This window comes from Harpia harpyja, chromosome 2 (assembly GCF_026419915.1).
Source record: "Harpia harpyja isolate bHarHar1 chromosome 2, bHarHar1 primary haplotype, whole genome shotgun sequence".
Classification (NCBI taxonomy): domain Eukaryota; kingdom Metazoa; phylum Chordata; class Aves; order Accipitriformes; family Accipitridae; genus Harpia; species Harpia harpyja.
Window position 1 is genome coordinate 29,359,186 of NC_068941.1, and position 60,948 is coordinate 29,420,133.

The following is a 60,948-nucleotide window of genomic DNA, read 5'->3' on the forward strand; positions in this document are numbered from 1 at the left end:
AGAAACGGTGTCACCAACTAATAGGGGCAATAGAAAAACATTTGTTACAAATAAGGAAAAACTCTAATAAATCAGGTTACGCTTCAGTCTGAAACTTATGGAGAAACAGTATTTCTCCAGCATGCTTGTTCACAAGTCGCCCTCTAAAATATTTTTTTCCTGTCCTTATATAAAACCCTAAACAAAACACACACACACACACACAAAATATACTCATTCTTAGAAGGAACGAAGAAACAGGGCAGAGCCATGTGCAGATTAATTTAAAACAGCTTTTACAGCTTTGGATTTTCTTCATTTTTGAACCAAAAAAAATCAAAACACTTGAGTTAACTTCAAGTCCCTGATACGCTAACAATATTTAAGCTACAGAAGCTAAGAGTCCTTGCTACTGACACTGTATGGAGATTTTCTACCAAAAACGGGTTTTCATCAGAAAGCAAATACTTTGTCAAAATTAAAGCCATTTGTATGAAAGGGGCATTTGTGATGAATTTCCGATTGCAAAAAAGAAATCAGGAAGAAGGGAGCAAGGTATTTTAAGCCTCTTGAAATGTCATATTTTTTAATTTCATCTGGTTTGAAACTTGAATTTATAATAAAAAATGATTTTTAAAAAATGAAATGTCCAAAGCACAATGTAAAATTTTAAATTTATCAAAGAAAGTATTTAAATTGATTTGTTTTAAAAGAAACATAAAAGTTTTCTTTTGACTTTTGCAGTCTCAGGACAGAATTTGGCTCTGTTTGGGAACTTCTCTGAAACTCAGAAAATGTACATGGGGTGGGAAAACTGGTCTGTGTTTGGCACCAGCGCAAGGACCAGTGCACACAGACTTCCAGTTACATACGTACTGTCCCGGTGACCTCAGCATCTTGTGGAGCAGGAATCTGTCTGTGACAGACATGCCTGTCCCTGCAGTGATTTATCATATAAAAAGGTCTTTATACATTACACACCAAGGACTGCATCCCCAAGGACTGACACACAACCATTGCTGCAATCCCTCTTCTTTTTTCCTCTGATCACTATCAAAGCATGGAAACACCCCTAGATGCCTGCCAATTGACAACCCAGCAGGGAAGATCTGCCCTTCAAGAATAAATAAGGAAAACCAGAACAGCCTTGCTAAATTATTTGCAAATGAAACCTAACTGCAAGCATGCTGCAACACACCACCATCCCAGCAACAGCTCCTGATATGGGACTAGGTCAGCACATATTGCCCTGAAGCCATTAGGGCTCAGGGAGCCACAGCTGCCATTCATATAAATGAGTTTCATCCTTTGCTAGAGGTTTTGCCACCACAGTAAGGGGTAAAGGTGTCGGTGCAACATAGTGGACAATTTTACTCAAGCTCCAGTCCAGTCCTTACCTCATTCTCATGAGCTCCATCTATTCCAAGGGAGACAGCCAACCTCACAACGGGGGAAGACTAGCTTTTTCCTTAGGGGATGTTTGGAAGACCATCTAAGCAATTAAAAAGCTTCGCTGCTATTGAATTCAAGAGGATTAATGCTCTTAAGCCCCAGGGATCCTTGGTTCATCAGTCCACCAGCACACACTTTTTCCTATCTGCTTATAACTGATTTTAGCTGATACGTCCAGGAGCAGCAGGACAGTGGGTTCACACGGGGCAGCGACTGCTTGGTGAGCAGAGGACGCAGGTTTGCAAAGGCCGCTCTGGAGCGCCACAACACTGTGCAATTTGCACTGATTTATTGTGCAATTAGTGGTGGGTACAGCTCAGTGCGCTGTCTGTGAGAGACAATACTGGCAAACTCAGTGCTTAAAGCTGACTTCATACTCAGGCACTTAAATAGCCGCCCTGGTTTTCTTTACCAATTTCAATACGAATTTTGTCTGAAAACGAAGGTAACTTCTACACATTCTCAGGGCTGAAAATCTTGATCGAAGACCACAAAACTAGGAACCATGATTTTAAATGGATGACTTTCATGTAACCTTACTGTACTGGATGCTACACAGACACAGAGCAGAGACTTAGCTTACTGTAAAGCCACAGCGCAAATGCTTACTATGAAATGGAGATGCATAGACAAATCAGTGATGAGGGATTCCTGTGGGAAATCAAGTCATATCGTAGGTATAAAAACCAGACTCACATGGGGAAGTTTTTCAACATGTACGCACGGACCATGATAAACACTCGGCATGCGAGATCTGGGTGGCTTCTTCCCATACCCAGACCACGCCATCAGGTGGCAAAATATGGGGTGAACATCACCTTGCAAAAGGCAATGCAATTTCAACTGCCTGATTTTCTCTGCAGCTTGTTTTTGTTCAGTTGAAATCCTCTGTTTGCGACAAAATTCTCAACTCCTGGGCCCCTCAAAACGTGGATCAGAAAAATGACAAAGTCACCCACTGCGTTTCTATTGAATATTTGTTCCAGTGGCTGCCACTGGATAAAGGGAGTCAGGGCAAGACAATTACTGGAGTTTTTTTCAGATGGCTATTCCGAGGTCTCCAAGCATGCCCCAGCTCCCACAGCCTATTGAATGTGCCCTCAAGGCAGCTTCCCTTCCCTCTGCCATTCACAGCAGTACACCTGTTTTAATTCTTCTGTGCACTATTGAAAGCCTCTAACTGAGCAAATAATTTTGTGGGGTAGAATCATTCCCCTTTGACTAAAAAAAATTCTCCCAGCCCTTACAGAAACATGGGTGACATACAGGCACAGAGAAAGGAAAAATTGGTGTTACCCCTGGAGGAGAGCGTCCAGAGACGAACAAGAGCCCTTCACCGTCAAGGATGGGACGTGCTGCTCTTCCTATCACAGGAAAAAAACTCTGCTGCCATAATGTGTCTTTTTCCAGTATTTGTACATTTCTTTCGTTCCTTGCTAGCAAACTGAGAAGATTAAGATACAGAAATGCCAAGCCACTAAGAGAGCCAAACCAGACATCAGAGAAATAAAAATGAAATAAAACTTGACTGCACATAGCTTTTAGTGATATTGTTTGTAGGAGATGCCTGAATTGCAGTTATAAAACTAGTAAAAGGAGCTGAAGGGATAGTCCTCCCCAGCACTCCAGGCCTTGAATAAATCCCAGGCTGTCCTTGGGCATTGGGTGCTGCACATCTCTTTTTTTAAACCACCAGTTTGACCACATGAAGAAGAGTTTCCTTTAAAACAAACTGACAAATAATTAAGCCTTTTTTTTTTTTAAAAAAAAAAAAAGTTTTTTAAAAAATCAATGATAACTCACAGTCTGAAGTCCGACCTTGGTGAGAAAGATCGGCAAACACTTCCTTCCCCGAAAGCCAGGCTGCCGCCTCAGGCGAACCGGCTCCCCAGCCTCCACACGAGGGCCACGCACAGGTCCCAGCAGCAAGAAGCGACCTGAAACAAGGCAACTTGAAGGAGAAGCTCGGCTCCCGGAGGACATCTTTGGCCAAAACTATGCGGGAAAGCGCCGCGTTTGCGCTGCCCTCGCACCGCCGCGTGTGTGGCAAGGCGTCGGTGACAGGCGCCTGCGTGGGGAGAGGTGCTGCCCACCGAGTTCCGGATGGTTCCAGGTGGATCCACGGCAGCCCTGCAGCCGGGCACTGCACAGCCCCTTGGCAGTGCCTTGGGGGAAAACGCATTCAAGAAAGGGCAAAAAGCTGCAACCGGTGAGGAGTGAGGGAAAAAAGTGTGAAAAACAGCCCTGCAAGCAGTGAGGTGAGAGAAAAGGGAGGAAGGGGAAGAGGTGCTCCAGGCACCGGCGCAGAGATCCCCCCCGCAGCCTGTGGAGGAGAGGCCCCGTGCCTAAGCCGAGGGGTACTTCCTGAAGGTGTGACTTATTTAAATTAACTGTCATTAAATTAATCATTTTTGAGAGGTGGAAAACAATCAAAAGATTATTCCTGACAACTAAGCAAGCCTAAGTGCCATGAAAATGAGTTATTCGGCATCATCACTACCAAAAATGAACTTCGCTTTGGATGTGAAATATGTCTCATGAGCATGGTTAAAAAAAAAAGGAGGGTTAATTTACGGAAGTGAATAAAATAAGAATTTTCTGCCCGTCCAGCAGCTGTTTAATAGGGTATCTGCTATCAACTGGCAATTAAGAAGTGTAAAGGGGATCGAATCCAGAGAGAGAACAGGAGTTGCTAAGTTCAGCGTAGCTTGGCTTTCCTGGACCTCAGTCAGCTCAGCACAGCTCAAATCATGAAGAGAAACCATCAGGAACTACACAAAAATAATTAGCAATAGATTGCAAAGGACTTCTGAAAGTATTTTACACTGTTAGATTGAAAGGAAATTTTTCATTTTCTCCTCATAGGCATCCCAAACTAAAGCTCAGCTAGGAAGAACTTTAAGGGTCAGGAAGCTATGAACAGCAAGCGGGGAACTTTTTACCCAGCTACGCCTGCAGCTGGGCTGGAAACTTTTAGTCTGAGTCATAACATACATTTTGGAGAGAGGCATACACTTTTGGTATGAAGACTTAAGGCAAAAGGACATGCACCACATCTCTCAGTGAGCTGTTTCAGCAGTTAATTCCCTCATTATTAAAATCTGCCCTTTGTTTTGCAGCCTTCAGCTTTCAGCCTTCAAATCTCGTCACACCCTTGTGTGCTCGACTGAAGAGCTCTTTAGCTAAAGACAACATGGCTACATTCAGCCTTTGATCAAATCACTTTTCGGTTTGCTCTTTGTCAAGCTGAACGGGCAGAGCTTCTAGGCAGGTCCCACATCTTTCCTTTTGAAGGGCAATCATGGAAAATGCAGGGCGTTATTCCAGGAGAAGCTTCACAGGGGCTCAATACAGACCTTATCCTTTTGGCCCTACCTCTTTTAGAAGACCATCATATTTACACAGAAGTATCTTTTTCAGGACAAACAATCACACTAAAAGCAAGAAACTAGGCATTCCCCCAGATTGGCACAAGACAACAGCTATGCTCCAGCTCTGCATCTTGCATCCTGCAAATCCAGGGCAGCTCGCGCTCTGACCAGAAGAGTGTTAACACAGACCAAAAAACATTACCCAGTTACCCCCGCATCTGTCTCGGTGCATGAAAAGAAGAAAAATTTTCAAAGACAGGGAAAAAGAAAGAACAGCACGTTGATATGGGGAAACAAAGCCAGCACATCAACCACTAAAAAAAAACGAGTAAAAAGTTTGTCCCCAGGTGTCTGCCTTGCTGCAGGTTTCCATAGCCAAAGATTGGTTAGCACTGTTTTTACAGGTGCTGAGAAAAGCAAGAGTTGGTGAAGGCTGCTAAAGTGCCTTTTAGTGATAGAGCAAGCAATGGCTTGGGCTGGGTATGCTCAGCACATCCACATCGCTCCCTGCCTCCTGCCCTGGTAGGCAAATAGATAGCAGCACTAGGAAGAAGAGACCAAACAATTAAAAATATTCAAATACACAAGACAAAGAACTTCACTCACTTTAAAAGCACTGCTTCATTTAGTGTCTGGGGGTTTTTTCCCTTAATCTTAACCCTCTAACTCACTAATATTTTGCTTCAAAAATAACTAAAATAAAGGGTTCCCTCCTAGCTGTGGATATGAAGGGAGGCACAGACTAGAACTGTTTGATATCGATTTCACTGCAATAAGTGGGTAAAAACGCAGATAAAAGTAAATGATGCATATTTATTATCACCATTAACACCATCTGTCATCATCCATGTGTGCTGGTGGGTATATTATTTATATTTTTTAATATACATACATATATATATATACACATGTGCACACAAACCTGGATATAACCACCCCCAGACAGGAGATTCTTCAGGACAGAGCATCCCTCTTTGCTCTGTGAACTGCAACACCACAGCCCCAACCCTCTTTGAGCTGCTGGCTGCCCTTCTAATGTACCCACCAGCACTCAGGGGAGACAACAGATGCAAAGCAAACCATGGCTCCCAGCCCCTCCGGTCATCTGAGGGGGCAGAAGGGCTCCGTAAGGTGACATCAGGCCCAGAGACTTCTCTTTATGAGGGCAAAAATAATGGTTTAAATATATGATATCCAGCCCCTCCAGGGAAAGGCCTCCTGTTTTATTCCGCTCCCATGATGTCCTGCAGCTGTGCCTTTGAACTAGACCTTTTTTCCATTGTAAAGAGTTGTGACATTTTCTTTATTTAGCACTTGAGGTTTTATTTAAAAATATGAACCACCGATTTGTAAATCTTAACCAGGAACAAGAACCATCTGTGCATACTTATAAAGTAGTCTGGGCTGGAGATACGTTAATGATGGAATATGGCACACATGCAAATTCCTGCTTGGGATATATTTTTAAAATGCTCTTTTTCTACAGAGGAGGCAAATGACTAATTGCTTCTGTTGTTTAGGTGCTTGTAGTGGAAAATGGGCATTTCTCCTGTTCTGCCTCCATTCCTAGGTGCTAAGCCCACATATGTACAATAAAGATAAAGCAATCCACAAACAGTCAAGACCTTGGCACAAAATCCCTCCTTCCCCCCTTGCCCCCAGGCTAGATAATATCTGGACTAATTGCTGCCTGCACGTGTATGTCAAACTGTCCCAGATGTTTTATGATTTACTGTTGCAAAATGAAAATCGATCTAAAAACATGTGAATGAATCCAAGGTTAATCACACTTCTGCTACTGACTCCAACTTCCCTGCCGCACACCTTCAAAAATAGGGGTTCTGCCCGTGTTTTGTCCTCAACCAAAACCAAATTTAGGTGCCTAAAGAGTCACCTAGTTGGAAGTTAAGCCACCGAAGTCTAACCATGATCCTGAAAAATCATCATGCAGCTGTTGCCTACACACAGCTCACCTAAATTCATCACGCACCGTGCTAGATTGCCAGAAAGTTTCCAGGTGCTCCAATCCTGCTCTGCATGCTGGAAAAATTGAGGCTGAGCCACTGGATTTCTGCTCACACGCAATCTTAATAACAGCCTCAAAACAAGGGGTGCCTCACCCTTTTCGTTTGGGCTTGCTCCAAGGCCTCCTGTCTCCTGGGATTTCATGCCAAATACAGTGGGAGCTGTTGCTCAGAGGGCAAGATGCGACTACAGTCCCTGTCCTGTTGCGGTGGATCTGGACCCCATCACTAAGCGATCACAACACCAGGGAAGAGCATCGCTGACCCTCCTTCCAAACAGTATAGCCATGCTGGAAAAAATTAAAGGTGCCTTTGGCCAGGCAGGTAACCAGAAAGATCTTGAGTTCCTCCTTCTATTCCATAAATAAGCATATGCATTGAAAAATAATGCATGGTTGGACTGACCTTTCCAGCTCATTGGCTGCAGAAAAGTATTTTGAAAATCACTTTAATACATATTTACCCAATGGACCAGAATGATTCACTCAGGCACACGAATATGCCTTATTAAAAGCTGCTTACACACAGGTTACTCAACCCAGCCCTTTTTTTCACCTCTCTGAGGCACATATGAAATACCATGTGCATTACATGTAAGTCTGGGGAACCCAAGTTATTTCTCCTATCTCCTGCTAGAGAAAAGGGGGTGCCTTAAAAAGAGCATAATAAAAATGGTTGCAACTAGTGTTGCCGATCCTATGAACTGGCTGAAGAAAGCCCATCTATAACTGAAGCCGAGGGATGAGCCACCTGGGGGCGGCAAGATTTTAGTAGGGCCTGTAGCAATAGGACAAGGGGGTAATGGTTTTAAATTAAAAGAGGGTAGATTCAGACTAGATGTAAGGAAGAAATTTTTTACGATGAGGGTGGTGAAACACTGGAACAGGTTGCCCAGAGAGGTGGTAGATGCCCCATCCCTGGAAACATTCAAGGTCAGGTTGGATGGGGCTCTGAGCAACCTGATCTAGTTGAAGATGTCCCTGCCCATTGCAGGGGGGTTGGACTAGATGACCTTTAAATGTTCCTTCCAACCCAAACTATTCTATGATTCTATGATTTTTCCCACCCTCTGTATAAAGCTTCCCAGAGAGGGTGCAGAGACCTTTCTGCAACGTGTTCTGAAAAGGCTCGTTTTTCAGTGGGATAAGAAAGCCTTTCCATTATCCTCATCCTCTGCAACAGGTCAGCCCACCCGCTACATGAGCCTGCATCACTTTATGTGTTGGGGCCAAGTAGTGCCCAAGCAGCCTCAGGGAAAAGTGCCTTAATTGCCGGTAATGCAATAGCTCCACTTAGCACCCGCAAAGCAATTCAAAAATGGAATCAAACATTTTCTGGCTACACATTTAGGGAGCAGCCGGCTGTGTTGGCATGTTACTCCATTACTTAACCACTAGGTCATATATCTGTGACTACAGATGGCTTTTACATCCGCGCCTCTTAAGCAGCATCTGATACCATCACCAAACCCTGGCCCAAGGGGCGGAATGCATCCGTTCTGACCAGAAAGACTTTTTCCTTTAAATTAAACACCATCTCAGCCAAGGCATCAAAAGGCTTTTCTGCGGCCCCATTAGACCCATGGAAGCAGCATCCTCATCTCCAGCATGGGCAGCACCACCCAGCTGCAATTCAGCTGCAGGTCTGCCTTGCAAAGGACAAGAATTGGCAAATAAAATGACCTTTCCCCATTGATCTCTCACCAGCAGCCCAGGACACCCACACTGCTTCCCATGGAGTACTTCCAGCGATGTTTCTTAATGATATTTTTCCTCCAGCTCCCCTTCACCTGGATCTTTTCTTCCAGGCACCTCTAAGACACCCGCAGCCTCCACAGACGGCCAAAAAACATCATCATGCAAGTATTTTCACCATAAATCTGCTGGGCTTAATGCTGACATGGCTACAGCAGCTTAGCTGTTGGCTGCACAGGGAAGGTAATGCGGAAGATCAGCAAAAAGCGCTTTAGGCTACCTGAGCCAACCCAGCAAAGTCAGTGATAGTTCAAAATATAAAAGCAGAATGCTCTTAGAATCAGACCCACAGGGCATCAGCATATCAAGTATCAATATGAAACTATTCACGCTATGGATCCTGCTGTAGGCCAGGCACTCCGTGGCACAAAGAAGAAATGGTACAGGCCACAAACTCATGACCTTGGCTTACTGTACTTACACAGGTTTCAACAAATGCCTCAGTGGACACTTGTGGTCTCTCATCCCCATCCTCAACCAGAAGCTAAACATCTAAATGCCTCAACTTTATCAGAACTACTCACTTGCTTAAATATTTTGATGCCTATGGTTATATAGTGAAAGATTGTTTTGTTCAAGAAAAACAAGGATGTGAAAATTGTACAAAGCTCCTCAGGACATATTTCCTTATTTGCATGCCTCCCATACAAGGGAAGCCACGTATGGCAGCAATCTTTTCCAAAATCTATTCTACCTGCAGAATAATCCTCCAAATTATTCCATGTTACTAAGGACCCATGATGTATAAAATGTAAGCACTACCATACAACACACTTCAGGTTAACCAAAACAAGTCGTTCGACTCAAAATGAAATTTTTTGTCCTATGTTTGAGGACAGGCTTTTCACTTTGCTGAAAGAATTTCCTCCCAAAATCAAAAACTGGGGCATTTCTTCTTTATTTCTCAATTTTTGCCTTGTTTCCATACACATCTTGAAAATACCTGTCCTTCTTTGTTTCACCTAAAACTGCTTCCAAAGCTCAGCACACACTTGCAAATAGAACATCAGCCCAAACCCAACTTTTATAGCAAACATTGCCCTCACCCCAGCAATTCTGCTACAGAAGTGACACAGAAGTGAGGAGGGCAGGCTTTGCTTTCTTCCCATATAAATATTTAACTGGCTCAGACTCAATTTGCCTGGAGAGTCAAGCCTTCTCTTTTCATTGATTACTCTGCTAACTTCTTATTAGTGCTGAAGATCACCTCCGTATCTTTAGAAAGAAAGTTGAAATAAACTTGGAAATGAAGAAGTACTTAGTGGAGAGAAAGAGAAGCGAGGCTTCAATGCTGAGAGCAAAACCGGTTTGAAATCTTCATTCTAAAGCAGAATGGGTAAGGGGGAAGTTCCTGGTTTGTTTTTTTTAAGTTCCTTACCAAACATTTTTTTTCCTGTGGTTTCCTGAAGCTATGAAGTGGGCTAACTCTCACTTCAGTAAGAGGTCCGCAAAAAAAAAAGGAAAGGCTAAAGAGGATGCAGGGGAAAGAAAAAAACAGGCCATTTCACAAAGCCCTCAAAAGAAAGGCAAAGAATGAATATTAATCTTCTTGTCCAACAAGAGCAGGAGAGGAGGATTAGTGTAACAAAGAGGACAGAGAATGAGGATTTCTTTTTGCAGCCAAAGGGTACAGTTACACATCTCTTAGGGGTTTACCTGGCAGGACTGCCCACAGAGTGAGTTAATTGACAGAAAAAGCCAGGATTTCAAAGAAACTCAGCTCCCAGCCCCTCCCGTTAACACCAGTAGCGGGGCCCTCCTTTGGAGCATAAAGCTACTGGATTTAGAGGCTACCTCCAGTCCTCTCTGAAATGAGTCCTAATAAAAAACACAGACGACGCTAACTGGGTGGAGTTTTCAAGCCTGTGCTCAGTTTGATCAAGGGTACTTACTTCTACTTTGGTATTTCCCAACGTGGTAGCTGAACCAGTTCAGAGTAAAGAATCAGGCAATAATGAAAATTACTCCATTTAGAAGTTAACATTTCTTACAGTTTACCATGATTAGAGATGTATTTAACCTGCCGCCAGTGCTGGGGAGTGCAGCATCGTAGGAAGAAAAGCTGGTTGTTTTAAAAGCTTTTGTCTGAAAACCCATTCTCAAATCCATCAGTTGGAACAACGTTTCTTACTAAAGGAGGAGAGAAACCCACACCCCAGAAATGAAAGAAATGGAATGCAAACTCTATGGCAAAAACCCCATTCGGGTTAACATTTTGAACCCCAGCATTAGAAAATAGAAGATTATAGTTGCCATAGCGACTACAAATCAATTACTTTACACACAGCTATTACAATATTAAAGTAAACACGTCCACAGTCAAAAGTACTCTGTAGCCTCCTGGGGACTAAGTTAAAATTGTTGTGGAGCTCAGAGCACAGTGGTAATGTAAATGTATTATTACATGATTTTTTTCTTTAATTTTTTTTTGCTTTGCATTTCAATGTGTTTAAGCCCCTCAGCACTGCAGTGCAGTTGGATGGGGGGAAGTGGGATTTCTCCTCCCTAAAACCTGTCCGATTTGGCCTTACACAAGTGAATAGCTACAGGGAACCCAGGCGGTGGAGACTCAGATGGACAGATCTGCAAGAAGACATCAACTTTCATCAGGTCCTGCCACTCTTAATGAGTCTCTCTACACCACCTTTAAGGCTTAAGTATCCATGTGAGGATGACAAGCACCTCTGAAAAGCCAGCTGCAAGGGTGAGTATGGCTGCCTTTTGCAGTGCACCTGTTATGAGATACCATTTACACAAGCCCCAAATCCACTAGAGCTAACACATTTTCATGCGTGTCCTAATGGCTCTTAGAAGCTGATTTCTGCCCATGTTAAAAGAAGAGTATCACTATAGTTGCATACTGTGTTACAGCTCTAGCCGCTTTTTCTCTTAATAAGCATCCTTTGGGGGACAGCAATGATGACAAAAATTCACATTACTGAACCAGGTGCACCCCATTCCATCCAAATGTGGCACTTTGGAATTCCCTGGGGCCAGAGAAGGGTGAGCTCAGATCCGTCCATGTAACCTAATCATTTGCCATGACATTCAGAAAGTCTGAAAGCTTATTGATTTGTTTTATAATCATATTGTACATCCTTAAGAGCCAAACAAGTGCCTGATTTAAATGATTGGCTTGATTTTTTTTTGCCCTCCAGTTCATTTTAGCAAAGGGTGATAGTACTTATTTATCGCCATTAACAGACATGCAATTTACATTTGGACTTTCAGGTCTTCTACCCTCATAAAGGCAAGTATCAAAGCAAAAGGGGATGATGCCTGAGAACCCATCTGACCTGCTTTTTTCTTAACTTTTAAACTGTTTTAATTTTTTTTTCTCTAATTTTTCTTCCTGCTAGAAGGCAACAGTCCTGTTTGCTTCTGCCCTCTCCCATTTTGCAATCCCCTGTGTCTGCACAGGAATAAGCCAGGATGGTGACCATCAGCTACCATCTTTGTTTTAAAAGCTTATCCAGTATGCTAATGGTATCCTCCCAGCGTAGTCTGATTAGTCATCGTTTACCAAACACCAGGCAAAGTGTTGGGCCAGGAACTGACACCCAAGATTGTTAGGTAGGAAAATATAGTTAAAAAAAATCATATGCCACATGCCACAAAATTGTCACCATAAAGCTCCAGATAGAAACTTGTTTTCCCCATTTAATTAAAATTTTTAAAGTACACCCAGAAAAAAACCCCTATTGCCATTTTATTACAAACTTCTCTCTGTGCATCTCCTCTTCCGGCATTGCCTAGAAGTGGGAAACAGGGGCAGCCAGCACCCCAGGGGAGGACAGTGCTCCCACCCAGCCCTTGGCCCTGGAAGATTGCTCAGGATACAGGTGGGTGCTCCAGCAAAAAGCTTGCCCGTTTTCCAGCAAAATGTCATCAAAACCGTTGAGGATATTCAGTTCCAGCTGAGACAAATGAGCATTCCCCCCAGGGGGGAGAAGATGTTTCACTGGAAAATTCACAAGCGGCTTTAGTGTTACAATAATACGATACCCTTTTCACCGTGGATCCACAATTTGTTTGCTTTTCCAAGCACGACTGTTTTCCCACCTCTTTTCCGTTATATTCTCTCACATTCATGTTTATCAGTTACGCACAGAAATAAAACTGTTTTATGGTGAATACCCTCATTAAAGTGCTTTAAACACTGTTGACTTTAAAATGATCCACTCCAAAGCTCTAAAGGCATTTTTGAGATTAAAAGTATCATTTCCCTTTTAGCGCAAACAACGTGAAGGCGCCAGGTATAAGGCAGAGATAGGGGAAAGCCATTTCCAAAGCTGAAAGGGATTCAGGACATTTAGCTACAGCCTATCCAGCTTAAAATAATGTTACAGCCCTGTCCTCTCCTATGGCTCACGTCTCTGACAGCAAACGTCATTAAAGCCATACAGAGAGGCATCGCTACTTGCTCGGAATCGCTGACACTTGACGACCGAGAAAATAACGCCAGCTAATGCATCCCTTCAGGGCCAAGTCCTTTAGTGGATTTTTTTTTTTCTCCTCTATATGGGCAGGGAATACTGCTAAGAGGAAGCAGTACAGCAGGAGGAGATGTCTCCGGGCACCGGGTTCACATCGTGACGGTGTTGTCAAAATTTAGAGCTTGCCCTTGCTCTGAGGATTCAGGTAGCTTTCCGAAGGCGCTAAATGTCATTTAAGCTTTCAGATGCTTTAAATCAAGTTCCCAAGATGTACCAGAATGATCTTCTACCTCATTCACCTGCAATGAGCCTTATACCTACTTCTGCACACACACATACCCAAACTGCCTTTGCTTTCAAGTTCAGCTTCCCTCTTACTAAAAAAAACCAAAAAGGCAAATTATTCATTTCAATGTCAGACCACACTAGGCAACTTCCATACTCAGCCCAGCTTCGCTGCATAAAAGTCTCCGTTCTTTTTGTGTTTCAGAGGAAACCAGCTTGTGGTCCTTTCTGCAAGCCAGAGTGCTCCAGCCTCCCAGTAACTCACCTCTGCTTCTCTGCAGCACAGTAATATTGCACTTTTGGGGACTCCCTGCGCAGTTGCTTCTGATTTTACCCCTGAGCCCATGCAGGTGGGCTGAGGAATCATTCCCAGGACCCGAATCAAAGCTGTCCATTCCTGTGGCTGCTCCCTGCTCCTGGCCCACAGTGCCTGCCTTGCATCTTCACAGCAATAACGAAGCTGTCAGTTGCAACCAGCCTTTGTGGATTACCCATATACATTTAGTTCCTGTAAAGCCTCTATTAAGGATGCCATTCCGTGATACATATTTAAGTCAGTATCTCGGCACCACGGTTGCCTGCGTGAAAGAAACCGAGAAACTATTACTGTGAAATTGCCTGCAGCTCTTGAGCACAGGAGGTAGCAACTGGCTAATAGTTTCTTAGACAGCCCTGGCAGATGTGTCAGGTTGCTTCGCAACTGTGCACCTCGTGGGAGAGCAACACACGCAAAGCTCCCCCCTCCTGGTGTCCCCAGCTGTAATTAATCCATAGCATCATTTCTATAGTGTCAGCAGCACCATATGGACCAAGCACTATTTTGCAGGACTAACCACAGAGGAGGAAGATTGCAATTATGTGTCTGATTACTCTCCAGGGCAGCCACGGGTTGTTTTACAGAAGGCAGGAGAGTGTGAAAAGGGTGGGATTGCCACGGATGTGGCTAAGAGGAGGAGGACGACCAGCAGAAGATGAAACAGTGGATAAAACTACCTCTCATCTTCCGTACGGCTACTGTCTTACACAACACTGCTTCCAGTCTTGCCTACAACGTGAACCCAAAAAGGGCTGCTCCAAAAAACATCTATTTGGCATTCATCTCACCAGGTCGTCCACTGCATGGTATGTGTTGAGTGAGCAATTAAGAAGGGTGCAAGAATGCATTACTTCAATACCAGCATAACAGCTTCCTCTTCCCAAACCTTATAAAGGACTCCAGAGGGTTCCCAATCAGAGCTGAGTGCCTGGTTTCCCACAGGTATTTAAGTCAATAGCAGTTAGGAACCTTTACAGGTCTAGGTTTGGGTGCAAAACTCTTTTAATTGTCTTTGAAAGCCTACCCTAGAAAGAGAGAAACATTTTTTTAAGACGGAACAGCCTCTCTAACCCTGTATTAAAATCATTTTGTTGAAATGTCATTATTTACCAGTTATCTACTTAATTTATATGTCTATATTATATGCATAATCAGATTACATACAAGCTGATTTACTCAAGGAGACAACTGAAAAAGATTAAACACTGTTTTGCTGGTGGGATCAGCGTTGCAACAGCAAAACTCACTCCAGAACCTTAAAGGAGAGGTCGGTGGGTCCTTGTGCTCCCATCAGCAGCCCCAAACTGCCCCATCGGCAGGGAGACACTGCGTTAGCCGTGCCCTGGTGTGCTGAGCAATGCACATCAGCTGCCTCCAAGGCTCCAAGAAAACCCTACCAAAACAAATGAGAGCACTGTTTCCTTCCTTCCTTCCTTCCTCCCCCGAAATTTGATGCTTACAAGGAACACTTCTGTCATCAATTCAGTGCAGGGAAAAAGAGTTTATACTTAAAAAATAGTAACAATTGCTTGTATTTGAATACGCCTTACAGAGACAGTTGAAATAAAGCAGTTATGATCTCTGTGACAGTCGCTACTGCTAATGCCTATCATAAAAGCCAGTAAGGAGGCAGATACGTTGATTTATCAAGCATTGCTGCTCCCATACATCTACTTTCTAATAAAAATCTGTAGAATTATTGCTTACACTGAGCTTCATGTGCCCATATTTGTATTGCTAACCTCTCCTGGAAGATTTCAAAGCTTTATTTATGGGAGGCTTTTATCTACCCCTAGGAAAAGCGCTCGCAATGGGAGCATGCCTGCCCCTGAGACTTGAACCTGTTCAGAGTACAGATTTATACCACCCAAATTCCCCAGTGGATAAACATGCTCTTTATCTAAGCTCTTGTTGAAAGCATGGCTCCAACTCATGCTTGCTGGCACGAAGGATACTGGTGACCAGGGATTTTGGTACGATCCCCAGATAAGTCCTCCAGCACCATCTTTTCAGGCAGGACCACATGCATCACCTAAGATCAAGCCCTCTTCCTAAAGCACTTAAGGTTTGTTACACAGCCGTGTTTTTTTCCTCCCCAATGCATTGCTTTGTTACCTGCTTTTTAATCTTATCATATTAGGATTTTTTAAAAATTTTAGAATTTTTTAAATTTTTTTTTTTTTTTTTTTTAGCTTTTACTACCTACACACAGCATGTGCGTGGAGGGGAGCGACGCGTTATTTTGAGCCAAAATATACTCTTCAGGACAAAGTGGTTCCTTATCTTTTCTCTACAACTCTTGCAGATTATGATGAATTTTGCCAGATTTAAGAACCAAAGAAACATATGAAGTGCTGCGCTTAAGAGCTACAAGGCTGCGAGATGAAAAAGGTTCATGCTCTGGAGAAAAACACCGGATTTCCCATACAAGGCCTGCTTGAGGATGGAGGTGGGCATAGCGAGAAGCAAATTCCTGTTTCCAGCAGCAGTTTGGAGCTGTGTCCATCCTACGGTGCCCCTTCGAGACCCCAAATTCACGCTGAGAGCACATCACCTATGTCCATCTTCAACTGGCGTGTGGTCACAGGTCTGACTCTGATCATGGGGAAAGATCAGCATGCAATGCTGAGCCAGAATGTCTTATTCTGGGACAAATATCCCAAACCAGACCTGTCTCTTTGGAAATTTCTCTACACTGGTGTCGTGGTTTAACCCCAGCCAGCAACTAAGCAACACGCAGCTGCTCACTCACTCCCCCCCCCACCCAGTGGGATGGGGGAGATGATCAAAAAAAAAGTAAAACTCGTGGGTTGAGATAAGAACAGCTTAATAGAACAGAAAGGAAGAAAATAATAATGATAATAATAACAATAATAAAATGACAATAATAATAATAATAAAAGGATTGGAATATACAAAACAAGTGATGCACAATGCAATTGCTCACCACTCGCCGACCGATGCCCACTTAATTCCTGAGCAGTGATCCACCCTCCCAGCCCCACTCTCCCCGGTTATATACTGGGCATGACATCACATTGTATGGAATACCCCATTAGCCACTTAGGGTCAGCTGTCCTGGCTGTGTCCCCTCCCAACTCCTTGTGCCCCTCCAGCCTTCTTGCTGGCTGGGCATGAGAAGCTGAAAAATCCTTGACTTTAGACTAACATTACTTAGCAACAACTGAAAACATCAGTGTGTTATCAACATTCTTCTCATACTGAACCCAAAACATAGCACTATACCAGCTACTAGGAAGACAATTAACTCTATCCCAGCTGAAACCAGGACAACTGGGGTTCTTTTCCAGGTTTGGGACACCATGTCCTATCCATGTTTTTGCAAAATCTCAGCAAGCAGTCATACAGTATGCGGTCCCATGGGCACAGCACTGAAGGGGACACACAAAAGACAACATGCTTGATACATGGCATTACTTAAGGGGAGGATTTGTATAGCACCCAGCAAGAGTTATCTTCCAAAAGTTAACTGCTGCTCCGTTTCCTGCCTTGAAACCAAACTGCAGCCCCCCAGTAGCTGCTCCATCACAGTGAAAAAGCAGAGGTCACTCTTAGTTGGGGATGAAGCACAACTGTGACCAAAAAGTAATTAGCATTGGCTAATTAATCAGACAACCTGCATACGTGGATTTTCTAAACCACAGGCTAGGATAGCCCACAGCCAAGCAAAGCCCAACATGCACATATTGTTCTCCAAAAGGGGAGAGACACTAAGGCAGCAAAGTCAGACCACCTTCACCATCATTTATATTTGCCTTAGGATAGTATCGGTGTTGGACATAACCTCCTTAGAGGAGTTACCTGAAGTATACCAGAAAAATCAGTCCCACTTAAAGAAAAAGCAATAGAAATATTTGCATGTGCTCAGAATCAGGGCCAGAAAATTATTTCTAGCATCTCCCACTTATTCCTCTCATGAAAAATGTTCACAATAAACTTTTCTCCATTATCTTTTTCTCTGAAATCAAACAACCACTGTATTGGCCCATGGAGGATTTAGGGCTTCAAAACTTTATTTTTGCCGTTTTACCCCTTCAAAACATTTTTACTTTTTTTTTTAATCTCCTGAATCTATTCAGACTATACCTGTCCAAACTGGAGTTTAGCAAATCCATCTGCTTTAATTTTGTTCTTACAAAGAACGCAGGAGCTATTTGGGTTGCAGCTATTACAACAGTCTTTTGATGGATGGGAAGGGAGAGCTGGATTTCGCAGCATCTCCTCCACCAGTCTCCCCTGAAACACTGACAGGCCCCATTGAACTGGACCCAAGCGCACCTTGAACCCTAAAGTAAAGCACACCTGTGTGTACATGCCGATGGGGATGTTGGGCAAGGGTTCACACCTCTGCATGATCCTCCTGCGGCAAACAGAGCCAGGGCTGGCACCAAGCCAGTGTCAGCCACAACAAGGGCCAAGTGGAAGAGCAGAGACTGAACCCCAGCTGAGACCTCACCATTTTTCACAGCTCTCCAGCCCAGCGTAACGTTTTGATGAGAAAGTGCAAAGAGGTGAACGGGGTCAAGGTGCCTATTTTGGCTCTTCACATGGAAAAGACAGAACTTGTAATAAACCTCACTCAAAAAAATATACACCAAATAAACCTTGAGGGCATCAGGAATGAGATGTACTTACTCATTAACCCCAGCAGCATCATGTCCTGGCTTCACTGAACTCAACACATCTTTTGCTATTGAGTTCAATGAGATCCAGAGCTTTCTTGGTATCATTTTAAATGCACTTTGCCAGGGCTGCCTTTGGAGAATCACTTAAAGATTACAGTTTGGTGAAGAGTGAATTCTCATCTGTTTCTCCTGTAAAAAAAAAAAAAAAAAAAAAAAAAGGAAGGTCTTAAAAGAAGAATAACTTTATTCCACTTCAGGCTTGGTATAAAATACTACATGTGCTGATCTAATTGTATTTTCCCCTGTCAGAGCAGCTTGAAATAAGCCCCAACACAGTTGTTGGCGCTAGGCGAATGGGAGCTGAGGTTCAGTGCCAGCATAAGTCTCTGCCTTGGCCCAACACAAAGCTGCTGCCTCCATGTGCCACAACCTGAGCATGGCCAAAGGGCTGCCAGCTCCACCCGAAATTGGCCCATGCTACGAGGAGCAGGAACTTATTCCCTGGACATAATCAGCCTCCAGAATTAACACCTGCCCTGAGAAAACAGGGCTGAACATTCCTCTAATTTAACATATTAAAAAGCATTAAAAATATCCTCCATTTGTGCATGCACAAATGACGTGAGAATCATTGCCTCTGTTCAGCATCTCTCAGGCTTGTGGTGCCTGCCCTTACCCAGGGCTCTTCCACCACTGGTGCTGAAGTGCAAGTTTCCAATTTGCCCATTTTACATGAGGGCAAAACAACTGGACAGAAAGAGACTGTCACTTGCCAAGTGAAATAGCGCCTTGGGGTTAAAGCTAGGAAAAGACCTCAAGTCCCTTTTCTCATTTGAGCATTTCTGATGTGCCAAACCTCAGCAGAAAGAGATGTGCTTGCCTTGAAACTCCACCAAGGAACTTGGGGCTCACATTTCAGACTACGCGCCTGTTTTGCTCTGCTTGAGTTACAGCAAGAAAGTCACTCTGTAACAGCATTTTTCCAGAGAATGAAGAAATATTAACATTGACTTGGTTTATAGGAGTGCCTTGAGGCCCTGGCCCCTCTGTTTCAAGTAGCTTAGAAGAAACACCAGGAAAATTACACTTATATAATTTTTTTTTCCCTTGTCAATCAGAACATAAACACTGTAGAGCAGAAACTCTTTTCGTTTGCACAGCACCTTGTACCACAAAGTCCTAATCTTTCAGGCATATTTGAACACACACAAAGAGGCTCAGAACAGGTACAGAGCATTTAACGTTAACACTGATTCCCACTGACACTTTATTTGATATCCACGTATGAAAGAAAGAGAAGATGCACAGCAGGAAAGCAAGGGAAATTAAACAGCGTGTGTGACCAGTAATACATAAAATTTCTCATTTTGCAAAACTAGCTGTAGACTCTTTTAGAACGAAACCTGATGTGTCAGTCTCACTGCCTACTTCTTTTTCATTTTATGTTATTTACTGTATGAGCGTTTGTGACACTACTCGCACCAGGGGATAAAGAAAGCCAAGCCAGATTCCCTCTGCTTCCTTTTTTCCCCATTTTTCCCAGCTGGTACCTCCCCTGATCGTAGGTCCTGCATGAGCGTAACACCGTAGCACTGCACACACGCGGACACCAGCAGCATCAGGTAATGGCCAGGAAGCTGCCGCTGCTCTCGATTCCCTGCCATGTTACACCAGTGTTGATGGGGGGTAAATAATAATAATCAATCAGCTTTCTTCAGCTGACAGTAAGGCATTCAATATTTGCTGAAGCTAACTGGCAACTCAGGGTCGGTTTCCAGAGGCCCCTGCCTAGCAAACATTGCAGTACTGCAAACACCATATATTCTGGAAGAGCAAATCTATGGTATAAACTTCGAAGCACCCCATCCTGCCGGATTAGGAAATCCTTTGCAGATGGTGGATGAATGAAGCTGGAGGGCACACTCACCCTCACGGGTTGCAGCCTGTCTCACGTGGTGAGTGCCTGGGCTTGAAGTCACCGATCTAACCAAAGAAATGCTGCAGCAGAGCCCTTCTGGCTCGCAGGGTGGGTCGGGAGCGAGCCGATGCAGGTAAAGACTCAGGGGATGGTGGCTGAAAGGGTTGCATTAAGCTATGCCGCCACACGATTAGAGCTAGCTCAGGCAACCCTCTGAGCTGCAATCCTGCCTCCATTTTGCTTCCTACCATAGCAGCATATCCTCCAAAAGGAAAAGCCCAGCTCCCTCTAAAGTCAAGTTCCCCACAACCCCCAGAGAAATCTCTCGGGTTTAGGAGCAGCAGCCAAAGCACAGCACAGCGACGGGGGGAGCTCGCACATACGCGCCGCTCACACGAGACCTCTGCTAGGCAGCAATAAAATCCAAAACAATCTTCCAAGCTAACGCACCGAGCAGTGCCTTCGTCTTGCTGTAAACATTTCTGGCTTTAACCAACATGTTAGGCAGAGTTATTCCTTGCTGATCTGAGCCAGGAAACATGGGGTGGTTCCCAGGCCAACAAGCATTGTCCCAGATGGCTTCTCCTGTCTGTGACACAGAGCTGGCACTACCATCCTCATATTTGAGGGCTTTTGCTGTCCCAACCCTCCTGTAACTGCGCAATAGAGCTGTGCTATTAGCCAGGATTGAGATAGGACCCAAAGAGTCAGGAGGCAAAGGCACTGGGGCAGATGGATGACAGAGTGTGGACAGGACCCTGCCCCTCAGCTGGAATCGGATGTCAGTGGCTTGGTTGCTGGTAAGCACAAAATTTAGGAAGATCCCCAGTAAAATGTAGTAGCTAAAGCCATACCATTTCCTGGAACTCTTAAAGACCAAAGCACTGGTATTACCCACTGTTTCCATCGCCTTTTTGATGTCCCCTTTACTCCACAGAGGCTGCTACCAAGTTAACAGCTAGGAATTGAAAACATGGAAGGAATACGTATGAGCAAATCAAGAGGACAATTCTTTAACTTCTTGAAGGTTTTGGGAACAAAACACTGGAAGGAAGACTTAGCAATTGAATTCCACTTCATTAGAGGGAGAATCATTTCTAAAAGAAGAAATAATCATCAGGATGGAAATACAACAGTTGAGCAACACGTCTGGAGGGGAAAAAAAGATGTGGCTTTCTGCTGAAAGCCTTGCAGCAGCCTTGTCCTACACTTTATTGGCCTCTAGTGGAAAACAGAAGCTATATCTTGCAATCACAAAACTTCATTTACAGAGCACAGGGGAGAGAATATACCATTCCCCACACAGAGTTTGAATACATACCTGATGAAGGAATGCAAGGCATGCGACTGAAAAGGACAACTATTCTGCATTAGCTACATACACAGTCTTGGTATTGCTATCACTCAGGGAAAACACTGAGTTAAATATTAGTTCTTTTCTACATATGTTCCCATTCCGGTGCGCCTCTTAACCGTCTGCCATAAAAGAAATAAAATTCCACCTGCAGAGGCACTAAGTTTGTTGATATTTGAGCTAGAAGCTCTGAGCTATTGTATGTGCTCCACTGAACGTTAACCCTTGTAGCGCTCAGACCGCAGCAGTTTGGCTATAAAGTAGACTCTAAAATAAGGAGTTCAACTGCTATCTTCTGTAAACACAGGGTCTGGGAATGAAAACATATGCCTGTACGGAGCAGACAGTGACTGTGATAGCAGTTCTGCCTAGGTATAAACTTAGTGATTCAAAACCCATGGCTCCAGTTTCCATGGATATAAACAAGATGACAACTCTCCTCAATTAATTAAAAATAAAAACCATAATCAAAGGAAAGCACTAAGTAGGATCACAGGAACAAACCTCTGCAAAGGTAAGTCAATGGAGGTCAGTAGGCTCAGCGCAGAGATACTGGATAACGTAAGAGCAAGTCATCTGCTGGCCAGACCAGAGCTCTCAAAAACGGAGCCAGCTACAAAGCAAACGCTGTCCCCAGCAGAACTGTGCACACCAACAATGAACAGATACGTCCTGAGCAGAGAAGGGATGCAGATCGCTGGTGGATGCTGGCCTCCTTCGGCTGAGTATAAGTCTCTGGGCATCCTCCAACAGCTCTGTAAGCTTGGCTTGGTTTCCTCCCTCCTCCAACGCTTGCCTTCTGGAGCCCAGGGCAGCACGGCAAGGTTTGCTCCCTGGGAAACAGCATCCGTCACAGCAGCCTCGAGATGGTGGAAGGCGGATGGCAGCACCGTACTCGGCACCGAGCAGACCGCTTGGCTGGCGTTCAGCAGAGACACGGCCCCGCATCCAGCTCCAAGGATGTGCCTTCGATCCTCTGCAGAGGCTTGGCACTTGGGAGCCTTGGTACACAGGAAAAGGGAAAAGAGCGACAGGGACTCTCAAACCTGGGAAAAAACTTATTCAAAACATATTTTCGGTGTTCTTTAACTGCTTTTTGTGTCCGTTTGCTCCTGCATTCATTTTACCAGCCTCTATGGTAGCCTAGGGTACAGTAGCATACCATTAGAAGCTTCTTTGGAGGCTGAACTACTAAAAAAAAGCAAACAAACAAAAAAAACCCATGCCTAAACCACACAGCATTCATTCTTTCAGAGTGAGATGATGTGAGCAAGCTAACAAATCTGAAAAAAACATTTTTGAAAGCCAAGTGCAGTCTTCTGACTTGTTTGTTCTGGTCTACTTGCTTGCATACCTTGTTTACCTTCGAGGAGAGAAGGGAAAAGACATCAACGGCCAAAAGCCATCACGTTAATACTTTTTGCCAATTCAGAAGTGTTCACACCACCCACCCAGTGTGAGTGTGAGCGCGAGAGAGAAATGTGACCAGCAGCAGGGAAAACTCTAGGCAGTAAATACCAGGCTACCTCTTGCTTGAGTTCCCTTGGCTCAGTGCTGGTCCAAGTGCCTTTTTTTCTGCAACATTCCGCAGAGTAACCTAAAGCAGCCTGATTTTTATGCCATAAATGTAAAATAATCAAGCACAGGACTCGAGTCCATGAATCCTCAGGGTTGGCTGAACCCCTATCTGTAAATCCTACAGATTAGTTATATTATGTTTATTTTCTTCTTGAGGAAAGAAAAGAAAAAAAGATTAAATACAATCAGTCTGAGCTGGAAATAGGCTCCTCTCCACCTCTTGCACAGCCTGGGATCTCAGAAAGAGCAGTAGAAAGCAGATATGATGGCAGTAGGACTGGTGTGTGGCAGAGCTTCACCAGCCTGGGGCAGCACCAGAAGCAAAGCAAAGTTACTGTGGTACAGGAAAGCTTTCCCCAGTGTCAAGAGATGCAGCTGGGAGAGCTTTCCACATCTCGTCCTTTGGCTTTCTTCGCACAACATAATAAACTCCACTTTACGGCCTTAATTCCTTAAGCTGCAAAAGATTTGGCACTGGTTTGATATATACTCTTTCAGTTAAACAGGTGTATGGATAATACCGAGTTCAAAACAGAAAAGGTAAAAAAAAAAAGACGACAGGATCCTTAACAGACAAGTTAAACCTGCTTATCTGCAGAGGAATGAGTGCCTTATTTTAACAATAGCCGAATCACGTGAGAAAGCAGTCACGGTTGTGCACCAGCAGACCACATACCAGTGTGACCAAGTTGGTTCCTACAGAAGAAGAGGATCCTTTTAACTCAAGGTACTGAAAATACACAAGAGACTCACATGGTAAAACCAAACCTGAGCTGCCAAAGACATGTAGTAAATGTGACTTTTAATAATTTCTTCTACCACCACTGGACAACGTGAAGCTTCTGAGGCTGTTCTCAAGTCCTCGGTCCAAGCATTTGCCTTTACATCCACCACATCTCAAGGCACAAATGAGCACACAAGCTCAGAACTGGTTTGGTAATCCCCGAGCAGGGACTCGGTGGCTCGCGGCACATGTCAAGCCAGTAACTCACATGCCACGCCTGGAACTGGGCTACAGTATGACCACCGGCACCTTTGCTTGGTCCTGGGCCACTGGATAACCCGCCTCCTGCCGCTGTGCAGTGGAGAAAGCCAGCCGATGGGAGTGATTTTTAAGACCAGTACTTTGTTTTTTATCCACTAAGATAAAAAAATCTAAGCTGAATTCTTTTACATGCAAGAGAAATTCAGCCTCAGCTTCTGTTGTGCCCCCTATGAATTGTGCACCTTACCTGTTTATCACTTCTTACAACTCCTGAAACTTTTTAGACCTTCCAGTGACATTACAAACTTGAAACAGTACATCTATGATCACTGGAGGAACTGAAAAAACACGCACACACCCCACCCCACCACCCACCCCCCCAAAAAAAGAACCAATAGAAAGATACAAGACAAAGCAGCTCCTTGCTTCCTTAAACTTGGGTCACTGTACAGATTTTACTGGAACTGTCCTCCTGTGAAGTTACAACTGAGTCTAATTGGCATAGGAAGGGCACACGTTCTGAGTCTTCCAGGTTAAGGCAGGTAAAAGAAAAAGATGTATTAACAATCTTCCTGCTTATCAAAATGCAGTACACGATATACGTGGTTATTGCTCTGTCCAATGCACTGATTTGATCCAATTAACTGTGATGGACTGTTCTGGATGAAAGCACCTCCAAAACACTGCAGCGAAGAAAAGCAGTAACAATTCCTTGTGCCAGACCGCGAGCACAAGAGAGCATGACCCTGTCTGAAGAGTCAGGACGAGGAAAGAGAATCCCCAGATCCACATCCTGCTCAAGGGATCCTACAAAGCAACCTACGCAGCAGCTGACCAGAACAGAGCAGCGCTCAAGCCGCATCAGTTTGGGGCCCTCCGCAAGAAGGCAGCGCTACCCTCCCCTTCCCGCTTTGCACAGCCCAGGGGCACAAGTGCTGTGGACGTGGGCGCACCCGCCCACGCACACAGGGCTGAGTGGTAGAGCCGGGTTCTCTGCTGCTTTATTTAATGGTAAATACTTACTGGAATTGAGATAGGGCTTCAAGAAACAGGAGAACTGCAGGTTGAAAGCCTGCGCTTCAGCAAGGCTCTCGCTAGCAAAATGCTAACAAGTGCTGCTTGGGCAAGGTTGATGGGAATGAATGTTATAAATGGAGCTTACAGAACCTTCCAGGAGTGGAAAGCCCCTCTTGCTCCCTGTCCTGGTTTTGGCTGGGATGGAGTTACTTTTTTTTCTAGTAGCTGGTATAGTGTTGTGGTTTGGATTCAGTATGAGAAGAATGCTGGTAACACACTGTTTTCAGTTGTTGCCAAGTAGTATTTAGACTAGGTCAAGGCTTTTTCAGCTTCTCATGCCCAGCCAGCAAGAAGGCTGGGAGGGCACAAGAAGTTGGGAGGGGACACAGCCAGGGCACCTGACCCAAACTGGCCAACGGTGTATTCCATACCATGTGATGTCATGCCCAGTATATAAACTGGGGGGAGTTGGCCTGGTAGGGAGTAGATCGCTGCTCAGGAACTAACTGTGCATCGGTCAGCGAGTGGTGAGCAATTGCATTGTGCATCACTTGTTTTGTATATTCCAATCCTTTTATTATTATTATTATTGTTGCCGTTTTATTATTATCATTATTATTTTCTTCCTTTCTGTTCTATTAAGCTGTTCTTATCTCAGCCCACGAGTTTTACTTTTTTCCTGATTCTCTCCCCCATCCTACTGGGGCGGGGGGGGAAGTGAGCGAGCAGCTGCATGGTGCTTAGTTGCTGGCTGAGGTTAAACCACGACACTCGCTTCTCTGCAACATTTAAATAACTTAATATACTATCATTCATAGCATAGTACACTGTCCTTCAGGAGAAGATTTTTTCCTCACCCTCTCACCTCCAAAAATTGTTTTGGTTGCAGAATTGTTTTAATACTGATCCAGGCTCCCAAGTTTTAAATGCTGGACAACTCTATAACACTTAGCTTATAACAAAAACAGTGAGTTCAGATGAGGCAAAGATCCTTTAAAAAAAACAACCAACCAACCAGCCAACCACCACCACCACCAAAAAGAAACCCAACAACAACCCAGCACTATGGATAGTATACTTGAGTCCAATTTGGATTTTAAATCATTCCTAGGGAGACCTACTTTTACTACCCACAGTAAAGATTTTTGAGAAAATGAGCTTGTTGCTGTGGAATTAATAATAGATCTATGCAGATTGATACTCCCAGGAGATGAAGGAAAAGCGAAAATATTAAAAACTGATGCTCCTGGCAAATGAAAAACTAATGGACCGTATTTTCCCAAAGGGATGGGAGGTGCTTTCATTTTATTTCACTCTGATGACTATCCGAGATCTGCTGTAACAGGGAACTCTCAGGAAGCACCCTCTCCTGCTAAATGGAAATACCTTCAAAATTTCAGAGAATGTGGAAGAGAGTGTAAGTCATCACATACCAGATCTGAAGACCACTGAATGATCACAACACTGCAGCAGAATGTAGCTCTGCTTATGATTTACCTGAAAACCAAAAGAATTCTGCAACATTTCAACCCAGAGTTTATGTATAACTATGGCAGGAACAGCAGGGATTCAAAAACTGGAACCAAAGCCACTGTCAACTAGGAACAGTGTTTTTTCAAAGCCAATCTGTATTGGCATCTGAGATTCAAAAAGGCTCAGTGCCACATCCTGCACTTGGGTCACAACAACCCCATGCAGTCCTACAGGCTTGGGGAGGAGTGGCTGGAAAGCTGCCAAGCTGAAAAGGACCTGGGGGTGCTGGCTGACAGCCGGCTGAATATGAGCCAGCAGTGTGCCCAGGTGGCCAAGAAGGCCAACAGCATCCTGGCCTGTATCAGAAATAGTGTGGCCAGCAGGAGCAGGGAAGTGATTGTTCCCCTGTACTCAGCACTGGTGAGGCTGCACTTTGAGTACTGTGTTCAGTTTTGGGCTCACTACAGGAAAGACATTGAGGTGCTGGAGCATGTCCAGAGAAGTGCAACGAAACTGGTGAAGGACCTGGAGCACAAGTCCTATGAGGGGCGGCTGAGGGAACTGGGGTGGTTTAGCCTGGAGAAGAGGAGGCTGAGGAGAGACCTTATTGCTCTCTACAACTACCTGAAAGGGGGCTGTAGCGACGTGGGTGTCAACAACAAGCGATAGGACAAGAAGAAATGGCCTCAAGTTGCACCTGGGGAGCTTTAGATTGGATATTAGGAAAAAAATTCTTTACTGAGAGGGTTGTCAGGCATTGGAACAGGCTGCCCAGGGAAGTGGTGGAGTCACCACCCCTGGAGGTGTTTAAAAGACATGTAGGTGTGGCACTTAGGGACATGGTTTACTGTTGGACTTGGCAGTGTTAGGTTTCTGTTTGGACTTGATGATCTTAAGTGTCTTTTCCAACCTAAATGATTCTATTCTGTGAAAAGTATTTTACTTTCAAACTCCTTTTAAGAATTTCAACAACTCCAACAGAACAGTTGAAAGATTTCACTGTTGATGACATCCTTGAAGCCACTCAAGGTAACTCACATTATTTATAAATATTTACAAGTCAAAGTCATGCAATTACCTGTATTTTCAAAACCATATGGACTACTAGAAAATTAATTCTTAAATTATTTAGAAATCAAAGAAATCAAAACTGATTTGCATTATTTAATATTTATGTACAGAAAAAATAATTTGTAACAAACCATGTATTTACAATTTACACTGCAGAAAGATCTTTTAAGGTCAATGAAACAACGTGCCCCTAAAACTGGGGTGTATTTGCAGTTGGATGGTAGGTAGTGTTCTTTAGAACTCGTTTGTATTAGATGATCTTCAATTTGCAGGCAAAGTTATGGTCTCCAACAACATGCTTCTTGCTTTTGGTCTAAATAATAGGAAGAATAGAAATCAGTTCAAATTAACACAGTTAAAAAAAGGCCTATCTGACTGTGCCACAATATTAGGGAGTTACTAGACAGTAAAGTGGAACAACTGCAAATTGTACTCACAGCAGCAAGAACATTAGAGCATTCACCTACACCAGTGGCAAATCAATACAAATATTAGTATCATTTCAATTATGCTCAAAAGAGCACATTAGTCTAATTTGATTTAGCTAACAGTGGTCTCTAACAAATGCGTTCCTCTGTGCAAAGTTTGGAGTCGTCAAAGCCACACCTGGCTGTTACACTGACACTTGTTCTGCACGTATTTTCTTACGCTCTCTCTCATATGAAATGTTTTATGTTGTGGAGGACCATGAGACACCAGTAGTTAATGTGTGTGTGAGTTTCATTCTATTTTTATAAAAATCTTGTGTGTATTTTAATTCGCTTAAGCTCACATTTAGACAAATGGTCCACAAGCTATGATTTACAGTCCCAAAGGCGACACAAAGCTGCTGACAGTAGGGAAAAGTCCAAGAATTGAAACTGTTGCCAACTGAGGGAATAACATCTGATGCAACTCACCACATCAAGTGACAGCTGAGGACTATTACTCCAAATGTAGAGTTACATGGAAAAAGCAGCCACTTGATAGCCTGGACTGCACAAGATGCCAAATTTTCGAGCTGGTTTAAAGCCCGCACACCAAATGAAGACTGCTGTTAAGACTTGCAAGTGAAAAATAACAGCCTACTATCAAAATATCTTATACTAAAATGTTTTGGGGTACGTATGCAGAAAATTGTTAGCTAATTCCCCAAAACTGATCAGTGGACTTCTCATCAAACCCAGGTATGTGCCTTCCTCAGAGGAACATCTCAGAGCAAAGACCAGAAGGGGCAACTTAAAGCTGACAGTTGTAACACAACTTAGTATGCACATTTTGTCTTTCACTGTAGAGAAAGGGAAAACACTGGCTGTTCACCGGTGGCCAAGCGCTCTGGCACACCCCACACTCTGCCACAGTTGGCATATTCATAGCCTGCTGTGTGACACAGAAAAGGCCCTCCACTTGAGATGTACAACAGAAGGGTCCTCCCAACACAAGCATGAACTAAATTTATAGGAGAGCAGCTTCCATAGCATGGGAGTCTGATTCCACAGAATGGTTGAGGTTGGAAGGGACCTCTGAAAGTCATCTGGTCCAAACCTCCTGCTCAAGCAGAACCACCTAGAGCCAGTTGCCCTGGATTCAGAAAAGCTGAATTGGTGATAAGAATGAGGATACCAAGAGTGTACACAAACGCTCTAATGTACTTTGCCAATACAACCTCCCACCCACAGGCAGTACGTTGGGTAGAATGGAGATGGCAGGTTCTGAACTGTGTGGACAGAGCCGTGCCACATGGAAGGGTATGTCAAATGAGCTTGGTCAGGTCTCAGCTCTGTCTTGAAGAGAAATGTATGAAGGTCATCCTGAAGGGCCACCCAGCTCTTCCAGCTTATTCAGTCCAGGCTCATCCTTACACACCACAGAAACATCAAAAACCAGGGAGATTATTTTCTCGCGGCATTTACCAGAAAAGTCAGGCAGCAACGGGGTGTGAGAGGGCATAAGCATCCCCATCCACATCTGCAGCAATGGGCATGCACTACCATGCTAGACCTCTGTGCCAAAACCAGCCGGTGTCAAATGGCATTCCCACTGGCAAGAGGAATGAAGATGTAAGAGCAGGTAAATGCCTGGACTAGCCTGCCAATGCAAAATCAGGGTATGGCATGGTGCCTAAGTGATGGCAGAGCCACAGCAAGATTGCGCCAAGGCAAAGGAAGTGACCAGCATGCTGAATTACTGCTACAAGAGGAGCAAGAAGCACAATGCTACAATGCTCTGGGATAAGTCTGGCCAGGAGGAATTGTGCTGGGATGGATTCTTTTGGCACTGCAGAGCCAACCTCAACAGATGGATGAGGCTCAAGGGCAACCGTGCGGGCCTGCAGCAGTCTCAGTTCTGCTTCTGCAGCATGGAAAACGGCAGATGACGATGGTAACAAATGCCTTGCCAGTGACATCCTAAGCTGACCTTCTTGGGATTACAACTACACAAAAGTCTTTCAAAGAATGAAGGCCAAAGGAAGCTTTGTGTCACTTCTCTGAGCAAGAATATTGGGAGCTTTGCCAGGCCCTGTATAAAGCTTTAAGGAGAGGTAGCAAAGGAAACTTCAGGCACAAGAACACCTCTGAAATAATTCAAATACCTGCAACTGAGTTAGAAAAAAATGATACAATCCTTGCAAGCAGCACAAAGACAAAAAAGAAACCTTTGGTAAGGGAAATGCATCCAGAAAAGGCAACAAATTAGTTTAGGCAGCAAGACAAAAAATGAAGGAGCAGATTGAAACTTGATACAGCAGTTGAGCTGAAACAGTGGCAGGTGAATGCCAATGTGCATAGCAGGACACAGCGCATCACACTGGCAGCATGTGCACACAGAATTCCATGAAGAAAAGAAAATTACTATCAACACCTTAATACATGAGGAGACCCCTTCGTTGTCATTTCTGAAATAATTCAAGTTCCAGGTAAGTGCACAAGAAAAAAAAAAAAAAAGCTAGACGTTTAAGCAAATTCTTAGCCCATGCATGTGTCCAATTAATTAAGACAGGTTTCATACTTCATCAGCATCACAGTTCCATGGAAATGGGCAAGGAGGGGTGCAGGAGGACTGGGGCATGCACCTCATTTGCAACCCTCAGCATCTCACCGGAGATGAGCTCTGCAAGCTTAAAAAGTCCTTCAGAAGAGGACCTAATTATTTTCAGTAAAAACAATATTACTGTTAGAGTTCCCCCCCTCTTTTTTCCATCAAGAAACACAAGTATGTCATGCAGCGTGGGTGCAGGATGTAAGCAACAGAAGCCATTTCATAACAAGGTAATGATTTCTGTGAACTTAAATAGGGTTAGCAACTGAACAAAGTGAAGGTATTCTAAATTCTGGTAAGATAATTCACTCGATGCAATTTGTTTGAAAGGTTAAACAGGATGCTAAGATGGACTCGGTATGTCACAAAATGAAGAAGCAAATAAAGCAAACATTTACAGTTACTTTGTCTTTAAAACACAGAGGGCTTTTTCGCTAGCTAAAATACTGTTCCAAGTCTGGCAGCTGTGTTCCAATTTATTCCTGCAGCAACCTCTGTGCTTTACCTATGAATTACCTTAAGAGTGCACAGTAAAGCTGAGTTGCTTAACAGGCAAATGTCTGCTTTTGCTAATATGAAGAAAATCAGCCATAAAAAAAGTCAGAGAGATCCACAATTATCACTTAATTGTCCTTCATGGGCCAATACTGGGAGTCTCATACTTTCCCCTTAAGGTTGCTCCCTCCTTCAGCACTTTTTCTTAACTGGCTACTTAATTAGTCTTCCTGTCTGAACTTAATTGTAAATTTGTTTTGATTAATTAGCCTCAGAGCTGACTCGGCACTAACTGAAATATAGAAGTCCTTAGTTTCTTCAGCGTATAGGCTACTGCGTCCTAGGGGAGCCCCCTCTTTGTCAGCAATAAAATTTCAAGTTCAGATTGTGTTTGAAAAAAACTTCTTCATAATTAACTTTCATTTCTTGTAATTTCCCCCTCTGTACTACAACACAAAAGTGATGATAACATAAAGAAAGGATAAAATTCAGTAAGTTCAGGCCTCTTGCTCAGTGGATTATACATCACATTCATTAGCTGAATCCTACAGTTTTAGATAAGATGACTTTATGCTCTTAAACACAAGTGATCATAGCACTACTAGAATCCCAAAACAAGAGTGTAGGTTACCAGCACAGACAGCTGTGTTCTCATGGCACCAACACTGGAAAGGTTTCCCTTACCAATCGGAAGAGTCACATACTGCTCCTCCAAAAGTTATTGAATTACATTGAAAACCCTTCGTACAACCTAGACAAGCCAGTCTGCACCACCTTCGGACACCACTATAGCTCTTCATTATGTTTACACCTCTCATATCACTCCTTTTCTCTCCCTCTTTATGGCACATTGATTCCAGAAGACACCCACATGGCGTTACCATGCATCTGCCATCTTAATTCTCATTTCAGCAACTGTTACTGAAAACACAAGAAACGGCAACTTTTAACACCATGACCACAAAAAAATGTAATAAGCTAAATAATATGTGTTAACAGCTATTATACCCATTTAATAAACTTCCTAAACAGTTGTCAATAGTACTGCAATTCTTCAGTTTTCAAATTTAAAAGTCCTTACCTATCGAGCTCCAAAGAGAAGTTGAAAATCTTACTCAGGACATTAGTATGTTTTTCTATGAGCACTTTTAGATTTGCATCTCAACTGAACAGTCAGACTGAGAAAGTAAATGCTTTGCTTCTTTCGGCTCCCTGTTTCAATTATTGCCCTTCTTGTGCTCCAAACAAGAAAAGACCACAGAAGAAGTGCAAAGTAAATGTGGTTTTACAACCCCTTCTGTGCGCCTTTACTTGGGCACAGGAGTTTAAATAAAGCAAACCAGAACAGGAGCTTTGTGGGTGGGCTTAAGAACCCAGGGCAGCTCTGCAGGCACTCTTTTTAACGTATTCGTTCCCTAATAATCTGCAGCCAACTGTTTTGACTGATGATCAGCTACTGTTTTCATCTTAGAACTGGACCATAGGAATCACTTTGGTTGTCAAATCCTAAATGAAGCTTTTCCATGCCACCTGAGAAACGTTTGGCTTCGAGGTCTCTTCTGACTACATTTGTGATCAGCCATGAAGTGATAGGATATTCTGAAGAGGAAATGTACCAGCTTGGAAAGACTAAGATATTCAGTTACCACAGCTGTCAATATCATTAAAGAGGCATGTTCCATACTCTTCAGTTAGATGTATTATCTGCAATCAATCACCACTTAAAGTAAATCCTGTATTACAAAAGACATTGTGCAAGAATCTATACATCAGTAGAAATCTAAGAAACACTCCTTCATGCTGAAATGTCTTTTCAGCTGTTATGAAATGAGGAAATAGCTCTTTAGGTTTATTGCATTCCCCAAATGTTAATTTAAAATCATCTGCAGATAACCAATTCAGCTGTGTACTTGAAAAATAGAAGAAATTGTGTATGTGCCTCAACAAGTTGTTTTATTGGTGCTGTTTATTTTTCTGTAATTACACAGCTCACATTCTCTTATTTTATGTTTACAAACTTGTACGAATATGGATGTGCACACATATCTGACAGTTTTGCAACCATTCTGCTGCTGCTTTAAATTGCAAAAAGGCTTTGTTTAGTAAAACACGAACAGCTTTCTAACCAAATGAAACTATGAAAAGATAGATTTTCAAAAGAACCTACTAACCAGTAAAGTAATTTTTTTCAAAGGGAGCCAAAGCCTTCAAAAACCTGACTTTTTATTGTGGTGGGACATTGTCAATTAAGTTCCTTAAAATAAACTTCTAGTTGTTACCACAACACCTACCATAGAACACATATACCTGCTAACATGAAGCTGATGAAATATGTGATTCAGCTTTTGTTTCCAGTTCTCTCCATTACTGTTGACAGAAAGCAATGAATTAATATACTAAACCAGTGATATCCTCCAGGAACAGCATGTGTACTACACAGGCAACAGAAAAGGCCATGTGTCTCTCTCAACGACAATCCCAACTCCACTCCACAGCAGGCAACACTAGCTAACCGACTTTGGCCCAGCTTAGCACAAACCTGGCTCAGATCTCTACTACTACTATTAGAGGTGATGTTCTGTACTCTAGTGTAAGCAACAAGCTGTGCGATCCGAGCTGAATATATGAGGCATTGTAGTCCATGAAATAATTTTAAAGCTGTTTTAAAAGCTACAACAGGCAAATAACATTACAGAAACTCTAAGAATATTTATTTAATCTGCAGACCACAACATCCTCTATATGGGCTATTACTTTAGCATTTTACCAAGTCTAAATAATTTTGCTACATATCTATGTGAAACCACCACAGTAGTCAGTGGAAATTAAAACTACTCAACAGAGTAGAATCACACATATGCAGGAAGAAGAATGATAACTTCTCACATTTCAGAGAAGGCTTTTTTCTTTCTTTGCAGTATCCCATTTGGTAAAGGAAAAAATTAGACCACCAAAGGTTACCCATGACTACTAGTAGCCTGATGTACACATAAATGTAGGAAACGGGAGCCAAAGCAAGACTAGGTAGAGGTCAAACAATCAGCTGCTTCTTCTGACTAACGACCGATTCTTGTTCGCCACACTGCACAACTCAGCACCCATAGGAGTCCTGGAACTCAACATTCTCCTGTACCTCCTCACACTATATTCAGGCTAATGACACAGAAGCAAGTTTTTTTACAAGTGTCAAGTCGAAGAAAAAAAATTAAAATGCAGTCCAGTCAAACGGTGAACAACCTAGCTCAACTCAGCTCTTGCTGTGCACTAATGTTTTAAAAAACAACTTTGAACAAGTGGCTGCAACTAGTACAACATGCTTGCTAAGTTCATTCTGTTAGCATGTTTCAGTGCCAAGTCCTAACGTTAACAGAAACTGATTTACATCTCCTTGCAACAGAATTCAACTGTATTTATCTCCATCTGTAACACACTCTTCTTCCCTCCTTTCAAAAACGAAACCCTACCGAACATAGATGCCAGCCAACGACAAACACCTGTGCTTGAAGCCCCATCTAGTGACAAATAGTGGAATTGTTGCCAAACTAAAGCAAAATCCTAGATAAATTGCCACGCTTGGCACAATTGATTTTGCTACTTAAACGAAAAATTTAAAACCATGTAGTCCAACTACAAAATGTTCTCTGCAGACTATACAGGACATTTCTCCCAAGAAATCAACTAGCCAGGAAGCAACAAAACCATCCAGCCTAAAAAAATTACATACTTTACCAAATCCACCCTATTCTGTTAACACTCCCAGCCACAGAATTAGGAAAACAGAAACAGGCATTCATGGCATGCTGACCTCGAACCTGCACTTGAACATCTGCTACCATCCAGCCTGTGTCAGGAAAAGGTCTGCACACATTCCTTCTGCTTAAGAAAACATCCTGATTATGTATTTCTCATCATATACTTATGACCCAAAAGAAAATCCACTCACAACCTTGCTGCCAAGTTGCAGTACAGTGCAGTGGGGGAAGACACACTGGTGCCCAATACAACAAGGGCAATGTATCACTTCTCATTGGAGCCCACCAAACTAGAACACAGGAAAGCAGCAGGCTGCCTTGAGCTCCGTCACAACATACATCCATACTTTCCTTTAGGGCCATGAGCTCCATTGTCCATACATGTTCACTAACCCCTGAACAAAGTATCCTTCTGCTACTCAATCTACAGACAGGTAATGCAGAAGAAAATTTGCTGGGTTGTCTTCCTTCTGAACTCCCTGGCCTTTAACACAACTGAAAAGTGGTCTTGTTCTGACTTTCAGCTGGAATTAATGAGCTGTTGGGGTCAGAGACCACCACATCCATGCCCTGACCGCTGGGAGACAAGATGCTTGGGCTAGGAGCAGAGGCTTTTTGGTCTAATGCTAGCCCTGTACTGTTTTCCAAGTGGCAAACTTCCAGACCTCTGCAGGCCTGAGGAGTTGAAAGACTTACAAACTAAACATTTTAGTGGGTGGGATCCCTTCAAGCAGTGGAGACAGCATGTGTGCCCATCTGGTAGCTGGTATGGCTCCAACACAGAAGGGACAATATTTGAATCTTGCTGACCTTGAAGAGACCAACCCAAGCCCAAAATTTAGAAAAGCTGCCAATATCAAATTATTATCAGCTGTAACTAAATTACTTTTTATTATTAACTCAAACTGCTTACAAAAGTTGAGGCTAATAAAAATATTTTTAAAAAGGTCCTTCTGTGCAGTCTGAACTTTGACAGCAAACAGTTTGTATCAAGACAGAAGAACTAAATGGCAATAAGCATGTTCCTCTGTTTCATCTTCTCAGAGTTAAGCATGACCTAGCCATGAATGCAAAGATGCCAAAAAACTTCTACTATGTATTTCCACTGTCAGTCTAAATATGCACTAATCATAGGAACTACTGCTTGAAGGAGAATGATAAAAAATATATATATATATTACCTCGAATTCCCCAATCTAAAGTGTCTTTCACAGAGGCATGGTAATCTTGGTGTCCAAGCCCTTTCACAGATATACGAAGTCAGCTGGCAGCTGAAAGCTTAAGGGAAGCACTAAAGCCAATTGTCCTCCTACTTTAACGTATATTCTAGACATAGCATAAAGATGTTGTACCCAAGACTGTTTACAAGGTCAATACTCAATCCTCAAGTCCTTAAAGTTTACGATTCCAATTCAATTTTCTAGAACAGCAGTGACCATGGAGAGAAAGCACCCAGCAGATTCGCTGTAGTTTATCCTTATCTTCAACCAGAAGGAACCTTGAAAAGCTTGGGTGACAAATGCTATGTATACCATCTGCTATCTAGACTTGGCTTCTGGACCATATATTATAATTAGTTTTTCCAAAGGTCCTCATTATTATCAAGGAACACTGCAACAGAAACGAAAGGAGATACTAAAGTAATACACTTGGCAATGACCTATCCCTGTTACACAAAACAAAGCTATCCACAATGTTCAGAGCTAATCAAGCCATAGCTTCCATACAAAAGATAGGACCGATAAGCTCCTACTAAGAGCTCCCATTTCACAATTCGAATTTGAGGCACTAATCATACCTCTGCTAGACAAGGAAGAAACGCCTGTCATTAACATATTAGAAGAAGGCTGGACCCCAGCACACAAGCATTCCAGCAGCCCATCTCCTAGACAACAATTACTGGAACATGAACAGCACAGTCTTACATTTAAATAGAGATTATTCTAAGCAGTTTGTACCAGGCAGACGTTAAGACTCTCAGATGTTAGCTGAAGATGTCAAAATTCTTTCAAGTGCTAAGCATCTTTAGGGAGATTAGGCCTATAAATACAATTTGGAACAACAATGTGCTTTACCCACAAATTTTACACTTTTATCTTTCTGTCTTTGGACAACACAAGAACAATAACTGATGCAGAGTGAGGCCCTTCAGTATGTCCTTTCAGTTTGATAGCAAATTACTGAGGTTCTTTTGGTTTTGTTCTTAACTCTTCTTACATTGATTTCAGCTGCTCTGTATTAATTTGTAATGTTAAGCTGGGCACACTCAAACACTTTCTGTATGTAAAAAGAACTTCAAAACATACAAAAACTTGAAAACTGTTTCAGCAAACTTTTCTGCAGAAACTGTCTTTTTTGAGTTGTGTGAAGACAAGAACACTTTCTTCGTTCAGAAGGTTACGTATGTTATATCCATTTCCTACAAATAAAAACAGAGAAGGTTTTCTTTAGAAGCTAATAGCAATTTTTGAAGTCCTGTCTTCAGCCAAGTGTGTTTTTATTTCAAATACTTTAACAGAAGGAATATTAGCCCCTAATCTAGGATGCCACTCTTACAGGTACATCATTGTATTTCAAAGGGATAACAAGGAATACAGCTAGTGTCATTATTTTAACCTAGGGTAAGAATAAAGTGCATCTTTGCTGAGAAGATTTTTACTGAAAAGAATGTAACAGGCTTGAGCTCTCAGCTCTCAAAACCCACAATACAACTTTAAGGTGACTGAATTTATTTTAATTTATTCCTACAGAAAATCTCAATAAAAACTTCACATGGAATCTTATCTGCAGATCTTCACTTGGGATTTGCATACTAATGTGACCACAAACATAGAAACATCTAAAAGGCACTAAATGTTGGGAATGAGCAACGTCCTAACGTTCATATACAGCCACACTTGATGAATTACAAAGAGGTCACCTGCCACAACCATTGCATTGCCCATCCAGGCATAGAGACAGGCCATAAAGAAGCAAGGAAGAATGGAAAGCAACTATAGATCCTTATGGCCATACAGAACTTTCAGCAGATTGTATAATCTGCTTTCCCAAAAAGCAAACTACAAAATTGTCTCTGCAGACCCCTAAACTTTTAAGATTAAAACAAACACCAAAAAAAGGCTTCAAAGCATTGAGTATTAATTGAACAATGATTGTTCAATCAGGACATCATGGTGAAAAGTTAATGGAAAAACAAGTGGTAGCTTGTCATTTTCTAATATAGCCTTTTCACAAGAAAGCTGTACAAAAGCTCTCTACAGCTTCATGAACAGCCTGCTTTACAACTACTACAAACTCTCCTGACTAGTGTCTTACCCACTGAAGGACAGCTTCACATATGGAATTCATTCTACTTATTTCAGAAGGGCAAAATCAGAGATGTCTAAATTCTCAACAACCCACATGAAGTTACAACCTGTTCAACGAGACATTCTGCACCTTCTATATATCAAGCACAAAGTGTAAAATATGGTGAACAGATCCAAATGGATTTTCATAATTTTATGCAGAAAAACCAGCAAACATATGGTGACCAAAACAATTATACTAACTACCACTATATTAAGCTGTCTGTGAAGTTTCCCCAACATTATAGCTAGGGACAGAACCAGCATACCGAGAGAAATTCATTCTTAGAACTTGGTATGTCATCAAAAACTTTGAGGCCAACTCAAATAAGCAAGCAGTGTTTGTATCACCGCATTCAAAGGTTAGCTCATCAACCCCATCCAGTGTTGGGCAACATTCCTTTCTTCATAACCCTATACTTTCCCACTCTCTACTCAAACTTAACTCCTCCCATCATTCAGCTCGGTTTTGCTTCCTAGCATGCTAATTCAGTCTCATCCATCTCCAACAAACTGGTTTTAAACACATGAACTTACCTGCTGGAACATAGAAGTAGTCTCCTGTAGTCAGATAATATGACGTCTTATGTAAGGTAACAATAATTTTGCCACGGATAACATGGAAAGCCTTAACGAAAGCCAAGGGGTTCCAAGATTAGCAATGTTTCCTTTGCAAACATTTAAGAAAGTTATCCAAGAAAACATACTCTTTGTTTTGCATACATGTTGTAACAAAGATCAAGAAACAAATAAGCTAGCAGGGCTACAATCCCTTCTTCCCACCCTGCTGAAAAATAAAATGCACAACTTACAAGGGGGGGGGGGGGGGGGGGGCAATTTTATTTATTTGATACTTCTACCTTGCCTGCAAGATACGCAGTAAGCGTACATGGACGCACAGATTTAATGGGAAGCAAAGCTGGGTAACGTGCATTCCAAGTACCCCTAGCAAGTTTCTTTGGTTATAACTGATTTCACAACTGAAATGATTCATTAATGTTTCCTGTATTTATTTGCATTATAGCTGGAAAAAACTCTGAAAAACCTGTCAACTTCGTATGCTACTTCTGACCATTCTATGATTTTCTGTTTACATAGTCTGTTTTATAAAAATAAGGAAAAAAGCATACTTACTATTGTATCCATGTAGACAAACTGGTGCCCCTTTTCTTTAAATGGTTTCAAAATCAATCTACCAGTGGCAAAATAAGATGTATTCAAATTTTTATATATTTCTATTGATTCATCTTTGAAGAAGCATGAGTTACTGCTTTCAGTGTTAACACATTCTACAAAAAAAGTCCAGGAGATTAACATTAATGCTAACACATAATTAGTCTTGTTACTTGCTCAGTAACTACTTATTAAATCATATGCATTACATATTGTTTCAGTGCAACACCCCTAAGAGCTAGACTCAATATTTAGCTGAAAAATCAGGACACTTTTTGTGTCTCCTTTCTCCACAAGAAAAATGAATATTTCAACAGCTCACTTTTTCATGCCCAATTTTTTTTCTTATCGGTCTAACACTTACTACATAATTCAGAAAGGCCCTTGGTCACACCCCCTCAACCCACCTAGAAGTACTTCCCCATTTGTTACCGGGTCCACTACAATGGTTGGCTTAGAAGTATCAGCTAGGGTGTCAACCAAATTTGGAGGTATCTCACTTCCTGAAGAGACAAAAAAAAAAAACTAAGCAAAAACTGAAAAATAATCACTCTACATTTTAAAAACTTAATTAACAACTTTTCCACAAGTTTAGATTTCACACATAAGTACTTAAATTTGTTTTACTAAGTGTCTGAATACACTTTAATAAAAGGAAAACATCCATAGCAATTATTTGAAAATATAATTTTCATTGGAATTATTTCTGTGTGTAATAGATAACGGGTCTCTAAATCCTAAAGAATTTTCCAGGGGAATGCCCACTATTTATCCTATGCTATTAATGACAGTATTTACTCAGAATTATCTGCATTTTAAGAGAAGTGCTTTTCTAGCAACAGATACTGAGAGGAAATAAAATACATGATGAAGTATGAAGAACAAATTTTTTCCTTTTACCTACTGCTGATGGGCATCGGGAGACTTAAGAGATAAAGTGTTCAAAAGAATAAACACATGTTCAATGTGCCTCTTCTCAAGAAATACCATTACAGTAATCTCACCGTAAGTTGTAAATCAAAGAATGATTTCTATAATAAAAAAGATTTTTCCAGAGAAGGAAGTAGCCCGAGTTGATGACAACCTTACGCTTTTCAAATAGAAAAGAGATGCTGAAGAATGTTCACGACAGAATAAATAACCCAAAGCTCTCTTGCAGAACTCTCTTAAGCAGACAATTTTAGCTCCACAGTGCACAGGACATTTATTTAAATGCAGTCAGAACAAGTATGTTAAAGGCAAGCTATAGCACTTTATAGGCACTCGTGGCTGCTTAAATACTCTTACACCAAGACAGTCTGGGGTAGGAAGAAAGTTACTGTGTTTGAAATAGCTTTGTTCTAACATAACCATCTCTCTATAAAAAGAAGCAGCAACAGGTGCAACTCTATAGCTATAACCACAGAATTTTAATCATATCAGTAAAATTTAGGAATTTGCCCTAGAAATTCTACTCAGCTGATGGTCCTTATGTGCATCACTTAAAATTCAAGGATGCTAGAAAGATTATCTCAGGATGAAGGTCTGTTAAAGAGGGAATCCATCACTTCCAGAAGACAGTTGAAATGCACCTAAAGCAACCAATAATTCTGGTAAGATACAGTATGAACAGTCACTACCAGCCCAGGTTTACATGAACTGCAAATGATTTGTACTAAAACATACTAAAATTGTGCTTAGATCAAAGGTTGATCTAGACCAGGATCCTGTCTCCCATCAATGGCCAAAAGTAAGTACCCCTTCCATCCCCAGAAATGCTTTAAAAGTGTAATGGCACTTCCATGAAATACTTTCCACCTCTAACATGGAGCTCACACACTTTATTTAGAGCTATTAACAGTTAAGTTTTCTGTGAATTTATCTAGTTCTTGACTTGAGTCTACAGAAATATTTTTATCCACAGTATTCTGGGGAAGTAAGCACATAGTGAGAAGTGCCACCTTATTTCATTTGAAAAACCCAGCTCTCACTATCTTCCTTCCACACCTTCTAGTTCTTCTGTTTAAAAACAAACAAAAAACCACAACAAAACAAACCACAACTTATTTATATTCCCCTTCTCCATGCCACTAGTGATTTTATAGGTCTTTCTCACACCTCTGTAGTACTCTCTTCAGGGCTGAGGAGCCTTCGCCATGTAGTTGCTTCTTCTACAGAAGTCCTTCCATTTTTTTGACAAGCTTTCTCTGAACCTTCTCTAGTCCTACTACTTTCTTTTTGAGGTAAGGAATAAAATTTACATGCAACACGCTAGAAAATCAGAAATTTGTACCAACACTGGCTGTTTTCTACCTTATTTCTCTAATGATTATTTCAGCCCTGATTTGTTTTAGAACTGTGTCAGTACCATATGGCATTTTCCTTTAGCATAGAAGAAATAAAACAAATGCTAACAAACCTATAACTTCACATAGAAATGTTTCAGTCGCAAACAAAATCTCTAGACAGTCCCTATAAAGAAAGGTTCTTCAGGATCAAAATATCTTCCACAGAGAGCACAGAAAAAATAATTTGGCTTTTGGACTTTGACTGTATCTCCCTTTTCTGAGCACTACCTACATATTTATTATCTACTGGCCACAGAGGCTCTAGCAAAGCTTCCTGTTCCTGTTTGTTTAAACACAGGTTTATTGCCCACTTCTAACCATTTTATGCACTGTTCTTAAAGCTCTCTCTTCACCTACCTTGTTATGTTTTTGTATTTAACCTACAATAGCTTAAAACTCTATTGACACCATATGCTGCCTTTTCAGATGTGATACTAACAGGCATCAGTAAAATTACCAGAAGTTTTTATACGTTAACTGTGCATTATGAAACTAAACACATTAGCATCATTAATCAATGAGCTGAACCAGGACAGAAGTACAGCTTATTTTCTTCAACCCCTGCTTTAAAGGCACCACAAGACTTGTGGATATGTCCTGTATCTCTTCCTTTCTAACACTGAGAAGTTAGTTTTTACAATGAGATTATACAGCATTGTTATAGACAAAATAAGAACAGGTTTTTCCACATCAGATCACATTAACACATTTCATTATAACATTACTTTCACCCAGAGAGAGAGAATCAAGTTTTTACAGGAGAAAAATCTTACAGAAATAGAGTATTTGACTACAGATTTTTTTTAAGTATCAAAAGAAAAAAAAAGTCTGTGTTCATACTTGTTTCATCCCTTCTCTTCTTGCGATCACCCTTCCTCCGTTCAACCTTCCTGTAAGGTTCTGCTTCTGGACACACTATTCCACTAATCACAAGTGTTCCTGAAAAAAAAGAAATTTAAACAAAGTTCACTAACTCATAATAATTTTACAAGAATGCAGACTTGCACAACCAACAAGCATTTCAGCTGAGAATATATTTCCTTGATGCTGAATTTTTCAGATAGCTTCAGAAAGCCAGAACAAACCAAAAAGCTTTTCAACATCAAGTATTTTGGTGTGCAAGGCAACCTGAGACTTTTTAAAAAGAATCTGACCATATTTCAGTCAAAGAACATTTCAGAAAGGCTTGACATGACAGTCAATTTTTAAGACAAAATATCAATTTTAGGGACAAAAGAAATACTATTTTCAAGTAGACTAATCAGGAAAGGACCAAATTATGCTGAATTGTCAGAAAAAAAATCCCTGAGAACAAGATATATTCTATCACTTAGGGAATTTAACACTGAGACTGGATAAAATAATATAGTATCTGCTCTGGAGAACAATCTCCACACAAACAGAAATGCTCCAATGAACGATCCAGTAGATTGTCTCTTTTTCTGATATCATATAGAATCTTTGATGTAATAAACCTACTACTAGTACAGAGAAACTATTTTGTTCTTCCCTCAACAGTTAAGGCAAGGGTACTTAACATGCTCTGCTGATACTATTCCTCACTGACACAGGAGTATCAGGACAGAAAAAGACTCCACGGAAAGATGACTAAACAGCTGGAGGCCATAAGTAATCTACTTTTTAAAAAAATTACTAAATAGTAAGCATCTCAAAGCTTTCATGGCACAAGACCAACCCACAGATTTCTCTTTACTGCCCTATCAGGAGAAAGCAAATAGGTATTTTGGAACTAATACCTGAAGGCCTCATCGTATAGTTTACACGCTCGCCTCGCCAATATTCCAGAGGTCTTAGACGTATCCTTTTTGTCCGACGAACATTAGGTGTGTTGGAAGGCATTACTGATTTAAAGGATGAAACCATTCACATTAAGTATGAAAGGAAAATTCAGAAATGGCAAACATTAAAAATGCTTTCCTGTTGTTCTGTATCGGGGGTCAGCTGTTCCCAGCTGATATTTATATCACATTGCTATCATGACAGGAAAAAGGAATCAAGTATGGCCAAAAGCTTTCTTTTGCATACATCAGTATTTCACTCTCCTTTTTCTTAAACAGTCACCATGCTGACTTTACATTAGATTTCATTCTATATATCTTAGTGAATCACTGAGATATGGAAATTAGGGACTCAAGCACAAGGAGCAGCAAACATGCTACAAATGTGAAGACTAAGCTCTCAACAAAGACTAAGAACCCTGTCTAAATCTGAGAGATTTCATTAGCAACAGTGAAAAGGCACTGCCTTGGTTATGGCAAGAGGAAAGTAACAGAGACTGCATAAGCAGCCCCTTCTCTTCCAGATTCTTAAGTCCTATCTCCAAGCTCCAGAAGAGCAGCACTTTTGCTGACAGAAACCCCACACATTTCCAAGACTTCTCAGATATTTATCTTCAGACTTACCTATTACATAGTCTCAACTTTCAATTTTTCTAAGCTGCCATATATGAATATAATAAGATTCGATGGTTTACTGTTTGTAAGAAAGAATAAAAGGCCCTTAAGACTTGAGAGCAAATTAGTCAAGAATATTTAAATGCCAAAAATAAAAATGGTAAATAAGAAAAAACTTGCTGAAATAGTTTTTGAAGGTAGACACCTATAGTGTTGTGCATAAAATAATAATCAAGGGAATAAAGAACAATAAAAACAGACTAGTATGGGACTACAATCGGCTGTGTGCCCATTGTTCCATCCTATCCAGACTCAGACCACCACAGAAGGCAGGTTATTTGCACCCGCAGTTGCACTGTGCAAAACTAATTCAAATTCTTACTGTTCTCACTGAACTGTAAGCAGTGTCTTGACTCAACAGTAAATGAAAAATGGAAATGTGACAGTTAAAAAGATTATTGTTGGATATAGTAATAAAAAAAGAAACACTAGAAGTTTTTAAAAGTAACTTCAAAATTAGAGCATGGTTGTAATACCTCAAGAACTAACAAGCCTTATCTGTAAATACTTATTAACATATGAACCCATTTCTAGGTGTTTTCCTGCATCTCCTTCAGCAAAGTTTACATCAAGTTGGAAATGCATTTGCATTTGTGCACTTACATTAATATATTTTAAAATAATCTTACCTATTTTATGCCTTGCTATGCTGTCTGACAACAGATTTTTTACTTGGTAATTCAAGTCTTCAGAATTACCTGAAAATACATTCAAAAAACAACCACTATAGGCATTTACTATTTGTGACTTTTATTCAATATATCCACTAGAAGCAATCAAAGGTAATACAAGCAGAAGTCCCAATGTTACTGTTCCCGCTAACATTTTTTCCTTTAAACATATATGAAACCCGATGTAGAAAAACAGTATATGTAGTTAGTTTTTAAACAGTGTAAGCTTGAAAATTTCAGGAAAGCTATACATTCAAGTAAATATAACTATACATATAATTTTACTGATCAAAGTGCAAGGTCATTCAGCTTTATACCACCCAAGCTTAACTTTAGAACAAACTTCTTACCAGAACACCCACAAAACTTAGGTCTCTGAAGAAAGCATTGCATGAACTAATAACATTCACAACTGGCTCTAAAACACTAACGAAAAGACCATCTATCCCCAGGGCTCATATTCATTATGACAATATGTGCAACTTGTGTAGGGAAACTTAAAACCAAAATATTTTTAGGCAAACAGGCCACAGTTCCATAAGGCTGCACAATTTGGTCTAGGGTGGCCTGAAGTGATCGTATATAGTACCATCACATGGCAACACACCAGACTGGTACAAACCGAGTCTAAAAAATTTGTTCAAAGTATTTTGGAATGGTAACTTTATCCTGGTAGGCTTGATGCCAAACGATGTAGTGCTTGTCCTTCCAAAGCTAACACAATGTACAGCTGGCATAGCACATCACCTACCTGGGCAGAAATGTGACTACAGCCAATATAATCTGCATTTCTTATTCTGGACAAGCAGAATACAACAGAAATTACTGTACCATCAATTACAGCTTATAAGAAGCTTATACATAAAATGCAAGAAAATAGCAACTTTAAACATTACCTAAAGATGTAGTATCCTGTTCCCAAGACTTAATTCTGGAAGCAGATTTATCACCATGTTCTAGAGCAGGCCCGCTTCAAAGGAAAAAAAAATACACCTGCTTGAATACGTTAAATGTCAAAGGAACATTACAACACCACCAAGAATAGTAAATTTAAGGTGTTTTTCAGATCATGTGGGGTGGGGTTTTTCTCCTTCTAAACATCTGTCTGTACCAATTAGACACTGAAGCAAATGACTGCTAGTTAGGAACCATAGGTCTGAAATTCATCAATTGCTCCTCTACTTGGTCATCAGGCAAACTAGTGTTCACACCTTCTCTCTAAACAGGTTTGCTAAAAAATCTTGTGACTTCTTTTTCTTTTTTCTCCCTTCCAGAAGAAAGAGACCTTCTCCTCTCCTTTGTAGCATTACCTTTCAAACAATTTTCCGTAGACCATGATTATAGAAGTACTTTAAAGAAATGTTTTGCATACTGTAAGGAAAGGACAGTAAAATAGTTTGTAATTGTAATTTGTAATATGTATTCTGTCATAAAATGACATTAATTAACATGTATGTAACTCTACCAGAGATTCTCTCGCAATCAAATCACTGATAACAAGACTTCTCTTACAGCCTTAGAATTAGTACCCCTAACCTTTCCTCCTTCCCCCATCTGTCACTGTGCTTCACTGCTTTTACTGTGCCAATGAAGTTCAGCTGTGATCCACCTAAACTCCAAAAGATGCATTTCAGTGCTGGATTAGCAAACCTACACTATAAATTTGTCCAATTAATTCTGCAGTAGGCTCATTATAAAATTTTTCAGTAGAATTACAACATAACAACTTAATTCACAGACGGCCACTCCTGTGTGCTTTGTTATTAAGTTCCCATCCCATGAAGAAGATGTGTGCATATCTATTGTGCACAAATAAAAGTTTGGATTGTAGATACAGTTCTATACCCTATTTAACAGCAACTTTATTAGTACAGTTGTTCCTAGTTCTAGGAGCACTGGTATTTCTGTTCAAAAATCACACACTAATGTGGAAGGAAGCCTCAAAGGAAAAAATCCCCAAAGGCAAGAAACTTACTATGACCCCTTATTCATGACAGGAAGAAGAACTTTATTAGTTTATTAACTGTATTATGTGTTAGCATGGTATTTAAACACCTCAGGCATGAATCGCGATCCCTTTTCTACTAGGTTCTTTGCTAGTAGAACACGGAACACAGAACACAGTAGTAGTACCAAAGAGCTATTCTGTCTCAGTGGAGCAGAAGCGGGATTAAATGCAAGTTTTACAGACAACTCAGGAAATTACCTTTCACAACTTGTAGCCTTCTCAGCTGCAACGTAATCTCTAGAAAAGAAAAAATTACCATTACATTTATTGTTGTCAATTTTACTTACTGAAAGGAACCTGGAGGTCAATAATTTTAGGTACTGAACAGAACCATAAAAAAAGACATTTTTTAAAAAATTCTAAAAAGCAATGCACGGAACAGCAATTAAAAACTCAGACTGGTTAAAGAAACTTCCTCTTTTGATTACCAATCATTAGTAAAGTTACTTCCACAAAAATAAATATAGCTGAAGAATTAAACACTGTATTTTCTCAATTTATAAACAAAGCAACAAACCTGACAGTGAAGTTATTCTGCGGGTGGTGGGGTTGTGTGCTCATATGTGACTTTTTTTTCTTCTTCTTTTTTTTTTGTTTTAAAACTAGATCTGCTACACAAGTCTCAAAAGAACACTTTAAAAATTCCAGTGTAAGTTTCCTTATGTAGAACCAGACACTAGACTTGGCACGCACCTTTGAGAACAGGATGTTGATTACACCACTTGGTTTCTCTATTAGCTATTCAACCAGTCTGAAACTGCCACATAGTTCAGTTAGGCCATTACTGCTTAAAAGTTAACAAGATGTGTTTAATTATCTACCAAGTTACACCACACTTGTAAGGAATAACATAAAAGCCTTACCGTAGTCCATGTTGCATGTTACGTTTTCTTTTGTTACTCTTTATTTTCACATCTGATAACTTCTGTTTTTTTCTTGCCATGTCCTGTACAGAAAAGCTGTCAGAATCCGTTTGAGACTCAGTGTCCTCAGGGTTTGAGCCAACACCTTTACTGGCTCTGTAATGCATCTTTTTGGGCATCTTCCCTGAAGACTTAGCTGACAATTGTTTCTTTTCAGCATTCTTCACACTGTCTATGAGATGCTGTAGTGCTTTTACAGGAGTTTTGTTATTTGCACCACAAAGTGACTCCAATGTGTGCAATCCATTTTCAGGCGTTTCAAACTTAGCCAACTCGTGAATCACAGAAGTCTGTAATTTCTGATGCAGGGGCGAGGTAAACACTTCATTCAATTTTACGGGCTCTCGTTCAAGCTCTTCTTCATCAGGTTCACTGTCAGAACTCCCCTCTCTTTGTAACTGAGGCTTTTTATTACTACTTTTCTTGCCAGATTTTTTAAGCTTCTTCCTCGGACTTTCTGCCAGTCTCTTAGATACTTCTGGAAGCTTCTGCTTAGCAGTTTGTTTCTTGTGAACTAATTGTTGAGAAGCTTCTGAAGCCGACTGCACATACTTGGAAGACTTGAGATTCTTTTTGGGAGACAGAGTCTGCTCTTGCTGATGCCCAGCTGAGGGCATAGGCAAATCATCACTTGGCATCACCCTTGTTTTATGTTGTTCTGCATCAGATGCTTCTGTTTCCAATCTAGACCATGACAACACCAGTTCTTTGCCTTCTGGTTTCCCGGACGTGTCCTTTTTCTGGTTTGAAGAGCCTTGCCTAAGTGCATGCTTTTTAGTCTTTCCTATCAATATACAAAACACTTAGACATTAATATCTTTTCTCATTAAACCTGAAGATATATGTTGACATCTGAACATATAAAAATAAACCAAGGAATCAAGAAAAAAAAAAAGTATCACAAAACCAGATTTTTCCCTGATGGTTAAAAGAAGGCTTTCTCTGATCTATAGTATACGAAAAATTCAAAACAGAATTTTTGGTGTACTTCCAGTATTTCCTAGCAGAAAAAAAAAAAAGGGCAGAAACGTTACATTCAATCTGCTTTCCAGTTTTCAGTGCTACCTGCTACAAAACTCTTCTCAAATAATTCCCCAAAACTGACCCCCTCCAGTTCAAAGCACATACCTTAACCTCCTTCCTACAGAGAGGGGCAAAAGCTTGTGGGTACCTACCTTCTTTGTCTGCTCATAAGAAAAGGCAACACTGCTATCTTAATTTTTAATGTCCTAACAGGAAGGGCTGGGTGGGGGGGAAGAGTGGAGACACTCTGTCCCACACTGCCTTATAAACACCCAAACCTACCTGTACAACTGAAACATCAATTAGGAATCCATTAATGTCTCATCTGCATTATCCATATTTCCCAATAAACCACCACAAAAAAATCCAGTAATATGACCTGGAAGGAGAAGTCTGAAGACCTATTAAATAACTTACCCATATGAGTACTCTTTTGCCTTTGAGATTTAAGGACCTTTCCTTCACTGTTAGAAACTGGATCTGTTCCTGATGTTCCTTTGAAGTCATGTACTCTGACATCCAAATCATCCATTTTCTGTGTAGTAAGTGCTTCAAGCTGTACTTTTCTGTTCTTGCCTTTCTTACTCTCTGTCTTCTCCTTTTCAGATGACTGAGATTTAGAAACAGGAATTGCAGAGCCATCTTTTTTTGATTGTTTGTTCTTATGGGGCATTGAAAAAGAATTAAAAGGTACACCATCTGATTCATCAATTAAAAATTCACATTCGTTTTCTATTTCTATATCTTGATCTTTCATAGGAGGAGGTAACGGCAGTGACATTGAGGCTGAACACCTAAAGAAAGGAGGGACAAAGTATTCACATCGTTTGGGGGGAAAAAAAAATTGACTTTCAATCTTGCAAATCTAGTGGTGACTCCAGAATACCTGAACACGCTACAGGACATTCCTCAGAACAATTATTACAAAGTTCATAATTCATTGCCCTTTAGCTTCCAAAAATAGCACAAGGCCTGCTTCTCCTTGCTTTGGTCTCATATTCATACCTCATTATTTCTCAGATGCTGGATAGTCATCTTCCTGGTTAAATACCAGTCAGCTCCATATTAGCTCTGAAGAAGACTGCTTGATCACTGCTAACTTCAGAATCACATAAGGTTTTCCTAAATCTTCCAACCTACCTATCAAAACATGTCGGCCTCAATCTGAAACACTATTCAACAGCTACATACTATTTTACTGGCAGATAAAAGCAACAGCACTGTTAAATCCTAAGAGCACAAAACTTTGAAACAACTATTCGAAGCCCTTCTCAAGTGGCATTTTTCAGTAATGTTGGACTATCCCAAAATATTCTCCCAGACCATCATTATAGGTAAAAGAACATTGCTCCAATACTCAGGACTGGGTTATTTTACTAGCAAATTATGTTCCATATTAAGCCTCCAAACAAACCTTTTTCCAAGCATTCCTGTTGCTACAGCTGCTAAGACAACCGAAGAGAGAGACTTCTCTTTCCGTACAGAAGACGCAGCAATATGTACTGTTCCTTGCACAGGAACAACCTGCTCATCTCTCCCAGTCTGAGGTCCTTCCACATTTTCAACTTCCACGTGGCTCTTCGCTGCAGCAGGATTATTTTGGTCATCAAAATGTAATCTATGTATAAGAAACAGCATTCAAATATGATGCTTTAAATCCTGAGTGCACATTAAAGTATCATGTGGATGGACAGATGCTCTCATTTTCTCCTGCTGACAGTGTCTCACTTCTTATGAATGAGCTTCCATTTGGTAATTTGCTGGAACGCAGGTTAGCAGTACTACTTCCCAGCACAGTAGCAAGTGTCCAAATCAATGAGGCAACCTGGGGTCATCTTATGACGCTTGATCAAAGTGAGGGCTGCTCAGCAAGACAAATTCCTAATTTTAGGAGAATGTGCTTCAGAAATTGTCAGGCTTCCCAGACCTTAGGTGCACTCTCTTCCCAATCTCACTCCATCAATGGGAGTCAGTGGGATCAGTGTCAGTCACTCTCTACGATCTACCCCGGAGATTCAGTCCTCCAGGAAAGAACTGTGGCTGGGACCACTGGCCACTATTACACCTGGGCTTCAAGTTTTCCAAAGAGGAGATAATGATCACAACTAAAGTTGTTCTACTTTGTATAAAACATTTGTATATTCAGAGCAAGAGGAACAATGACTGCTCATCTCTGCTTTAACAAATTTTTTGTTAACTTTTAAGGTCAACACTGTCAAGAAGATTCACTGAATAAGTCTAGACTGAGAAGCTGATAATTTAGAGCACTTTCCTGAAAAAAAGTAGTTCAAATCTATTCTAATAGGCTTCCTGCACTTGGGTACTGCACGTTTGGGAATCAACCCTTATCCCCAGAATCACAGAATGAATCATAGAATGGTTTGCATTGGAAGGGACCTTAAAGATCATCTAGTTCCAACCCCCCTGCTATGGGCAGGGACACCAGGGATGGGGCATCCACAACCTCTGTGCGCAACCTGTTCCAGTGCCTCACCACCCTCGCAGTGAAGAACTTCTTCCTTACACCTAGTCTGAATATACCCTCTTTCAGTTTAAAGCCATTACCCCTTGTCCTATCACTACATGCCCTTGTAAAAAGTCCCTCCCTGGCTTTCTTATAGGCCCCCTTTAGGTACTGGAAGGCTACCACAAGGTCTCACCAGAGCCTTCTCTTCTCCAGGCTGAACATTCTATCAGGGCTTTAGCTTTCCTAACCTGATCCCTGGCTGCTCGGACAATTTCTCTGTATTCCTCCCAGGCTACCTGTCCTTGCTTCCACCCTCTGTAGGCTTCCCTTTTGTGTGAGTTTGTCCAGGAGCTCCTTGTTCATCCATGCAGGCCTCCTGGCATTTTTGCCTGACTTCCTCTTTGTTGGAATGCATTGCTTCTGAGCTTGGAGGAGGGGTTCCTTGAATATTAACCAGCTTTTTTGTGGCCCCTCTTCCCTCCAGGGCTTTATCCCATGGTACTCTACTAAGCAGATCCCTGAAGAGGCCAAAGTCTGCTCTCCTGGCCATAAAATCGCTTAGGTTGGAAAAGACACTTAAGATCGAGTCCAACCATCAACCATGCCCACTAAACCATGTCCTGAAGTGCCTCGTCTATGTGCTTTTTGAATACCTCCAGGGATGGTGACACCACCACTTCCCTGGGCAGCCTGTTCCAATGCCTGACAACACTTTCAGTAAAGAAGTTTTGCCTAATACCCGATCTAAACCTCCCCTGCCGCAACTTGAGGTCATTTCCTCTCATCCTATCACCAGCCACCTGACAGAAAAGACCAGCACCCACCTCCCTACAACCTCCTTTCAGGTAGTTGTAGAGAGCGATAAGGTCTCCCCTCAGCCTACTTTTCTCCAGACTAAACAACCCCAGTTCCCTCAGCCGCTCCTCATAAGATTTGTGCTCCAGGCCCCAAGTCCAGGGTAGCAAGCTTGCTGTGCACCCTCCTCTCTGCCTAAAGGATCTTGAACTCGACCATTTCATGGTCGCTGCAGCCAAGGCTGCCCTTGAGCTTCACATTCCCCACCAGCCCCTCCTTGTTGGTGAGAACAAGGTCCAGCATAGCACCTCTTCTTGTTGGCTCCTCTATCACTTGGAGAAGTAAGTTGTCATCAACGCATTCCAGGAACCTCCTGGACTGTTTATGCCCTGCTGTGTTGTCCTTCCAACAGTTATCAGGGTGGATGAAGTCCCCCATGAGGACCAGGGCTTGTGAATGTGAGGCTGCTCCTACCTGTCTATGGAGGGTCTCATCTGCTTGGTCTTCCTAGTCAGGTGGCTTGTAGCAGACTCCCACTATGTCACCCGTCCCTGCCCTCCCTTTAATCCTGACCCATAAGCTCTCTGTTGGCTCCTCATCCATTCCCAGGCAGAGCTCCATGCACTCCAGCTGGTCACTGACATCAACGGCAACACTCCCTCCTTATCTCCCCTGCCTGTCCTTCCTGTATCCTTCCATTCCAACACTCCAGTCATAGGAGCCATCCCACCACATCTCTGTGATGCCAATAAGATCATAGCCCTGTAGGCATGCACACATCTCTAACTCCTCTTGTTTATTCCCTGTGCTACGTGCATTTGCATAGAGGCATTTAAGCTGGGCCCCCAATAAAGCTGACTTACTGGCTGGAGTGGCTGGAATTCCTCTGTGCTGCTCTGCAGGGGCTCTCCTGCTGACCTGTGATACCTCTCCAGGCTCTGGGCATCTATTGCTGGCACTGGCATCAAAGTGGTAGCAGTGGGATGGACTGAGGTTCCACTCCCCCAGCAACTTTAGTTTAAAGCCCTCTTCACCAGCTTGGCAAGCCTATGACCAAAGATGCTCCTCCCCTTCTCTGACAGATGAGCCCCATCAGCCCCCAGTAGACTAGGTTTCTCAAAGCGAGTCCTATGGTCTAAGTAGAATATTTAATAAAAAACAGTTTTCCCTTTCTAAACCCAGATACAGAAATTTTCTGAAAAACTTGGGATTATTTTTTATGAGTTCACAATCTAAACTCATAAATGATTGAAACCACCATGTTAATCTACCATAAGGGGCCTGGGGGGCCAGGGACATGACACCACCACCACCACATTCAGCTCTACTTACACATGCACAGACCTTTTTGCTTCCTCCAGAAGAAGAGGTGATCCAATAGCCCCATAATCATCCTCAGAGTCCAAAGATGCGGCAGGACTTTTGCACAGTGCTTCAACATCTTTTAACATATTATTTGTTTCTCTTTCAGACACAGGAGACTTTGGTTTTTCAGAATCAGTTACGTGATCATGTATTGCAGGCTTCAGAGGTGATTCATGTGACCATCCTGCCATGTATATAGAACAGGTTTAATTCTTCTACTCAAAACCTTACAAAATCCCAAAAAATAGTTACCCCCAAAAAACTTAATTCAATAATAGTGCTACCAACCTCTGCTGCTGACTGGTTTTAGTGGTGATGCAGGTAAGGACTCTGCAGAATTACAGGCTCTTTTCACAGAGTTAGTTAACCGTGCCTTTGGCTGTCATAGTTGATAACAAATAATGAGACAAAGTAAAATATTTGATAAAGCAACAGTATTTTGACAGGAATATAAATTTCTACAGAACACAATATAATTTCCTTCCCTTAATTCTTACTTATTTGAAGCACAGTTCTATTTTAACTAAACACTTCAATTTTCTATCACTTAAGACTTTCTAAAACTGTGAATTTCAAACAACAGGTAAAACAGTGTGTACAGTAGATACCAATTTGCAGCTTTGAACAGACATCCTGCTAGTCCACAGGCAAGCTATTTACTCTTTTCATTAGAATGAATTAATTTAAGGAATTTAATTCACCTTTATTAAGTCAGGCTGAGGTTTTGCAAGAATCACTCTGAGGTTATACGGTTGTCGTGGTTTAACCCCAGCCAGCAACTAAACACGCAGCCACTCACTCACTCTCCCCCACCCAGTGGGATGGGGGAGAAAATCAGGAAAAAGAAGCAAAACCCGTGGGTTGAGATAAGAACGGTTTAATAGAACAGAAAAGAAGAAACTAATAATGATAATGATAACACTAATAAAATGACAACAGCAATAATGAAAGGATTGGAATGTACAAATGATGCGCAGTGCAATTGCTCACCACCCGCCAACCGACACCCAGCCAGTCCCCCGAGCGGCGATTCCCAGCCCCCACTTCCCCGTTCCTATACTAGATGGGACGTCACATGGTATGGAATACCCCGTTGGCCAGTTTGGGTCAGGTGCCCTGGCTGTGTCCTGTGCCAACTTCTTGTGCCCCTCCAGCTTTCTCGCTGGCTGGGCATGAGAAGCTGAAAAATCCTTGACATTAGTCTAAACACTACTGAGCAACAACTGAAAACATCAGTGTTATCAACATTCTTCACATGCTGAACTCAAAACATAGCACCGTACCAGCTACTAGGAAGACAGTTGACTCTATTCCAGCTGAAACCAGGACAACGGTATTCTAACATCAGACTGAAGTAAACAAACACCATTATAAAGGATGTCTGTTCTCAACACCGCCATTAATAGAATACCCTATTTTTACAAAAAACTACTAGAATCAAAATATTAAAACTAAATATACAAACTAGATTATTGGCATCATTCTCTCAGACAGCACATTAACAAGTCCTTCAACTTGCTTCTACTCTTCCACAAAGTTACAGATGCACAAACTTATAGTACAGATAACTTTATCAGGAGTTGACAAGTTGCTTTTATACAAGAATCATCTTTCAATTTCACTATCCATCGGAAGAACTGTGTCCATATATCTGCCAAAGTGACAGAAATCAACCCCAGTGGAGTCCAAGACAGCCATACCCACCACCAGTTATGAGGCAGCATGCTTCAACCTGAGACCATGAGAAATTTAACTATCCTGTACAAAAAGCTGAAAAAGCTTATGTTAGCAAAAAACCAAGAAAATAATCTATTAAATAAATCTAGTTATAGAATATTTACTATTAGAGCACAACAAACTAAGAAAGAAACATTACCAACAACTATTACAGAAGGTTAAATTACAGCCTATATACTACTACAAGTGATATATGGAGTTTATTCATTCAACACTCATACAGAACTAAATCCTACAGAGCTAAACTTGTACCCAAGTGAAACTGTACCCAATGCTACGTTGTGACACTGCCATAACTAACTTACCCTTTGGCTCTGTATTGAAGTCCTCTTCTCATTTCTGACAATAGGAGTTGAGCAACAGGTTGCACTTGGAGAGCTTATTTCAAGATCACTGCTACAACCTATAAAGAAAAAACTATAAATAAGAGATTCTTGGAATTGTCCAGGTTTCATTTATTTTAACAAGTTGCTACGGCTCATTAAGGTCATGTAAATCCAAACAAGAAAGAAACCAGCTACTGGGGAGAAAGTTTACCTTCATAAGACAGCTAAGACACAGTTTTAAGTGTCTGGGATTGGCATGCTTTTGAAGACCGTGAAAAAGACTTTATTTTTATCCATTTTATCTCTATTTTTTATTTCTATTTATTTACCACTAAATATAATACGAGGAAGAAATTATTTTTTTTCTTTAACCAGCAAATTAAGCAAAACACCAAATAAAAGCTTACTTTCGAAACAATCCTGTATGACTGTCAGTACGTTTTGACCTGGCTGTACATCAATCTTATTTCTAGAAAAAAAAGGGGAAAAAAATATTTAAATCAAAAATACTAAATGTTCCTATCCCAGCAATATAAAAGTAGTAAAGTTCTTCATATTTTAAATTATTTCCACTAGTCCCAACTTCAATATATTTTACCTACCATTTCCATGCAGAGATATCTGCAAAAAAACTTGTCTAAATAAGGATTCCAGGAAAAAAAGCCCCACTATCACAGAATATGATGAGATTGAAAAAATCTCTTTACATAAAAGAAAACATACAACTACTACAACAGTTCTCAGGTAAAATAGCTTTGGGATGAATAGAGATTCTCGCTTGAAATAAATACATTTTTAAAAAATCAGCCCTCAAGTAATGTTGCCTGCACAGTGATCCAGTCTCAGCAGGCCCAGAAATGTAATGTATAGGCTGCACACCTATCCCTTCATACAAGTATTCAACCTTCTGCTTCTCTTTCTACTGCTTATCCACAGTTACTCTGTGCTTCTACAAAAGTTTTAGCAGCAAGAATTGGCTTGAGGTATCAAATTTGTAAGCAAGTGAATGGCTCAGCTGCTTGGATTACTACTTCAAACCTCCCCAGGACAAATGAAAATGGCAGAAGTGATCCACTAGCCAGACCACGTTGATCAAAACCAAGATAACAAGGGAAAAGCCATGGAGTATTTCTCCCATAATGATTATTATATGCCTTTAAAAACAGGTATTTTGGTAGATTTGGTAAGCTCATGAAATGCATGTCTAAAAATGAATTCCAGTAACAAAAAGCTCACAGACTACTGACATGCCTTTAAAGAAAGCTACAGCACTGCCAATACTCAAACTCACCTCTAACATTTACCAGCAAGGGCCAAATAAGCTAGAACTCTGCATGGGCTTCATTTCTCTACCTCTCGAGAGGCAAAATGTTTGCACAGACTACTGCTTCTGTGCTCAGGTAGCCTAGCTAGGGGTAGCTTAGGTATAGCTACACCACAGTTCTGCTGCCTCAGCAGAGGAATTCAAAGGAAATCCTTGGTGCTTTGTCACAGCCCCCCACCCCCTGCACAATTTGCTCCCCCCACCGCTAAGAAATACAAGAAGTTTGGGAAACATCATATGATCAGTTTAATAAGATACACCCAATAGCTCTGACATTAAGCGCTCGGACAAAAATCAACATAAGTTTTCCAAACAATCCTATTTGAGAATAAAATTTTAAATGTAAATTACCCTCCTCCATGGCAGAATCTTGCTCTGTAGTCTTTTTTAAAATGATTCTGTGAAGAAATAAGGATCAATTTTTACTAAGCACTCGTAACATTCGACAGAAAAACAAATAAGTGACCAACCTCCTGTTTCTCGTGTAAGCAAGTCTCAAGGATTCTCGATCCATCTGAAACTAGTGGGAGTTACTGCAGCCCTGTTTTTCTTAGAATGCCAAGTAGCTACAACCCCTGTGACAACTGCCAGAAATTCAGCTTTCCTCAAGAATCTTCAAGCATCTGTTGCATTTAAAGTCAGAGAGACTTGCAAGAAACTTACATAACAGAAATCAGAGAACCTAAGGATTTGGTTAACATTTCTGTGATGACTATAGATACAATCTTTGAAGTAAGGAGAATGAATGAACTACCACAAAGCAAGTTAGGACATAACCTTATGACATATCTGCTGCTCTGAGAACTGCTCACATAGAGATTCTTACCCTGTGTTTATCACAGGCAAGACCTCATTGACAGGCAGTGAGAGGACATCAGCTGTTCCATAGTAAAACTCTCAATTAACTCCCAGCACTTCTTCATATACTTGAATCCCGAGTATAATCAAAGTCATTCAAATAGCAGACATGACTCCAGTCATCTATTAGCACAACTACAGCAGTAATAATTCAAACGACAGTATATTATCAGCGTTACTATTCAGGCCAACAAATGAAATACAGCCTACTGAGCTGGGAACAGACACAGACTGTAGAGGATAAAAACAGGAAGGGCAAGTCAAGAAAAAATGAAGAGCTAAGCAGAGTGCCGTTTTTCACTAATGTGACAAGAAAATGTCTCAAAAAATTTCTACCTGTTTAGCTGAAAAACAATTATGACCTCTTCTTCATTTGTGTAAACTGGAAAGTGTATGTCAACATGGAGATTATCTAGTCCTAATACAAAAGAATTTAGCGCATTTTTCCTAAGTTTGCCATACTGACATTACTTTGTACTTCTTTGTGATTCCTCTTTGAATATTACTTCCGGTAATTAAAATAACCAAAACCACTTAATGATTTATTGCACTGCAAATTTTCAACATCAACTTAAAATGGCAGGAAGAAGCTCTAGGTCGCACGGGAAAACGACTGACCAAAAGTCATCACTTCAGAAACAGTGCAGAGCCATACTCCACAGCAACTCAGTCTCTCAGGCTTAAACTTCTTCCGCTTGCAGCAGAGTGCAGTATAATCAACTGACAAGCAACCTTTCGCATAAGAAAATTAAAAATTCCTGCAACGGATCTAGAAGAGCTTATAACAGTTTATTGTTATGTTCATATCCCACTACGCTTAATGAGCTTTTAAAACTTAAACTCCCCGTGTACCGCTGACAGAGGACGGTAGGAAGAAGAATAGTATGTCTCTACCATGTCTAGACAAGAGTCGCTGGTTCTTTACACGCTAATCGGTGAAAGGAAGGTCTCCAGAGACGAGCGACAGGCGCAGTTGCAGGCAGGCTAAGGGAAATGGGGTTCCCAACAGACAAGCCCTCAGAGCAGAAGTGCCTGTGCCAGCAACCGGCGCCAAGAAGGCGGAGGGCAAAGCACTAACACCCGCCCCGCTCTTCTCGGGGGAAAGCGGGGAACGCGCAGAGCCTCACCGCGCCCTCAGGGTCGAAAGGACGGGCCCGCCCCTCAGGAGCGCAGCGAGGAGAAGGCCGCGCCGCGACTGTTACGGAAGGGAACGGCCACTGACCCCCACAGCCCCCCCCCCCCCCCCCCCCCCCCGCCGCCGCTTCGCGCTCTCTCACCAAAGCCTCCGCCATCCCAGGCCGCCGCGACGAGGCCGAAAACACCGCGGCCGTGGGACCCGGCCGAGCCATCGCCCCCGCGCACCTCCCGCCGCTTTCAAATTTCGGGCGCCTTCCTGCTGCGCGCCGGCAGCGCACCGGCCACGCCCCCTTCCCCCCCCCGCCATTGGTCGGCGGCCGCCGCGCGCCAGCGAGGGGGGTTGCTTCGGATCGCGCGAACGCGGCGGGCCGTTGTCGCGCCTGCGCAAGAGGCAGCGGCTCCCCCCCCCCCCCCGCCCCTTCACTCCTCAGAGCATCTTTCCTTCCTTGAGGAGAGGTGGAGGGCGGTAGTGCTGTTCTTTTTTTGCCTCAGGAGAAACGCCAGTTCAAATCCTCGCTTTTCTAAACGCTACACCTACAGTCACCACAGCGGGTTGCAATTTTTTCTTTAAAACATTAGAATCGTAGAATCATTTAGGCTGGAAAAGACCTTTAAGATCAACGAGTCTAACTGTAAACCTAACACTGCCAAGTCCACCACTAAACCATGGCCTTAAATGCCACATCTACATCGTCTTTTAAATACCACATCTACATGTCTTTTAAATACCTCCAGGGGTGGTGACTCAAAACGCTTCCCTGGGCAGCCTGTTCCAATGCCTGACAACACCTTCAGTGAAGAAATTTTGCCTAATATCCAATCTAAACCTCCCCTGGCGCAACTTGAGGCCATTTCCTCTTGTCCTATCACTTGTCACTTGGGAGAAAAGACCAACACCCACCTCGCTACAACCTCCTTTCAGGTAGTTGTAGAGAGCAATAAGGTCTCCCCTCAGCCTCCTTTTCTGCAGGCTAAACAACCTGGAGAAGAATTAGTGAAGAACTCAACAATGAGCAAAAACAACTGCTTGAGAACATAACACCACAATATCCACAATATCTTACAGTATCTGCAAAAGACAGCCCAAAAATATGATTTTAAATGACGCTTTTTATTACACACTGGCAAACAGTGGACTAAGTGCTGGCTCGTCATCATCAGCCTTGCAAAGCAAAGGTGCAGGTACCCATGTTCATTAGCTTTTCTGCAACATTCAACAGCAAAGTCGAATTCTGCCATTTAAGCGCAATCAATAGAGAACATGTATAAAAATCTGCAATTTAGCCAAAATCTGAGCACATGTACCTGTCCCCAGCCATTTTTAGAGATGACATGGAGTATTTACTTTCACATGCAGCGCTGAACTCTTCTTCTGCTAGAGTTGGTTGGCAGCTATCTGATCTATCATAGATCACCTTACCAGCTAATTATGTACTCGTCTTACACCAACACACAGCTGAGAAACAGAAAAGGCCATAAAGATGTTCAACAAAAAACAAGCCTTTTTTTTTTTTAAATGATGTTTGTTTTGCATTTAGTAGCCACCACCATCGAAACACCAAGTCTTGTCATCCCTATTCTTTCTGACCGCTAAGGGGAAGGCCAGCAACTAAGTTAAACATCATGGTTCTGTGAAATTGATGGGAGTTTCACCCCTCATTTCATCAGGACCAACACTTCATTCCCGAACTACCACTTCCCTTCACAACTTCTTTAAAGGCTTTGGTATATTAGCTCTTTCACAATGAAAGTCGTCTTCCTACATAGAATCATAGAATCGTTTAGGTTGGAAAAGACCTTCAAGATCATCAAGTCCAACTGTCAACCATGCCCACTAAACCATGTTCTGAAGTGCCTCGTCTATGTGCTTTTTGAATACCTCCAGGGATGGTGACACCACCACTTCCCTGGGCAGCCTGTTCCAATGCCTGACAACACTTTCAGTAAAGAAGTTTTGCCTAATACCCGATCTAAACCTCCCCTGCCGCAACTTGAGGTCATTTCCTCTCATCCTATCACCAGCCACCTGACAGAAAAGACCAGCACCCACCTCCCTACAACCTCCTTTC

General features: G+C 41.8%; 1 protein-coding gene across 3 annotated transcripts; it reads right to left on the reverse strand.

Annotated features, from left to right (window-relative positions):
* Positions 1-27,739: 27,739 nt before the first annotated feature.
* CENPC (centromere protein C) lies at positions 27,740-59,120 on the reverse strand. 3 transcript variants are annotated; one of them, XM_052774053.1, is made up of 19 exons: positions 59,020-59,120; positions 57,236-57,282; positions 55,968-56,029; positions 55,540-55,637; positions 53,786-53,876; positions 53,465-53,681; positions 50,285-50,488; positions 49,288-49,664; positions 47,788-48,631; positions 47,123-47,161; positions 45,813-45,886; positions 44,875-44,943; positions 43,529-43,633; positions 42,612-42,710; positions 39,852-39,947; positions 39,406-39,560; positions 38,809-38,899; positions 37,231-37,343; positions 27,740-27,972 (listed from the first exon to the last, which is right to left on the reverse strand). In XM_052774053.1, the coding sequence occupies exons 1-18, from the start codon at positions 59,089-59,091 to the stop codon at positions 37,249-37,251; spliced, it is 2,835 nt and encodes a 944-aa protein (XP_052630013.1). In that variant the 5' UTR covers positions 59,092-59,120; the 3' UTR covers positions 27,740-27,972; positions 37,231-37,248. The 3 variants fall into 3 exon arrangements, with proteins under 3 accessions (XP_052630013.1, XP_052630023.1, XP_052630030.1); XM_052774063.1 differs by having other exon boundaries at positions 27,740-37,343; positions 53,477-53,681; XM_052774070.1 differs by lacking the exon at positions 55,968-56,029 and having other exon boundaries at positions 27,740-37,343; positions 59,020-59,080.
* Positions 59,121-60,948: the final 1,828 nt, after the last annotated feature.

Coding starts and splice junctions, on each gene's coding strand:
- CENPC (XM_052774053.1), bottom strand. CDS start 59,091: ATGGCTCGGCCGGGTCCCACGGCCGCGGTGTTTTCGGCCTCGTCGCGG. Junction 48,632..49,287: donor GCAAAAGAGTACTCATATGG/GTAAGTTATTTA, acceptor GTATATTGATAG/GAAAGACTAAAAAGCATGCA. Junction 45,887..47,122: donor AAGGCTACAAGTTGTGAAAG/GTAATTTCCTGA, acceptor TTTCCTTTGAAG/CGGGCCTGCTCTAGAACATG.